The sequence below is a fragment of the Haliotis rubra genome, unplaced genomic scaffold (genome assembly GCF_003918875.1).
Source record: "Haliotis rubra isolate DU_JTF1 unplaced genomic scaffold, ASM391887v1 Scf835, whole genome shotgun sequence".
Taxonomy (NCBI): Eukaryota; Metazoa; Mollusca; class Gastropoda; order Lepetellida; family Haliotidae; genus Haliotis; species Haliotis rubra.
In genome coordinates, this window is record NW_025767563.1 from 61,818 (window position 1) to 133,906 (window position 72,089).

The window sequence follows — 72,089 nt, forward strand, 5'->3', positions numbered from 1 at the left end:
AGCTTGCCCAACTTTTCAAAATCATGTGTTAGCCCGGGCTTTTTTTCATAATGGTAGCTACGCCCCTGTTTACCTTCGTCCTTTATTTTGCGCAAGGTACTGACAGATATACCAGTAGCATCGCTGGCTTTTTTGAGTGCACTGTGTGTGCTGTCGGAAATAGTACACATGTACTGAATGACATTGTAGGCAACCTCACGTGTTTGTGAAGGAATGACTTGACCCCGTTTACCCAATTTAGAGTGCGACATGATAAGTTTCAAATACCTGCAGAGTTTGATACTCTTTTAACAGTCCACTTTACAACATACTAGTATACACATGCTCGAGCAGAAACACGACATTTCCGAATCATTGCGCAGAGAGTGATTACTGCAAGGATAACAAAAATCACGTGCCCGAAGTTTTCACACCTGTTCCCCCTTCGAGTAGGTAGTGGATCAGTTCACGACACGCCCCCAGCTCTCCTTTAACAAACGCGTCTTTCGCGCACCTCATTCTAATGCTGGTTGGACAGTAGGAATATTTGTTTGTATCTGTTACATGAACAAAGTAGTTGGTGTAGAAGTGATAGAGTGTGAACATTTCAAACTCTGTGAACTGTACAATACTTGTCTTCAAGCAATTGAAATATGTTTAAGTTGTTTGACAAATAACACCATTTATTCACAACTATGAATGATGTCTTAGCTTTGTTAAGAAAGAGAACAAAGATAAGATGCACTTTAGACAGCAGACTTAAGAGTTTTTTCAGTGATTCTGAATTCTGATATAAATTACATTGAATTGTTTGTGAAAGAATTGGTGTAGAAACACAACTTCCCAAAGGAAACTTCAGTTTCAAATTATTTTAAGGCGTGCTGAACATGTTTGACTGTACTTACTTCAACATGAAATGCTGAAATTTTATGAGATCGACAGCTCTTTAAGTGTGTGTGTGAATGTAACACAGGTTTTAATGAGTTAAAACTATTTTTAGTCACGATATGGCTGAAATACTGCCACTGTGACTATAAACTTTAACTCACTCACTCACTCATGATATATCGTCTCGCCTCATTAAACTGGTATCAGGATATATCGTCTCTCCACTCAGACTACGAAGCACAGCTCTAATACCAAGTATGTGCATATTTACAAATTTACAACAGTACTTCACATCATTAATACATTGTAATCATCTTTTTCGAAGTATAGATAATGAAATTTGTGCAGCTATGTGAACACACCTGTCTGTGTTTTATTGCAATAAGCAGTCTCTCCTTGTATGTCATATATAAGAAGTGTACCTAAGGTCAATTATTTAAACTATAATGTAATTTCCATTACAAAAAGTATAAACGGTATTACCTACTGATCAGAAAGCCTTATCAGTACCCCGCCGCCACCAACCCGCCCTAGGCCTACCCCATCCCACACCCTCTCCCTCTCACACACATGCACACACACACTCCCTAACATGCATATCGCTCTGGCCCATAGACCCAATATTGTAACCTTTCAAACAGACATCATGTGTATGTCAAGAAAGGCAGGCACGTTAATAGTGGTGCTCAGTCATGGGTATCACTTCGCCATGTGTTTCTAATGATCTCCGTGCATTATGGCGTGGTCCGACGCGCTAACGAACCCGATGTGACAGTTACATTACAGAACCATTGAAATACATGTAAAAGTAGTGTTAATCTTGTAACACTATCTTTACCCATTACCAACCATTTACGTGTGTAATAAATATATGACAAACCTAACCCTGGTCATACGAGATCTCAAAGGTATTGAAATGCATGTCCTACAATCACAGCATTTACATACGTTACACATGCTAGAAAACACATGAAAACAATGGCCAGATTTACACACCTGTGAAATACAAGTAAATACAGAGTTGAGTGTTCATTTATTTTAACACCCCTTTAAACGTGTGTAAATCTGACAGCCAGATGATACGTAGATTTCCAACGTTGTTCATATGGCCGCCGGATGAAACGTATATTCCCTAATGTTAGTAAATTTGGGTAATACAGTCATTTTGTGTGGTGTTAGATACATGAGGAGACACCTGAAATGGGCTTCATATATTGTACCCATGTGGTGATTCGAACCCGGGATTTCGCCGTGACGAGTTCAGTGTTGAATGTTTCACGCAACTAGTGACCAGTTGAAACTGCTCTTATTCACTAAACGACAGTATAGACGGAAATCCTCCATTTTCCACCACACATGGTGCTTTTGTCTCCTGTACATGGCATAGAGCATTCAGTTTCTGGTGCCGGGCTCGTCCCAGGTCTAAGGCCATTCCCACAGAAGCATTCTTTTCCATTCTGCAATCAATAACATGTGCAATGCTACCAATTTGCCTGATTCTTTGTGAAAGCAACACTGAAACTTTGAAAACCCAATTGTATGTCTGAGCCTGTAAACCTTATTCAATGTCTTAGCCTGTAAACCTGATATGTATACTCAGCAGCAAAAAAAGCAACGTCAGTACGAATTCAAAATTAGATAGGCACTGTAATCAAATCATTACAGAAATGGACATAATACGCGGATCAAAACATTTGTGTGTGCAATATCTTGACACATCAATGAATAACTCAGCACAATTCAAAGACATTACGTGAACGTTTGCAATCCATTCAGACTCTTGATTTCAGTATCTAGTGTGACCACCACGAGCGGCAATAATTGCAGCACAGCGTCTATGCATGGAGTGCACCAATCGATTGATGAAGGCCATTGGCACCTGGAACCACACCCGGAAAGGCCTGGCGCAAAAATCGGCTGTGTTCGACCTTGGTATGTCTCCTCTGAATTTCATCCCAAAGATGTTCAATTGGGTTTAAATCAGGACTAAGGGCTGGTCACTGCATAATGTTGACACCGTTCTGCTGTAGGAAGTCCCGTGTAGCTCTGGCAGTATGGGCCCGGGCGTTATCATGTTGGAAAATGTTGTTCCGGTGACGTGCGAAATGTGCTATGACATGGGGTCTGAGAGCTTAGTCAATGTAGCGCACTGCTGTGATGCCGCCTCCTCTCCCTGGACCAAGGTTCTCGAACACCACAGGACCCACTCTCTGGTTCAGACCTAGTCCACCCCATACCATGATAGTAGTATTATAGGGGTCGCCAGGACCTGCTTTTGGTTGAGGGAGGTTGAGGGAAATTCATTGGCTGTTTCAAGTCACGTGGTCACCGTTAGATTCGACATAGACAGCACTTCACAGGTCAGAAAAGGGTGAATGAAAGGTGGTTGTTTTAAGGCAGAAAACCCTTCATGACTTTAGAAAACAAAAGAAAAGTGTCATGAATGAATTAATGTATAGCATACTGTCATGACTAGATAGACAGTCTAGTTCAAAAGGTAGTCATATCACCCTGCATTGACAGTAACACTGAATGCACGCTAGCTTTTCCTTTTAAATGTAACGTAATAAAAAAATTAACTTTAACCATCTCAACTAAAATATGTATCCAGTTTTAGTTCAGAGCGTGATATTTAATGGTTCGAAATACACATGGATAGAAACATATCTATGTCATTTAGAAAACTGATTAGTCATGTAGCACAGTGACAGCATACAGCTAGGTTTGTTGGGAAGGAGACAGAAGCAATCTATAAGAAATGTTAGTGGCGAGCCACGTAATTCATATTTACAATAGTCTCCTCATCCCTTCAACCCAGCCTGCCGCCCCCAAGTCTCCTCAGAAATAAGTAAGTCAAGATCAGCATGTGAATAAACCATTCCTCTGAAGGCTCCTTTTCAAGTATCCACAATTATACATGAATATCAGCCTGCCACCCCACACCAACCCTCTCTCCTCAGGCTTTTGTGATCTCTTGCACATGCGCCAATGTCCTTTGAGACTGCTTACAGTTCAGTTCAAGATGTCCATGGAAGCCAACGGTGAAGACCGTCAAGGATTATTTACCTGTGTGTATTGTAAGACCAAACTAAAATACACATACAATCGCTTTATAACGCATAGCCACAAGTGTGTTGTGAAGAAACCAGTGTCTTCTAAAATTCCCTCATGCACATGTAAGACAGAAGAAACTCTACGGTAGTGTAACCTGACAAACAGTTTAAATCTCGCCAGCAAACGGATTGGACGTGAACAACATGATGAAAGCGTCAGAGATTAGACTTGTCCCTAGAGATATATTTTAAAAGACCACGTTGAGAAAATCGTGACAGAGAAAGAAACCACAAGCACCCAAGAAGATGACGCTGAAGACAAAGAAGGGACAGGTAACAGCTAAAATGAAAACGGTGACAACCCAGAGGGGACAGAAGACAACACCCAAAACCATGAAAATACGACATATATCAGAAATGCAAGCTGTAGTGATGGAAGCAAAAGCTGCTTTGAAACGTGCGGAAGCTGACTTGAAACGTCAACAGTATAAAAGAAAGCTTGAACCCTGGTAATAGGGACACTTGTATTGAATCACGATGGGAGTGACTACCTGTCTGGACTGTGGGAAGAAGTTTACACGAAAAAATAATCTACAGAGACATTGGAAGCAGATGCACACTTCAAATCTACATCCTTCTCAAGAGAAACATTCTCCTCCTCCTCTTCAAGAGAAACATTCTCCTCCTCCTCCTCCTCCAAGAGAAACATTCTCCTCCTACTCCTCAAGAGAGACACCCTCTTCCTCCTCCACGCCAAGAGGACCAGCAGCAAGAACGGTTCAGGTTCCTGATTCCCTCGAATGTGCTCGTTGCGGGACCCAGTGGCTGTGGAAAATCTGTGTTTACCTCTCACGTGCTCCAACATGGCCTGATCCAACCCCAACCTACCCGCATTGTTTGGTGTTATGCTCAATGGCAGCCCTTTTATCAGGACATCAGCGAGCAGCTGCCTCAGTTCACCTTTGTAAAACGCATTCCCCACGATATCTTGGACGAGGATTACGATGATTCCGGGACGGAACGTGATGGTCCTGGATGAGTTCCTGGCCGAAGCAAAGCACGACAAGTGTATTTCGCGGCTGTTTAATCAAACCTCCCATCACAAGAATGTATTGATTTTTCTCTTGGTACAAAGTCTGTTTCCGAGAGGTAAAGAATCGAGAGACATTGCTTTGAACGCGCATTATGTCAGCCTGTTTCATTCCCCCATAGATAAACAGCAAATCAAACTCTTTCCTCGTAGAATTTTCCCCGAACAAATGAATCACTTTATGGCTACGTATGAAAAGGTTGCTGAAACACCCTATGGACAACTCACCATTGATCTAAAACCTACCACCAAAGAAAAGGATTGACTGCAGGTCAATCTCATTAACGAGGAAAACGGACAAGTCAAAGCTCAGTCTGAACCTGATCTGCCTAGGGAGAAGTTGACAACAACAGAATCTCTGGATAGTCCTCTGACTCAAGAGGAGAGACTACCCCAACATCAGCTCACTCAAATTGAAACCGATTGGGACACGAGTAGTGAGACATCATTGACTATGGCCACGGCTTGCGCAGATTGCGGGGTGCTGATAGATAACACGCACGATCTACAGCGACATATCAAACATTGGTGTCTTACCAATAGCCTTCAATCTAAGAGAAAGCGCGCCAGACTCGAGAGTGATGACAATGACAGTGACTATGACGACGTAGCCTCTTCCCAGAAAGGCATTGGTCTTGCCGTCAAACGTCCTCGTGGGAAGCCAACATTTACTGATATGGAAGCCGAGGAGTGGCAAAATGTAGGCTTACAACGCATATGAAAGCAGGTGTACGACATGTTTCAAGACAAGATGAAACTGCAGAGGAAACCGTACAAGCGACAGGGACGAACGCAAGAATGGATTGACAGAAGACTGAAACTGAGGTGGGAAGATCTACTGCGTAATACTCTCATCTCTGAGGTGGAATATACCAAGCACTTTAAAGAGGCACCTCTGTTTCAAAACCTGCTATAGCGTGATAGAATCTGATAGCGTTGCAGAGGATAACGACGGTGATGATGAGGAGGATGACGTGGAGGAGAATGTTTGAGGACATAAATACCGGTCATTAGTATATCAATCTAACAGTCAGAAGAGAATGCCGAGTCAACGCCGCACGTCTAGTTTGATTCATATTTTGAAAACACCTCATAAACTGAGGCGTTTGAACGATAAGGAACACCGAATTTCCCTCTACGTGAGAGGGGTTGTGAAACTGGGACCCCCTGGACGGAAATCGCTAAGGCAATGGATAAGCCTAGACTAAAGATAACCATTCAACCTTATAACAGCATAGGGAAGGTGTGAAATGTGTTACAACACATGGACTTGCTGTTTAATCAGGCCTTGAAGCAGCAGCATGTGTATATGAGTGACTAAACTGTTGACTGTAATGTTGCAGAGTGAACCCTACTGTTACTGCTACACGCACATGCATTCCTACATCATTCAAATGTTTTAAATACCGGTCACATTAAATATACACACAACAAACAAAACAAAGGTTTAATGAGGTGGATATATATCGTATAACTCAAATAACTCCCTTTCCAAATAATAAATGTACAATACATCTTCCCTAACTTATCATAAATACGGTGCACTGGTCACACAATTTATGAATGGGAAGCTTCACCGGTAGGCGCGAGGCCGGTATGTTGTCATTGTTAGGCCTGTATGTTGACATTGTTAGGCCGGTATGTTGTCATTGTTAGGCCTGTATGTTGTCATTGTTAGGCCGGTATGTTGTCATTGTTATGGGCGGTCAGTCGCTTATATCTGCTTCACACTAGGATGATGCCCATGTATAACCGTGGATTTTTCACAAGCTGACTTGTTTATTTCTAAGGAGACTGTTCTGGTTTCCTGGGGACATAAACTCATAAACGACTGTGAGGAAGTCTACTATACAACACTGACTTGTCCCTCTGTGCTGCTTGTGTACATTTCAATGTTAGCAAACGACTGTGAGACAGGCTAGATTGTATACTGTAAACAGTCTGAAGCGAACTTGTTTTAGATAAACTACATCTAAGGATGTCAAACGGATGACTATAACATAACACACTGGTCTGAGTAATGCTGGCCAGGTTGTCCCCATATTTTGTAATTCCGATGTGTATGTCTGAACGTGTAACCAGGATGTATTTGTGTTAATCTGTAACTCTGATCTCTATATCTAAACGTGTAACCTGGGTGTGTTTGTCTGAACCTGTAACCCCAATGTGTATGTCTGAACCTGTAACCCCGATGTGTATGTCTGAATGTGTAACCTGGATGTGTTTGTCTGAACCTGTAACCTGGATGTGTTTGTGTAAATCTGTAAATCTGATCTCTATATTTAAACGTGTAACCTGGGTGTGTCTAAACGTGTAACCTGGATGTGTTTGTGTAAATCTGTAAATCTGATCTCTATATCTAAACGTGTAATCTGGATGTGTTTGTGTAAATCTGTAAATCTGATCTCTATATTTAAACGTGTAAATCTGGATGGGTTTGTCTAAACGTGTAACCTGGATGTGTTTGTGTAAATCTGTAAATCTGATCTCTATATCTAAACGTGTAATCTGGATGTGTTCGTCTGAACCTGTAAGCCCGATGTATATGTGTGAAGCTGCAAATATGTTCTCAGATGCATTTGTCTACAATGGCAAGAAATATAGAAGTTTTACCTGATGAGAACTTCATTTGATCAATGGAACAAGTATTCTTGACTATTTTAACATTTTGTGTATCAAATGACTCCTATGTTTACCTGAGTTCCAAAGTAGGGATAATCTTTTCCTTGGCAATGCAGTTTGCAGGTTTCGGCTGTCATGCGTATATTGTCAATCATCAAGCCATGTGGAAGGACACGGTATTCAGCTACATCGACGTAACACCCAACGTACGTGTGTTGACCTGGAAAAAACGAAAAAACAGGTTACTAAGAAAAAGTGAGTGCGACTAGTTTTGCGCCGCTTTTAGCAATATTCCAGCAAAATGTCATGGCGGAGAACACCAGAAACGGACTTCACACTTAAAAAGAACAAATCACACTTAAAAAGACAAACATATAGAAGCTGTCGTTGAAATCATACAAATGCCGCCTTATGGTCATTAGACACGAAGAAAACACTTAAACTGAATCATGTAAGTATTAGAATTTGCTTGTATAAATTGCTTATATTGCTTTACACCTCACACATCATGTCGGAATCAAACATTACGCCCTTCAATACATAATGTGCAATTTGTTATTGAATCATGTTGTAATTTCATTTTTTTATTCAGTTTCATAACATTGTTTTTTAACAATACAATGAACTGCGTGGATACAAAAAAATTCTCTTCCTATATACTCGTCACTTGCTGTAGAATTCAGTCGATTTGCATTTAACGATAAACGGTTTTAACGAACTGAACTTACTGGTCCTGTTGTGCTCGTTGTAGGGCCCGTAAGTAGGTCACGGCACTTCGCGAGAGATTACGTTGTTTAGTACTTCCGGTGACAAACAACGTTTTTCGGCAATGGCGATAACACTATTACATGGGGTATGCCGTGGATAATCATACTCGACACTGGCTGTGTGAATCAGACTATGGACTGCTAAAGCACTAAGGCAATGTTGCATCCGAGACCATATTATATGGTCTCTGGTTGCATGAACAGCATGTGAATATTTGCCAAACAGATGCAGAGTTGTCACAGCGTCGTCTTCAGGCTGGCCCATTCATTAGTCGAGGTAAGTTTGTTAGATGGATTTCTTTGTTTTCATTTAAAGGCTGGTATTGTTTAAGCATGGCACGCACAGTAAGGGTGGAGTTGACATGTGTGCAGATTGGTGAATCGTTTGATTGCATTTGATATCTTACAGTGGGATTTTATTGTCCCCCGGAGAGGGGACCTAATAAAATATGGCAGGCAGGTATCCGGTATAATGCATGTGTACCCAAAAAACTGTGTTAATAAATAAAGTATCTTGCAGTTGGAATTATCTAGAAGATAACTTAATGTGCAATGAAAATCCAGGTGTAATTCTAAAAAAATAAATGTAATGAATTAAATAATAATTTAATGGCGCGTAAACAATGATGATTATATCCACACTTTGATTGATACCAATAGCTCTGAATAGGTGTCTCTCACAAATGTATTCTGTAATATGAGCCTGATTAATATATTATTACAACCCCATTTAGCATTTGGTTTTAGTGCAGCATGTTCAGTTAAACATAACATCCACATGCTTAATTTATCAATAATATCAACATTGTTAGGAACTGTTTACATTTTATTTAGTATATCATACTTGGTCTCACGTGTGTTATGTATTTTTTCAGTTGGAACAGATGCATATCTTTAAGAGGAGAAAGAAGGAGGAATAGATTTCTTTATCACCACAATTACCATTGACATCAAGAGCAACACAAACTGAAACAGACGTTCAGATTTATTTTAACATCTGGTGGTCAAGCAATATACATTGCAAATGAAGAAACAGCAAGTCATTGCAGTGTTGTATATACAGTTATATAACATATTAAAGCTCTACACATCATCCTTTGGACACTTGCTGGAACAGGAAATGCTTGTAACCAGCAAGGCGTTGTAGAAAGTCCTGTGACATCTTGGGACTCTCAGATAATTCAGTAAGAATTTAGATGAGTGACCATGAATGAACATTTGTATTCCAGATGATACTGTTACAGTATTTTTTCAGGTTTAGCATCTGGGAAATGCAAAGAATGTTGATATGTTATGAGTAATTATGTCTTTGGAATAAAATTGCAGAACAGTTCTAAAACTTGTGTATTTTTTTTAAGTGTGGATAAAGCAAGCACAAATTGAATGTTTTGGAAGATTTATGCTTTTAGCCATGATATTGATTTGACAGTAAATATACAACGATGGATGAAGGAGATTAGATTTTCAGTGTATATAGCAAAGGTTTCCAAGTGAGAGAGTTGGGTTTTACACCGCTTTAGCAATATTCCAGCAACATCATGCTGGGGAGAGCAGCAATGGAGTTCACACTTTGCAGACGTGTGGGGAATCAAACCCGGGCCTTCAGTGTGACAAGTGTCAACAGTTTAACCACTAGGTTACCCTACTACTCCAGTTTCCATGAAACAAACATGCTTACCAATGAAAAGTTAAACTTAATCAATGGCATAGGCATGTGATTCTACATGACATGGAATTTTGTTGAAATATGAAATTCTTTGTTTTTATTTGCTGTAAGATTACAACACTGGTTCATAGCACAATAACCAGTACACATTATTCGTTTCCATTACTTTAAAACATATTGGTCTAACTGTATAGTGGAAAATATGGAATGCCAGTTACTTGGCCTCATTGGCAGAATATTTGGAATATATAAGTTACTAAAAATGGGTGAAAAACACTATATTACATGACAAGTAATCATACTCATGCTGCTATCAGCCAGTGTCTGCAGAATCTACAGTCATGACATGTCAAATATATGCACATTTAGTTTCCCTATGTATTGATCAGTATGTTTACAATACAGGAAATGTCTTTGAGTGATTACTCCATATTTTGAGTGTATTTGGTCTTGCATTTTTGCCAATTGTGACTTGAAGGTGCTGTGTGCTGCTTCATATTTTGCTTACAGCATAGCAGAACCTCACCCCTGCATAACCAAGTACTAAGTAACACTCATGTACTTTAGATCATAGTACATAGTTCGCTCACTCCAAGACATCTAGTACAAAGTGTAATAAATATTGTCCAACAGCCAGTTTTATATATCACCTCTAAAATAATGTTTACATTATTTGATAAATAATTGTTTCATGATGAATATTCATATGGCTGAGGGTTTTCACATTTTTGTTTTGAATATCTGACAGCAGTAACCGAAATAATTGTAACCATGCCATCAAGGTTATTTTGTCGAGCTGTTGATTGATTTGTGACACTATGTCTTCTTGTGTGAATAAAAACGTCACCATAAATGCGAAAGTTCATATATTTATGAAAGAAATTATAATGTTACAAGAACTGCTATTTATTCCAGGCATTGGGAAAGAGAGGGGCCATTTTGCACATTAGAATAAAAATGCCCCATTAAAATTTTGAAGTTTACTATTGATACAAGGGCAGTGGCCCATTCCAAATTCAGAAAATGGCTAATAATCCTGAAATTGTCGAAGGTCTCCATCCCAATCCCTGTATTCAATATATCATTATCAGTATATTTACAGCATGGCAAAGAAACAATTTGACACATGCAGGTCCCTGTTATTTATCCAAAGTAAACTTTATAATGCATTTTCTTTCACATTTGCAAAACAACAAACAATTTATTTCTTGTATCTTTGAGTCATTCTGTCACCTGAACTTGCATACAGTTATCCCTCGGACTTGGAAGAGAGTAAAATTATTAAGCCTACCAACTAGTTTACAATATATTTATATTATTACCTCAAGTATTTATACACATGCATTTTACATTGCATAAAGCCAATTGTCTCTATTGAATATTTTGTAACTATTCTAAATAAAAACAACTATGTTTTACATATCAATATTGATATTTGTTAGGAACTATTTGATTTCAAATAGTTCCTAACAAATATAAATATACTGAATATGTAAAAAATAGTTTTAATTTGGAATAGTTACAAAATATTGCTGCAGCATAAAAATGTATTTAGAAAATAAATAACAAATTAAAAAACAAAAATATTCTAATTTGGAATTACATTTTTTAATTGAAAAAGGGAAATGACAGAGTCTATGTCGTCAAATATGAATAGAACATCAACTTGATAAAGTTGGTAACACATGGCTGTTTTATGAATAGAAGTATATTAATTAATAGTTTTATTAATTCAATATAAATACAGATTACTCAAATGCATTTTACGTTAACCATGTCATTGATTCCCGAAATATGGTTTGTGACAAACACTGTCCGTGATACTGAAAAGAAACACGTTTAGCGATAGAACTGCACTGGTTGTCAAAAATATATTATAGCTAGAGAAAGGTACTCATATATTTTCGAATTGACTCATGGTTGTCGGTTGTCAGTAAGGAACCGATAATCCTTGAAGGAATAATAATTTTTCGATCTTATCGTCCCCAAATGATCCCATTATTACGACTGTCACCAGCTGTGACAGCCAAGCATGGTAGTACACTTGGTCCAGTCTAGTAAGGTCATATTAGGCGGTCGCGCAATTTGGCACCACAACTGGTTCTTGTGTATTCGCTTGTCACTGGAAATCTAGTAGCAGAAGTAACCGCTCGCGAGACTTACGGAAGTAGTTTATATACTGGGGGTATGAGATCACTTTCAAGAAAGGTCGCTGTAAAGCTTTATTTCATAAATAAAGCTTTTGTCAGGCCCTTAGATCTCGCCACCATTGTATATACTACTTTTGAATCCCCAGTTAACTTCCTGGTCACTATGACCGCGAACTAGCAGTTTCCTGATCACGTGGCACTATTGTGATCACCCTATGTCGTGTTGACCTCGAGGAAACAGTTTAATGTGAATCACTCGACAAGGTCAGTGTTAAATATTTCGCTTGGGTGGCAACATTGTGCCGTATGGTATGATCAATAATTCCTCTCTGACGAAACCTCTCCCTGGCCCATCTTTCAAGTAGTTCAAGTTCGGCTCGTCGGTTTTGATGTCCACTTTATTCTATGTTGTAAGTTTTGACTGACCATGTCGGGTCGGTGGCTCGTTTCCGAGTGTCCCCTTCGTGTTTCCCCGGCTGGTAGAGGTACCTCACGAGGGCCCTATCGGGTATCTGTTTCTCCTTCCCACGCGATGGTGCAGCCGGTTCGGCCGTCACTGATTTCAGTTTGATAGCCTCGGCTGGTTTCTTGCCAGTGAGACGGGTGGTTTCGTGGTTGATAGCCGACACCACCTGAGGTAGCCGCGCTACCCATTCCGTCGATCGTTTTTCTGGGTTGACCATCTCTCGCGCATACTGATGCCCGAATAAGCGCTCAGCCAAAGTCCGATTGAATCTCTCGACTATGGCTTGGCTGTGATTGGCTCCGACCACGCCACGCCTGACCTTGGTATCGTGTTTGGCTAGCAGTTGTGACACGGCACCCATGAACTCCCGCCGGGGTCGACTTGCAGCTCTGTGGGCCATGTCAGCAGACTGCGTTTGTATATGCGTTCAAATCTACGGGCTACTTGGGCTGCATCCTTCGTGGTCAAGGGCTCGGCTTCCTTGTAGCGGCTGGCAACGACGGTTAGGGCATACTTGTACCTCCTGTCGTGGGGTAGGAACAAAAGGTCGGCCTGGTGGACGCTATTGGGTGCGGTAATGGCGAACTTTCTTCGGGGCACGTAGTGTGGTGCCGGTATATAGATCTGCCACAGGGCTTGTTTTTCAAGCCACGCTTTGGCCTCGTCCGGGGGTACTCGCGCCATTTTGGCAAGCTTATGTACGGCGCTAGCTCCTTTCCAGTACCCACGCGGGCTGTAGTAAATACCCTGAAACTTTCTTTGGTTATGTGACATTGTTGTCGCCCCGACAGGATATCGTATATATACACCTATGTTCTTGGTTCAATTTTCTCATGCCCGTACGCGTACGTGTTGATCCCGTCGATGGCTATCCAACGCTTCGTGTCCATCGGCGATAGGGACGTCTTGTTTATCGTCATTCCGTATATCCTGTGCCCGTCGCTTCTCAGCATGTTCATTTGATGCCTGAAGGTGAGGGTCTTGAACAGGGCTTCCTTGAATCTGGCGTGTTTGATGTGTTGTTTCACCACGTACTTCTTGACCCCCTTCGCCTTTCGGATCTCGCTATTGTTGGCCTTCAGGATAGAGTACATCTTAGGTCTCAAGCCTATGTACTCAGTGATCGGCGTGCCAGCACACTCGTCCTTCATCTTACCGAGGACCTTTTTGTTAACCGTGCTGTGCATGGCATGGTCCTTGGGGTAGTCACTGGTGTTGTATAAATGGATGTGTTTAGCCATGTCTTCGTACACGTCCTCGGTTCGAATCTCCATCAGCAGGGAATCCGTGTCCATGTACAGCACTTCACACCTGGTGCCGTACTGCTTCTTGAGCTCGTTGTAGTAAAAGTCGTACATCAGGTGTTTGGATAAATCGAGGATGCTCATCCCCACGTAAACAGGCCGGTTGAATTTGATGTGGCTCTTCTTCATGTGTAGGGCCACCAGGTCGTCGGTGAATATCTTGCTCCAGTTGAATGCCAGGCTGGCTATCAGTTTCCTGAGCTTGTCTTCCTCATTCGACCGAACCAGCTTCACGGTCACGCGTTTCCTCAGGTTCTCCATCGTCTTACCGAACACCGAGTTGTTCATGAGTTTGTAGAGGTTTTCCACGAAGTCACTGGTGGCCAGCTTTCGCAGGTCCATGTTCATTCTGATGTAGGGCTCCATCCAGGGGCTCTGGTCGAACACGAGCACCCTGTGTATTTGGTCAGCCTCATACCCAACGACAGGTACAGCTGTAGGTTGTGATAGTGAACGATGTACTTGGTCTTATTCATTAAGTTGGGCACTAGTTTTTCAACGTCTGCCACCCGCCCACCCAGCAAGTTATGTTGGTACTCGGACATCCAGTCCGGGTTAACCATCAAACGTTCGGGGGCCATGGGGTAGCTGTTGTGCGATGTGTGCAATGCCTTGGGGTATTCCAAGTCCACTTCGAGGATATAGCCTTTGTTCGAATCCGGCGCGATGCTCATAACATCGATCTCGGGTGATGTTCATTCGAATCCCCCTGTGGGTAGATATTGGCTCATGGCCCAGCCGTACAGGTTGTTGGCATCGAGGTAGAGGATATGATTGGTTGGCTTGCTCGAGTCGTAGCCCTCACGTATTGATTATTAGCTTTCGCATAGCGTTTAGAGGACATGGAAATCCCACCTCGCAAGCCTTTCTCAATGAACAAGTGCATGTCGTAATCGGTGAGCAATTCCAGCTTAACTCCGATTTTCTTCAGCAAGGCATCCCAAGATAGCCCTGGGCTGGTGTAGTACCATGCGGGGTCGAGTTGATACTGCTTTAACACGTCCTCCTAAACATCTCGAACACGTCGGCTAGCAGGAGTACGTCTGTTCTCAAGTACAGGTCGTGGTAGTCACCCAGAGTCTTGCAGCCCAGTTTATTCCATACGTTAATCGTGTGCGGTTATCATCTTGGGTGATTGTCGAGTCGGTCGGGTTGCTGTAAAATCGGTTGATGGGAGGCAGTCGGGTCTTGGCGAACTTGGCCCAGCCATCCATGTACTCGTAGGGGTAAACACCCTTCCTCATCAGCAGGGGTCGAGACTCGGCGACAGTGTATCGATCGATGATGGGGAAGGTATCGTTGGCCTTGACCAGACTGTCGAGTGACAAGTCGATGAACCTCAGGCCATTCAAGCTGTATCTCTCATTCATGTATCTCTCCATGTTGTTGGGGATGCACGTCAGGTTTCCGTCGACCCTTGCGATGGCTTGCATGATCAAGTGAGAGTTGTACCCTCTCAAGTTGTGGAAGACCACGGGGATGTTTATTGTCTTGGGGTTGATTCTGAGCTTGAGGTTGCACGCGCTGTGAGTGGCGCCTCCATACTTACCGGTGACATGGCAGTGATCTCTCACCGAATCGCCGTTCAGCGGTTTATCACACACATGGCAGTGAGTGCTGCATCTGTGAGCTAGCCGGTCAGTTTGAGTCATACGCATGGGAGCGACTGTGTACAGTGCATTCCTGATAGTTTTCTCTTCCCCCCTGCAAACACCTGAGAAACTTATCAGCCGTGTCGGGACCCCTGTACACTACGGGAGCTTTCGTTTCCCCATCACATCGGACGACCATGTATCCAAAACCACAGGCCTCGTGCTCCTGTGTTTTTTGTGTGTCGGCCCGATGTCAACGTTTTTAATCAAGGCTTCAAAGTTGGCGTAGATGATGTAAGGCACGAGCATCTGATTCTTGTGGTTGCCGAATTTTAGGATATTGTCGCCTTCCATGGGCATGTCGATTCGTATGGCCGTCTGCCCCACACCTTGGCAACCACCCCCGCGGTGTGATTCCAGCAGGTGAGGTCGGGTGAAACCGTGCAGGCACCGTTCGCAGAAGTGACTCTTTTCTCGTTGTGCCGATTGGTCATACAACAGCCTACTGAAGTGTTTTATCCACGCGTAGTGGTACTTATCACATCGCTGGATCATGAATATATTGATCACGCGGCGACCCCCCTGGCCCCCATTGGGCTGATCCTGTGCACGATCGTTTTGTTGCCTTCATGCCCGAATACGTTTATGGCTATGTCATCGTTATGTTTTTCTATTTTAGTGATCTGGGATATGGGGGTGGGTTCGTCTATACCATCCCAGTTTAGCCCATCGTCTTGGGGATAGCTAGAAGGCCTGTTCGAATTAGTGTCAGCTGGAAACAAGGCTGACCTGATAGCTAACCTCATGCAATCGTCTCCTCTATTCTTGATGTTGACTATGACCTGTTTAGGGGGCAAGTCTAGGTATGACCCGCCTCTGAACGGTATGTAGTTAGCAATGTCTAGATAGACCTTATGGATTTTATCCACGACCCACCCGTAACCCATGTGCGTGTAGCGTTCTAGGTATTCTCGTATCTGCTGAAAACTGATATCAATTGACTCGCCTATAGTCTCGGTATGAGTCACGACTTCTTGTTTACCTAAGAAGTAAGGCTGAACATACTCAATAGCCCCATTCTGCTGTTTATCGAGTAACATTTTCACTGTGATTTGAAACTTTATACTTCCCAAATCGTTTAGTTCCTCATTAACTTCATCAGCGATTAGAGGCTTGGTGTCGGCGATGTCTATGTTCATATCAACATGCAGATCGTTACCTAAGTGCGTTCAGTGAGCACGAACTGTAGATCAACAGCTCTATGATGATGTAATAGTTCGACTAGCTGTGGCTTCCTCATATGGGAATAACTTACTAACCCCAGTTCTCGGGCTTCCTGTTTGAGTTGTTTCACAGTGTGGGTCTTTACTACGGGGTCGTGCAATAGTGCGACTAACCCGGCTTTCCTCATACGAGAATAACCCGTAAGCCCCAGCTCTTCGCTCGGAGGTTTAGTTGTTTCAGGGGGGTTGTATGCCGAGTAATCTCGACAACTCTGATTTCCTCATTCGGGAGTAACCCACTACACCTAGTTCTCTCGCAATCTGCTTGAGCTCTCGGACAGTAGGCATTGTTATACCCAGGTGTATACAATCTCTTATTGGGCCGCCAACAAGGGAGGTAACTCCTCTCACCACGAATCTAGTCCCCGACCCAGCGCTATATTTAGAATAACCGTATCGATTTTTTTGGTTCAGGAGAGCTTTCCCGTTTTATTATTTCCAGAACGTTGGGGATACACGTATATATATTAGCTGATTCAGTCAATACTTGTTCTCTGAAGACATCCAGCTTTGTAGTAACAACCATTTGAAAGTTGATATGTCCCAATTCGTTTATTTCCTCTTCGAGTTTGCTAATGACCAGAGGTCTGATGTTATCAATACTACATTTACCCGGAAACATCAACCAGCTTCTCAGGCCACAAGCCAGGGGTGGAATTCGTATGAACGCAGGCATTATTATACCTAGGTGTACACAGTTTCTAATTGGGTAACCATTAATAAATTACACCTCCATACTAAGGAGGCGCCTACATTCATTTATGTAGTCCTTTTTCTTCTCGTAGATAAGCTGGTGCCTGACTACGTTTGCCCCGTGGGCTTTACATAAACAGTAGTGACATTTCACTCCAATACCGCACACGGAACACGTGTAGTTTATGAAACACCTCCTATGAAAACAGCAGTACCCCTCCATCCTACATTTCCTACCGCAGGTCTCGGTCTTCCCCCCCTAAGTATGTACTGGCATCGGTACGGGGCAGGTCTCATCTTTGGTATACTCATATGGGGACTTAGTCTAATTGCTTTACAACCAACGCAGTCGCTGCTAGACCCAGCGCGATGAAGATCAATTCCCGGTCCTTTTGCCCCGGGGATGGTGTGTAGTACTGAGTGAGTGTGGGCTTATGGAGTGGTTCTAGCTGTTTACCGGTTAGCAGGTATAATTCTCTCGCTGCGTCTTCAACGTTCTCGAATGTTTTAACGGCATGGTTCTCACGCTGGAGTTGTTCGTTAATGTAATCGATCCTCTGTATACGTTTCTTCGCGTACTCAGCTTGCGCGGCTTGCAGTTTCTCTACGGCTATATCGTGCAGTTTCCGTTCAGCCTGCATCTCGGCCGCGTTCGACTCCCGTAGTTTCGAGAAGAGGAAATTACTCCCGGAAAATGCCAGGGCGTTTACTAACGCCCCGCCGACCATCATGGCGATCGTAGCCATCGTATATATAGCTACATTTACTTCAAAATAATTTTCCGGTATGATCCCGTTTTACGAGGATGTCCTTGGTGGCCATCGCCATACCCAGGTTCATTATGAGCATGCCCATATCCTGCAGGTTGAAATCTAGCTTGATAGTCGGTTGTTTAAGCACCATTTTGGTCAACCGAGCGTACCCTACGGCTAGACTGGCGACCACGGTGGCGTGGTATGCATCGTTGACGAACGTTTTCCCCTCAGACATTATGTATATGATATAAAAATATATATTTATAACATGATATGTGGGTTGACCTCTAATTGTGGTTGTGGTGCTGGGGGTGGTTGTTTATTATATAACAATAATGAGAGAGACGTACAGATATAATTTCAACTTGCCCACGGGTTGAGCCTTCTTGGTAATCTGGATTGTTATCCCCTCGCTGCCGTTTTGGATGCGGCGACCGCTACCATGCACTTTGTCGTCACCGTGGATCGCATGTCCAACCATAGCGCGTACTTGGTGGTCAGGTATTCCCTGATCTGCACGGACGATAGGTCCAGGTCCTTGGTTATGTGTAGGTGTTGTTTGATAGCCGGTAGCTTTTTTATCTTATCCCACTGCTGGTATGCCCTCATACCATCGCTGAACAGCTGGCTGGTCAAGCCCTCGATGGTCACTTCCACCTTATCAATCTCGAGGTTGAAAAACTTCTCGCTGTCCCTTCGGAACGGCTCGTAATCCTCCACGGGGATGACCAGGATCCCTTTCATTGATCGCGCCGGCTCGTTTAGGTTGATGTTCGACACAGTGTCGCTCTTATTCTGTACTATCGTTTATGCCGCAGGACCCTATCGTAGAAGATGGCCACCTTCCCCGAGTACTGGTTTCGAACATGCCTGGCCAGCTCTGGGCTAGTGACCATATCGAACTCCAGAGAGATGTTGTCGATGACGTAACTGGCCCCATCACTGTTCGGCGTACGCACTTCTTTGCTGTAGTCATTAAACATGAGCTCGTATTCCAGCCTCTCAGCCAGCGCGGCCTGTTTAAACGGCGCCTGTTCCGTGAGCAGCTTGAAGTCGAGCGGCACCAAAACCGGCTCCCGTACGTTTGGGCGATGACCTTTTCACCGACCGAGATCTTGTCTAGCTGGTCTTGCGTGAAGCCGTACCCCATGCGCAACCGAGTCGATTTGCTGATACCTTGGTACACGTCATTGACGCGTTCTCCCTCGCTTTTCCAGAGGTCCCCGTAGCAGTGAAAGACGTCAGTGTCGTCGATGGTCAGCACCTCGTTACCACTGATCTTGATAGTGGTTTTCTTGATGATGGTTCGACCTACATTCCGCACTAGCTCGCGTTTGTCATTGTCGGAGGTCAACGTGAGGTTGAACGTCAGTCGAACTGTTCCTGGTAGGATGAGGTCATTCTCACCCAGGTTTGGGAATCTAATTAGCAGCGTTTGGTTCTGGTCTATCTTGCTGGGATTGTTGGTGATGGTCACCGACTGGGGCATGGCTCTGATGCCTAGAGGCTCTCTTGATCTTCTGAAAGGATCTAGTTTCCTACCATACATTGTTATATAGATAAAATATAAAAGTTTAATATAAATAATGGCTGAAGGCGGCCATGAGGACATCCCGATGGATGATTTTGGCGCTGGTGCGTATGATGGGGATTACGATGACACCTCATTCATGGGCGACACCGTTAGCAATGAACTTTTAGAATCAACCGTCGACGATCATTACAACGCTTGGAAGTCAGATAGAAACTACGTCGATCCGTTGGGGCTAGACTATTCCAAGTTTACCATCGATAAGAAGGGCACACTGCGATTGAAATCTCATCCGGAGACCGATCTCGTGAATAAGCGCACGAGAAAACCTCTTGCCTTGTCTACGCTAGTCAGTCGTTATGGTGGGCAACTGATCCGTGATGAACTAGGCTTCATAGATTACGGTGGCGCACGGCCTAAGCTTCCCCCGAAGGTCGTCCAAGATCTGCAAAACATCAGGGCCGAACTCAGCGGTGAAGGTGATGCCAAAGAAACATAAGACAGTATCGAAAAAATATTGGCCACGTACCATGACAAACCCTTGCCTGGTTTCGAATTTCCTGTTCGAGAACTGCGAGGCCTAGATGAAGCCTTGAAACGTGTAAGCAGAGAACTCGTGAACAACATGGGGAAACTGAACGAAATCGATGAGCACATCGCTCGTGAGAAAATAAAACTCACCGAAACGGAAGACGAGTCTCTGAAAACCATCATCGAATAACGATTGCGCAACTTGCAAGATAAGAGACGGACTCGGTTGGAATCCGCTTCCTCGAACCGGGAACAGCTTTGATCCCAGATCAGCCGCGTGCGGGAAACCATCGATCGAGTCCTGAATGAAGACACCACGTTGGCCAACAGGATCCGAATCCTACTTCCGAGAGCAAGGGATTACTATCGCCAGCATTCTGACTGTATTGGGCTTCATCATATCAACCCCGGTCATGTCGCTGACAGGGGGCACACCCACCCCACCAAGTGGGGGTACACCCACTGGTGACGTCAGAGACAGGATAAAAAACATCTGAAATCCCTCAGGGAGGCCCTGATTAAACTGGCTGGTAAGGCCGCCGAAGCCCTGCCCGGCATCCTCGGTAGCATCGTCTCGTGGCTGCTCAGCACGCTGGCTAAAACTGCCACGTGGCTCGGTCAAAACCTGTGGGCAGCTGTCGTCGCCGTGGCGGGTCTGGTGTATGTAGCGGCTAAGGAATTTTTAACCAAATGAGACCCAAACCGACCCGCGGGTTGGGGCTGCTGATTGGGTGTCGGGTTGGGGCTGTGGGTTGTGTGGGTTGAACCCTAGGCTCTGGGGTTGGCGCCACTATACCCGTCTCACCAGTCGTGGGGGGTGGCACGTGGGGGGTGTTGACATCGGGGTTGACCCCCAGCTTTTGGCCTGCCGTGGCTACGATGATTTTGTTGTTGTAGCCCACAACTTTGTTGATTCTCAGTCACATGTCGCTCGGAGCCATGTACAGTCCCACAGCGAACATGTAGTCGACTTTCGACCGGGCATATTCCAACACGTCTTGGTATCGTCGGATCGACTGGGGCGGAGATTGCATCCTCGGCGTTAGCAACGAACTGTTTCTGAGTGTCGTAAGCAGTCCCCTTACCGAGGATGTTGGAACGCGTTTGTGCCTGTGCACCCAACAGCGCCCACATGTACGTTCGAATCGAGTCGTTCAAGCAGTTGATGCCGGCACGAGTAAACCATCTCGACGTGTCCAGCATGAACTTTTCCAGGCATCCGTGGGCCCCTGCTCGAACCTCAGACTAGGAACCTCCAGACTCGTTTGTTGGTAATCCCTTTGCTGTTGTCGAAAAGCCATGTAACGGTCATCCCACTCGTTTGTTGTGATATGATCGTCGATCTTGTACTGCCCCATTCTTTCATCTTTTCACTGGAAACATGAACACAGACTGACTTCCGTTATATGGCGCAACAGGGGCATATTGTGAACGATAGGGATACCCAACCCATGGATCTGGCCTGGCAAACGCCAATCCGTCTTCGGGTTTAGTATTATATTGAATTCGTTGCAAACGCGTTCGTAGGCCCGTCGATCGTAACGGGTTGTTTACCGCGATGGCGCCCACATGCTTTGTCAATGCCCGTCCAGATAACTGAAGGCTAATACAGCGTGTGGGGATCTCCGACCTCAGGGACACACGCGGATTCGACGACCCCGGAGTAGATGGTAAATTGTACGCCTTGCAACTGAAAAACAACATTTACAAACGCGTTGAAGCCCCCTCCATCGGTAGAACCCTAGGTGACGTAGTAGATACCTCAGGAGCGGCCTAGATGTTCACGGAGAACAAAGACAACTACCTAAACAAAGTCGTGAACAACGGAACCCTGCTCGTGGTTTACGTCATGGCACAGAGACGTAGCGTAATCATCAGCCCAGTCTCGAGTGCTACAGCCCACATGCTGTCGAGCAAGCCCAGGATACAAAACGTGGCATTGCAGGTGGTGTCTGAATTCGAAGGTGTGGTCAACATCCTAGAGAGTCAACCGGCGAACTCCACGCTGGTCATCCAAGTTTACCTAGGTGAACCACAGCGCGAAGTCGAAGTCATGAAGGGGATCAAACTCCGGTGGGGGAAACAACATCAGTATGACGTTTGCACTGTTTACGTGCGGGTGGGTGTCGACTCCCACACCAGTCTGCAGGGGGTCACCGTGACCGTGGAAGACACGATATCCCTCACCAAGGTCTTCCTACCCGACAACATACACTTCATGGGGGTGAAGTGTACCCGTGAGAAATTATCGGTAAAACAGTTGGAAACTATCTCGTAATAGTATTATAGCAATGTCCAATCATCATAGGCCCAACGCCACGCTTAACGACCTAGGGGACACAGAGGGATTCGATCAGCCTGGCGAGGAAGACGCTTTGTACGTCCTACACTTGAAAGACAATATGTATAGGCGGGCGGCAATAACCGATCATCGGCCCAACATCACACTCGGGGATCTAGAGAACGTGGAGGGGTTTGATCGGGGTAATGACAACTCCTTGTACGCCATGTGCTTGAAAGACAACGTGTATAGGCGGGCGGACCTAAGATTATATATAGAACCCGAATGGTTTATCAACTTAACCCTCACAGCACCTTACGTCTCGATAAACAAAAATGGGTTTGTCTCCAAAATTAGGAACAACGGCGTCTGGCTCACGTCTTTCATACCGAATTCTGATAATATAAGAGTTTCCCAAAGAACAGTCCGCTCAGGCAACATGTTACATTCATCTGAGGGCTCAAGTTTATGGCCAACTTACCTGATATCCTACCACATCCTATGACTGTGAAACCAGACTCAACACACATCATAGAACTCCTTCTCGCAGGCACTGCTTTGAGTTACCACTGGCATCTTTTACCTGGGTTAACAATAAATTGGCCAGCTGGACTTTCTGATGAGGGCATACATTGCCGTATCATCAGGCACTCAGGATCGAACATCTTAGTAGAACCTTCACTGGTTCAGGTAGAAGAAAATGCACCTATTAGCCTTTCCCAGATTTTCCTGAACGAGAACCTATCCCTTATAAACCTCAAATATATTTATGCCACATTTAACCACGATGAATTAATATATAAATACCGACTTATACTGAATGAGAACCTAGCCCTTATATGCCCCAAATACATTGATACTTATTTTAAAATCGACGAATTAAAAAATATCTTGCGGTAGATATTATACACAGGATGGGACTGTAACCTGCCGTAGAGGTAGTCGCGAAGACCCAGGAAACCGTTGACGGGTTCCGCTTGAGGCAGTTATGTGATGTAAAACGCCAACAAGAACAAGACTGCAACACACGGAAAGCACTATGTAAGAAGTACCATAGAGCTTTCAATATCGTGGATGGGTCTGATATTGTCCTTACGACAACCAGCATGGGACTAGGGGCGGCAGGTGTTGGGTTGTTAGCCACCATCGTGGCCGCACCTATAGTGCTAGGCATTGAAATAACAGCTGGGGTGGTAGGGTTGGCAGGGTTGGTGTTTAAGGTTACATCCCGCAGATTGCATGGTAAAGCATTGAATCACGACAACATCAGGGTTCTGGCCGACGCAAAGCTGAACATGGTAAGTGAGCGTATTTCCACGGCACTCACTGACAGTAAGATCTCAGAGGAGGAATTTTGTTCAATCTTGTCTGAACTCGACAAGTACCGTAAGATGAAACAAGAAATCCGGTCCAAGTCTCGTAAGTCTGCTATCAGCGAAGACGAGAAAAAAAAGTAGACAGAACATGGGGTACGAAAAGCCCAGCAAGCCTTCATTACGAACACCAAAGAGATCATAGTCGATTCACATTAAACTGTTTCCTCGAGGTCAGCACACGACATAGTGCCACGTGATCAGGAAAGTGCTAGTTTGCGGTCATAGTGACCAGGAAGTTAACTGGGGATTCAAAAGTAGTATATACAATGGCCTGACAAAAGGGCCTGACAAAAGCTTTATTTGTGAAATAAAGCTTTACAGCGACCTTTCTTGAAAGTGATCTCGTACCCCCAGTATATATACTACTTATGGACCCTATAACGATATTTTACTGCTGTTCGAAATTTCACATATATCACTTAATTATTTTTTCAGACTTATAACAATTCATTGCCTTATAATAGTGCAGTGTGTCTTGTAGATATGTTGCCACGAGATCTGGTCTGGTCGAACTGGTAAAGTATCACAAACTGACACAAAGTTGAGTTGAGTTGGGCTTTATGTCACATCGGCATTATCCCAGCCATTTATTGATGGGATCAAGTATGCATGACACACTTCCGGTATGGCAGGCGTGTGGGTAAGAAGTGTTCACGCAGGCTCTGATAAATCCAGCCCCATCTACATAATGCCGGAGGGCAAAACAGTTAACAAACGCCCAAAACAGCCTCTTATTGCACTAGTCCAAAACAAGGAAACAATGTTGGACACCTACATCGTCACAAGTTCAAGGAAAAAAAAATCAATCAGACTCACAACAAACGAAGAAAAAAATGGCGACCATGCACTGACGGAAAACTTCGAACATAAGAAGATATCAGTTCAAATGATGCAAAAAGAACAAACAGCGGGGACAAAAGAAGAAATTCGTGATGTGAAAAGGGAACTAAAAGAAATGAAAATAGAAATTAAAGACTTTCATACCAAGATGAACAAAATAATCATGGCCGTGAATTTCAATGAACATGAAATAAAAGAGAATAAAAGTAATAATATTGCCTACGAGATGAGACAGAAGGACGGTGTACAAACAAGAATTTTGGAACGAGGTGAGGTGAGGTGAAATTGGGTTTTACGTCGTGCTTGAGTGAGTGAGTGAGTTAAAATTTCAAGGGGACCTTTTATAAGTCATTACTAAACCGTAATATGATATTACATTGTGTATGCACTTACCAATCCAAAGGTCAGCACTTGGTAAATGAAGATTAGACGTGGTGCGACGTACTACCCTGTACTGAGTGCACATAGAGTTGGGACGTAAAACGAAAGAAAACGCATGGCATCTTGGATTCAGGCAGCAAAATCTGGAACACAGGATCAGCGAAACTGCTCTCTTCGAACTCAATGTATCTGCACTAACATCTGTTCTATCCCTAAGGGCAGTTTTCGTATACTTTCTTTCGTGAATAGCAGAGTCGCCGGAGCAAGGCTTAACCATCAGCACTGAAAACAATATGGCAATTTGCAGTAGAAGTTCCATTGTGTCCATGACTGATTCTGTCAGCGAACAAAGGTCGGAATACTTCGAGCAGGTTAGCCCTGTAAGGTTGTACCTCAAACTCAATTGTTTTCTTTAAGTCTGATCCCCTCCAGTTCCACCACGGCTCGGTATTGGCTGAAAGCTCAATGTTATGCAGCTTGTAATCGATCACCACTCTGCTGCTACCAGCTAATGCTGACAGAGGGTCCTGCATAATAAGTGTAGTCAATATTAACAGCAGTGTTTAAGGCTGCTCGGGTGTTAGTTGACATTTGTGAATACAGACTGTTACGTGTCGATTTCCAAATGAAAAGTTAACCAAGGCAACTGATCACTATGAATTCAATATGAAAGCCTCAAAGGACGAAAACTCTTTATCAGTTATCACTGAAATCCAAAGATAACATTTACAATTGTATAGGCAGTACTACAAAGCAGTTCGAAATACGGTGGCAGCACATTTTCCGTGGTAAAAGAAAATGAATTCAGTGATAATGATACCCTCTCAGGAGCGACGATGCTCAATCATTCAAACAAGCCTGGATATCCAGGATGAAAAGGTGATCTATACACAACTACTGGTAATGTGAGATCAAAGGGCCATGTGCCAACTCAATCCCTGCTCTTGACTTTGTAATTTCCAATGATCATCATACATACATGTTGAACGTTTAATGTAGACGAGGCCTCTTGAATGGTCGGTCCTGAAACGTCAATGTTAGCAGACAGATAAACGTTAATCCAAAGTTGTCACTCTCGTACATCTTAACAACCGTCCCTTATGTAACAGGCATGAAGTCAAACAATTATAATACTTGTTTATTTGTCCCAATCGGGTTTTATCATTGTATATAGTGTATATGATTGTTCAACAGACTACCGCTTGTTTACAATAAGTAATCTAATTAGTTGTTTGTCTATCTTCACCTCATGAATAATACTCTTATAGCTCCATCAGCTTATAGGGTCAGTTCATTCTTGTTTTAAGGGTAGTCAGGTTATTCCATTTTCGTAAACTAAGTATACTGTCTGAAATATATTAATCTAATTGTATTAAATACCTTTGTTATCTAAGTAGTCATTATGCATTTACAATCTGGAAATTGCATCGGCACAAACATTGTGTTTGCCTTTAATATGCCTAATCACAAGATTGAACTCTTGCAAAGTCAAACTCCACCTCTTAAGTCTTTGGTTCTTGTTCTTCATTTTGTGAAGAAACGTTACGGGATTGTGATCAGTAAACTACGGAAGCGTAGTAGGTTCACGGTGAATTTTAGTTTAGTCTCATTATTTCCTTCGTAGGTCATAGTATCTGCCACGTAGGTCATAGTATCTCCCCTCGTGGGACATAGTATCTCCAATGTAGGTTATAGTATCTCCTACGTAGGTCATAGTATCTGCTACGCTGGTCATAGTATCTCCTACGTAGGTCATAGTATCTGCTACGTAGGTCATATGCTACGTAGGTCATAGTATCTGCTACGTAGGACATAGTATCTCCTACGTAGGACTTATTATCTAATATGTTTGACCAATTTCTACGTACGACTTAGTATTTACTACGTACGACTTAGTACTTGATATCTCCTGCGTAGTACTTATTATCTCTTACGTAGTACTTAATATCTGAATACTTATAACTGTAAACTCATTTAATGTTTTGATTGTATATTTTTGACATCATCTCCAACTTTACCTGAGCAAAGACATTCCTTCCCAAACTCAGAATTGAACCCAGAAAATGGTCTCGAAAACAAAACCTGATCTCGGAGATATATCCGCCGTAGCAGGACCAGTCCGTAGACGTTTCAGGCTGTCTACTACTATGTTGTTGTAGGTGTTGGTTGTTGTTGTGTGTTGGCGGATATTCCTCAAAGTGACAACACAAGTCCGTCTGCGGGTCCACAACGTTTTATTGTGAGCTGTGTTTAACTAGGAGCTTAGTGCTCAGCTCCCAGTTCCAAACTAACTAACCAACGCTCATTAATTCGACTATATCTCAGATCTGATAATCTGTCTTCCTAAAATGGTATTATGGCAAGACCATGTGGAACCTCGTCCACAACCCACATGCCTCTCGTGCAGTGGTCATCTGGATCATCCTACTCTTGACCTAATAAGACCATAGCAGAAAGCCACAGTCTCAGAATTTCAAGAGTATGTTTAAATCATGCACCCATTATCAGGCCAGCGGCCAAACAGCTGACCAGTACATGCCTGACCTCTGACCTCGTTACATCCCCCATGCGGTGTTAGCTAAGGGGAGAGGGGGAGACTATCGGTGTTACGACCCAGCCGGGAATTCGCCCGGCGCACACTGCGCGTGGCACACAGTATAGTGTATGTGGTATACAGTATATTGCACTTGATATACTGTATACTGCATGTGATAGATGGTACCATGTTCTTCATGTTTTTCATGCAACTCATGCTGCACGTACTGTACACAGGACAAGCCCTATAACATGCACCCCCAAACCTGACCATCAACAGGCTGCAGCAACGTTTCCGGGCGACAAAGACCACAAATGATCGCCCCCCGATCAGTCGGTACTGCATATCAACTGCAGATGGCAGAACAAGAATATGGCGACAACGTGGTCAGCGGTACTCAGACCAATGTGTTATGGAAAGAGACTCATGGGGAGGTGCAAGCATCATAGTATGGGGTGGAATAGGCCTGAACCAGAGAGTGTGTCCTGTGGTGTTCCAGAACCTTGGTCCAGGGAGAGGAGGCGGCATCACAGCGGGATGCAATTCAGAAGAGACTGAGTAATGTCATACCACAGCCGATTTTATTGCGCCAGGCCTTTCTCAGAGTGTGGTTCCAGGTGTCAGTTGCCATCAATCGATTGGTGCACTCCATAGACAATGTGCTGCAGTTATTGACGCTTGTGGTGGTCACACTAGATACTGAAGTCAAGAGTCTGAATGGATTGCAAACGTTAACGTAATGTCTTGAAATTGAGTCATTCATTGATGTGTCAAGATGTACACAAAATATTGTTTTGATCCGCTTATTATGTCCATTTCTGTAATGATTTGAATACAGTGCCTATCAAATTTTGAATTCGTACTGACGTCTTTTTTGCTGCTGAGTATACATTAATCTAAAATGGTCGACTTGAATAACCAGATACAAACAATGCCTGTTTCACTGTTTCAGTCAGTGTTAGGGTCTACAGTTATGTGTTTCATTGACTGTTAGAGTCTACTGTTTCATTCACTATCAGAGTCATGTGTTTAACTTATTGTGTGCACAGACGTGTCTTAAAACTATCGGTGGCAATCTCTGCGTACTAAATCCTGTATACTTATACAAATAACTATAATGACAATTCTTTGCCTCTTTTAATTTCGTATTGTTTCAACACTTTCACAACCCAGTCAGGTCAACTTGTAAACAATCACGAAAACAAAAAAAACGCAAAAGAGCGTTGTATCCGATCCAACCGAGCCCAAGCCGAAGACAAGCAACAACTTGCAGAGGACGTGTTATAAACAGAGTTTCATATCAGAACCCGAACCCCCACCCCACCTCTGCGTGTGCGCGCGTGCAAGCGTGCGTGCGTAACGTCAATGATCACTTATTTGATCATCAAACACGTAGGAGGCGCCGTGAAAGCTAGAGAATGTTGGTTATCTCTTTCTGTCATCTATCACACACACCACGTGAAAGCTAGAGAATGTTGGTTATCTCTTTCTGTCATCTATCACACACACCACGTGAAAGCTAGAGAATGTTGGTTATCTCTTTCTGTCATCTATCACACACACCACGTGAAAGCTAGAGAATGTTGGTTATCTCTTTCTGTCATCTATCACACACACCACGTGAAAGCTAGAGAATGTTGGTTATCTCTTTCTGTCATCTATCACACACACCACGTGAAAGCTAGAGAATGTTGGTTATCTCTTTCTGTCATTTATCACACACACCACGTGAAGCCTATTCACACGGCGCAGAAAGTGCACTTGATATTGTCCAGAAAGTGGGTTGCGTCCAGTGCAAATGAATGCGTGTGGCTTCGCTTGTTCTGACATCATGTTATGCTTGGTCCTTGGTCAAAAGATGACGTGAATGTGCATAAAACGTCAAGAACCAAGGTACATTCGCCATGTCTTGGCGCGTTGTTTTGTCAAGGGAGACAACTGTGGAATATATAAAAGTATTACTTTGAATTAAAACGAAATTGAATCACGTAATGTGACACTTGTCAAACTTCGTGTAAAAATAACAAACTGGATGATCAATTCCTGAATCATCCGCTTGAATCGTGACACAACCTGCACCTACATCACTTGCATCAAATTGTAACTTAAAACTTATATCAGGGATCTAATGCAAAAGAAGTGAGACACCCAAGTCGGTATCAATAAAGTACACGCAATAAAACTCCTACTTGGGCTGTCAATCCAGATTTGAGGTCATTTTAAGACGATGCCGTATTTGTACAAAGTAAAATCGACTTTGTCGGATTGGCAACAGCAGGTATACACACGAATATTTGTTAAAAGGAGATGAAAGTACCATGTGCTGCTTGCCTGCATTGATTTTCCTTCACAAGTGATAAATATTACAGTGTCAGAACAAAAAACGGACCTTTTCAATCACGTACATCGCATTTTAAAAGAAATAAATTTCATTCAAAATTTCTGATGTACCGTTAAATTATTGTCCCCATGAGAGGGTACGTAAGTTCCATTTCAATCAAAGCATCGTTATATGTACCATTTTTTTAATAGTAGAATATATGTTATTTTAATGTTCAGCTAAATTTCTTAGTAATCGCCAACACGGTGTAAATCCAGCTAGGGTCCATACAGATAGCAAAAGTACTTCAAGTCCCCATGGACCCTAGTATGGTCCGTAGTATGGTCCCTAGTATGGTGATTTACCCTCAGATGTTGGCAATGTGTAGCCTGTTTTTATATTGTATTGTTTTAATAGTTATACAGTTTCAGATTCACAGAGTAGTTTTAGATTCACAAAGTAGTTTTAGATTTAAAACTGTGATTCTTTCACAGGGGTTTTAGATTTTCATACTAGTTTTACATTTATAACTGGGATATTCCAGTTACTTTACCGTCTTTTTGAAGATAGGTAAGTATATATTTTAAGCAGTTTTTATTCATTTATATATGTACCACTTTCATAGTCACGATATGTCTAAAATACTGCCGATGTGTCTTTAGATTTTAACTCACTCACTCAAATTTAGAGATACATGCTATTTTAAATTCTTTATTCTGTGATATTCCAGTTGGTTTTACTGTCCTTCATCGACAGTTTTCTTTTCTAATTTTGCTGTATTTATTATGAATTTGTAACCGCATGGTTCTTGTCACGATATGGCTGAAATACTGCCGATGTGACTATACACTTAAACTGTAAGGTGTTCGAGCCTGCTCCGCCCTTGTCACATGTCCCCATACAATATTTTGTATTACATCATTTCACGGTCTCGTGTTGTACCCCGTGATCGGAGAATTACTGTAAACTTCCCATCGGTCATTCAAGTTTTTGGTTTCTTACTTTCTTTGTTAACTTATACTTTGGTAGTCTTTTGGATTCTGTTACTCCCAGTTATTATGTTCTATTGATTTGTAACCAAGCAGCTAGGGTCCATGTAGGTAGCAAAAGCACTGTCAGTTCCCTTGGTATGGTGATTTACCTTCAGGTTTCAGTTCTTGGCGACTTATAAGCCAGTTTTATAGTGTATTGTTACAGACAGAAATAGCGTGTTATGGTTATATGCTAGTTTTTTAAGTGTAAATTAATATTCTAGTTATTATACTGTACTTTGCAGACAGGTAATTACATTGCCTTAGTTTGTTTTTGTTCATTTATGAAATTTTAACGTTCATTGTCACGGTATTGCTGATATATTGTCGAGTTGACTTTAAATTTTAAATCCATCATCTACTTGAAGTAATAAAGCCACAGATAACACATTAGAAACTTAACATAACAATGAATAAAGTATGAAACGACACCTCGTTAGGTAATCACAATTGCCCAGACAAAAGAAAGGTCGCACCATTAACCATGTAATTGTTATCTGTATGATGTAAATCAGTTGGTTAAGCCTTCGCTTGTCATGCTGAAGACCCGGGATCGATTCCACATGTGTACAATGTGTGAAGCCGCTGGTGTTCCCGCCGTGATATTGCTAGAATATTGCTAGCAGCGGCGTAAAACTAAACTCACTCACTCCATTGGATATTGTTTTTTTTCTCTATGTTCCAGTGATCATAACTCCATTGTTTACATGTCATCAGTCGGTGCCGTCATGAGCAGTGGGTGACGTCTTATTGTACCCTTTGCAGCTACAAGCACTGTGGCTTCAAATATCATGGAAAGTATGCCAAAAGTTTTCTGCTTTTTGACCATTTGAGTAGCTGAGATAATTGAAAATGGAGTGCAGTACCCTTGTCGTCCTCGTTGTGGGAGCAAGATGAGGATCCGTTAACATCTGGGCTAGACTTGATCTTCAGTAACTCATGCTTGGCAGGAGGCGACTAACGGGATCGGGTTGTCAGGCTCGCTGACTTGGTTGACACATGTCACCGTACTCCACGATGTTCATTATGATGATGACTAAATTGCGTAGATCGATGCTCATGCTGTTGATCACTGGATTGTCTGGTCCAGACTCGATTATTTACAGACCGCCACCATATAGCTGGAATATTTCTGAGTGCAGCGTAAAACAACCACACCAAACAAAACCTGGAAGTTGAGCTTCTCTGTAACTTCCCAGAAAACATCAATACATTGTGAAACGTAATACCCTTCTCTTTATATGTTTGGAGCAGGATTGTCTTTTGTAAGAGATGGAGAGTCTGTTTTTCATCTTTGAGTTTCAAGCGAGCCTTTCTGAAGTTGTTCGTACAACATTAAGTTCAGTGTTCGTTTGTAACAGGTTCTGGGACACTCTGATACCAACACGAACAGCCAGTCTTGTAAGTTGCTTTATCACTTCAAGGCTGGACTACTGCAATTCAGTTTTCTCTTGACGAGATCGCTCGTCTCACGCGAGTACAGCACGGTGCAGCTCGTCTTGTGATGAAGAGACGGAAGTACAATCATGTGACTCCCGTGCCATGGATGGACCTCGGAGTCAAAGCCACATGCATGGCGGAGACGGTAGTAAAAGCAATGAGCCATGCCATCATGTCTTTTTGAGATATGCTGTTTATGCTGTGGAAGGGCATCCACTGACAAGGTGTTTGACTGTCTCTGTAAATTCATTACACAGTCGGCATTTCATGTAAATAGTTTCTGTAAGAATCACATTTTGGCGATTGCGAGTGGGAAGTGACTGGTCCTGAGCAGCGAAAAGAAAGACCAGCCGACTTCATCCAGGCGAAGGATTGCTATTCTATTCCACACACGGCATGTATACACGATGCAGTGGCTTCTGAGAAAGCTTCTCCACAAATGACCGACTCTGGGCAGACTTGGTGAATAACTTCACCTGGTTTACTCCCATCACTGTGCCGTCCAGCAGTATATTGCCATCAGCAAAATCTACCTAAAACATGATGGATGTCCGTGTTCTGTTAGCTTGATCCTTGACATTTTCTAAGTTATATCTTATCTATTGATAAGTTTCATAATAAAATCTTTCGGCAAATGACAGAAAATAAACTAGACTATCACAGAAAGAGTTAAACTAACTAGCATATATCTTTAAAAGTAGACAACTATTTTGGACAATACGCTCTATAAACGAGCTATAGATCGCCAACAACTGAAGGTAGATCACCATACTAGGGACCATGGGAACTTACAGTACATTTGCTACCTGCATGGACCCTAGCTGGATTTACACCATCGCTTCTGCCGATGTTTAGCCGTCACTTTAAAGATCAAACATACTTCGATTAAGAATTGGTAAATGATTTTACGCTACTGCGCCGTGGACATGTAACGAACAGTCTGTTAACGAACATTGTTCATCACTGGTACTTTTCAGTCCAAAACGACTATAACGAGCTACAGATACAACGAATTAAAATTAGTGGTCGCTTTGAGTTCGTTGTAAGTGTGGTTTACTTATCTGCCCGTCGCTTCTTACTGCTTACAGACGCGTGCATGGTTTGTATACACTCGCACATATGACCCTCATAGCAAACATGTCCCACTACTCTGTGGACTTCAGACCAGCAGGACTTATGCAGTAAGAAATAATGTTTGAGTGAGGGGTCTGGCTTAAGTCTAAGAACACTGAATGTGCATTTACAGTCATTTGAAACAGACTGTCATCAATGTTTGTTGCTGTTGACAGTTTCAGGTCCATCTTGTCGTCCATGTCAGAGAATGAAAGGTGAAGGTCAAAGAAAATATAGCGGCGATGACATGACATTATAAAGTATGTAATTGTCCATTAAACTTTATATATTATTGTACATGTATCATAGTGATGGGTTTTTCAGTACATACATGTAATTATACATTTATATATCATTGTACATGTATCGTGACGATTAATTACGTAGTACATACATGTAATTATACATTTATATATCATTGTACATGTATCGTGACGATTAATTACGTAGTACATACCTGTAATTATACATTTATATATTATTCTATATGTATCGTAGTGATGGGTTATACAGTATATACATGTAATTATACATTATTATATCATTGTACATGTATCGTGACGATTAATTACGTAGTACATACCTGTAATTATACATTCATATATTATTCTATATGCATCGTAGTGATGGGTTATACAGTATATACATGTAATTATACATTTATATATCAGTGTACATGTATCGTGACGATTAATTACGTAGTACATACCTGTAATTATACATTTCTATATTATTCTATATGTATCGTAGTGATGGGTTATACAGTATATACATGCACCTATATCACTATCCTTTTTTTCCTATAAGTTACCTTCGTTTATTATGGAATTATACCTTGTTTTTCGTCTCGATATGGCTGAAAGATTGCCATGTGACTTAAAATAATTACTCCTTCACTCACTCACTGATATGACTATATACATCATTGCACATGTGTCCTTATATTCCGTTTTCATCTTCACAATGATTCCTATGAAGTATGTGGTAAAATGTAGATATTACCCTTAAATTAAATTTCAAATTGTTACAAATTAAAACATTAGCACTTTGAACGATACAAATCGAAATAATTCTGACATCATTATATGGGGAAGTGGCAAACTGAAGGTAACTGTTGACAGTGTAGGTAGATAGGTAGGTACGTTTGTTGTTTAACACCGCACCAAACTATATTCAAGCCATATGGCGGCGTCTGGAAATAATGGAGTCTGAACAAGACAATCCAGTGATCAACAGCATGAGCGTCGATCTACGCAGTTAGGATACGAGGACATATATAATAAGCGAGTCGGACCACCCGATCCCGTTAGTCACCCCTTGCCAAGCATGGGTTATTGAAGACCAATTCTAACCCGTATGTTCACGGATCCTCAACTTCTTCACACAACAGGGACAACAAGGGCAGTGCACTCCAGTTTCAAGTATCTCAGCAACCAAGTTATTAGTCGCCTCTTACGACAAGCATGGGTCACTCAAGATCAATTTTAACCAGGATCTCCACGGGTCGAACTCCACGGACTGTCCGCAGAATTTCACGTTTCACTGGATTCATTCGATACAGATGTTGTTTTAGAGGCACAGCATCACCTACATCTATATCATGCCTAACAACATCAGTTCGACCCGGCTCATCACGGATCTTAAACTTCCTACCACAACGCAGTGCACTCCATTTTCAAATATCTCTCATAAGCCACTCACGGGATCTTCACGGGTCCAGTCTGCTAACAGAGACGTTAATAGGTATTGTACCTCCTGAAGCTGACCACACTGCCCCTGCTGGACCTATACACATGAGACTAACGGGGCGTGATGCTGTGCAACCTTATGCACACTATGAACCATGCTCAGCGAACCGGCTGTTCAGCAAAAACGACAACATGCAACAGGTTGTTGTATCAATTTATTGATTTGGACCCAGATGTGGATGTTATGCAGACACAAGTGACTAACACTACTGTTTCCCTATATGTACGCCCCTGGATGTTATTAGCCCGAAGGGTGATTCTCGTGAGGCCGAAGGATGAGTGAGTGAGTTTAGTTTGACGTCGCTTTTAGCAATATTTCAGCATTCTGCCATGACTTCAGTAAATACCTGATTGTGGTTGGTTAATAAAGTCATTCAGAGGTGTATAATCATCACGTTATATACCTGTGATTTGTCTCTCTGAAATTATAATATCTATGTTTGTTTTTATTTAAAACCCCACGCTACGCGTTTGGTTTTAAATCAAATTTAGAGCTAATCTAATTTCGTTACATACCTCTGATTTTCCAACAAAGTATGTTTATCTTCTAAATATCACGGCGGGGAAACAGCAGAACTTGGCTTCACACATTCTGCCCATGTGAGGAATCGAATCCGGTTCTTCGGCGTGACGAGCGAAAGCTATAACCACTAGGCTACCCCACCGACCCCTTAGGCAAATGACGTGTAGCCTATTTATTACATAACAATCTCCAGATGTAATAGGTAACAAACTCCATTTTTTCCGGAACTATTTTCTTGCTCATCTTTTCTACCTCCGCCGCGGTACGGGAAATAACTCTTGTAGGTTTCTCAAAATATTTTGACAAACATAAATTGTTGTGATAATATTAGTTGAATTATCCAAGTTGAGTTCGATTTCAACGTCAAAGGTAGCAAGCACTGATGGTTTATCGAGAGACTGCCGGCCTGTACTTCGTATATCGCTGAATCCGGTGTTGAAAATCCAGCCAATCAGCCAGCATACACTAGTGGTTAAAGAGTTTGCTCGTCACGCCGCGGGACCGGGTTCGATTCCCCACATGATTACAATGTGAAACCCATTTCTGGTTCCCCGCCGTGATATTGTTAAATATTGTTAAAAGTGGCGTAAAACTCACAAACAATCAACAAACACCGCTCCCGAGAATCTGCTTCTCGGCCTCAGTGACCCTACTCTTCTCTCCCATTACAAGCGAGTGACTAATTATGGATAAAATATTGCAAAATAATAAAATCCAGGTACGGAGATTTTTGCATCTGACTGGCATGATTTAAGATATGAAGCATGCGTAATGTACTGAAGCATAGTTTTGTCCTGAACTAATATAGCTACGTATAACGTATGGAAGACTGAACGTGACATTGGAAGAGATGGTTAAAGCTTAAAGTAACATCACCCGCGCTCCGCTTTTATACTTTACACGGTAACAAAAAACACATTTAGATGGTTTAGCTGGACAGTAAATACATAGACATCTGCTACAAATGGGAAACGTTGCAGATTCTCCAAGTTGGGGTATATGAAATATATACTAGTAACTAAAACATACACGCGCGCGCGCGCACACACACACACACACACACACACACACATACATATAATCTCAACCAATGATTACATTTCCATCTTTTTGCAAAGACCTAATGTGTCGCTGTTTGTCGAACCAGATATATTGTTTTCAAACATAGTGGACATAGTGATTCTGGGACAGGCAGCACGTTGACACATGTCATCGTATCTCAGAGGCCTTGATCAATGCTCATGATGTCGATCACTGGACCGTCTGGTCCAAATTCGATTATTTACAGACTGCCGCAATATACATGTAGCTGGAATATTCTTGTCTGGCGTTAAACAAACAAAAAATCAATTTCTCTGTTCTCTGTTCCTGTGTTTTGGCCATTGTTTTAAAACGTCAAAGACAGTAAAAGCATATAAGTTCATTACTATTGTTATGCTTTTATTATAGTATTGTTGTTGTATAATTGTCTCGTTCATTATACCTACTGCTGGTGACGTGAGGTTACTTTACCCAGTGGACAGTGACATTATTACTTATAGTGCATGTAGTGTTGTTGTATAATTGTCTCGTTCATTATACCCACTGTTGACGACGTGAGATTACTCTCCCCAGTGGACAATGACATTATTACTTATAGTATTGTTGTTGTATAATTGTCTCGTTCATTATACCTACTGCTGGCGACGTGAGATTACTCTACCCAGTGGACAGTGACATTATTACTTATAGTATTGTTGTTGTATAATTGTCTCGTTCATTATACCCACTGCTGGCGACGTGAGATTACTCTCCTCAGGGGACAGTGACATTATTACTGATAGTGCATGTATTGTTGTTGTATAATTGTCTCGTTCATTATACCCACTGCTGGCGACGTGAGATTACTCTACCCAGTGGACAATGACATTATTACTTATAGTACTGTTGTTGTATAATTTTCTCGTTTATTATACCTACTGCTGGCGACGTGAGATTACTCTCCTCAGAGGACAGTGACATTATTACTTATAGTATTGTTGTATAATTGTCTCGTTTATTATACCTACTGCTGGCGACGTGAGATTACTCTCCTCAGAGGACAGTGACATTATTACTTATAGTATTGTTGTTGTATAATTATCTCGTTCATTATACCTACTGCTGGCGACGTGAGATTACTCTCCTCAGAGGACAGTGACATTATTACTTATAGTATTGTTGTTGTATAATTGTCTCATCCACTGTTGGCGACTTGAGATTACTCTCCTCAGAGGACAGTGACATCATTACTTATAGTGCATGTATTGTTGTTGTATAATTGTCTCATCCACTGCTGGCGACTTGAGATTACTGCCATTAGTGACAATAATGAGGTCGTCCGAGGACAAGAGGACCCCAAGAGTAAAATGCGTCACCAGCTATTAATTCCCAGCAGATGTCAAATACAACGCATGTTCTTGTTTAACAGAGTTCCGTTTTCTGCCTAACGGGACGGTTTCTCTTACCAACGAGAGGGTAACCAAGGTGGCAAGTTCGGCACAACCATAAGGCCAAGGTAACTGCCAAGTTAATATCATTCGTAACTACTCGTGTCATTCCGGCAAGCCAGATGACGAATCGAGGCCCTCTCCTGGCCATGTTCACGACTGGGCTTTACTAACGGGCACGGAGATGAAAATAGTCTAGGACTATTTCCAAGGAAAGATAACTCATAACTGAATTTCAAAACATGGCTACTCCCAGAAATAAATGCTACAACACGGAAGTCACTTTAAGTAAGATTGTTATGTCGTTAACAAATACCAGCAACAAGATAATTGTAGAATCATGGAAATAATCATGAAAATCGATAATCGCAAAGAAACTATTTGACCTCATTCACATTTAACTATGCGCGATCTCATTGATAATGGCGTAATAAGCAGGTAATATGTAGGAGTTAATATGTAGGAGAGCCTCACTCAAAATAACCAAGCAATCTAGTCTAAAGTGACACAGGATCCTTCTGACCTACCACCACATATGAAGAATCAGCAGAAGCCTGTGTTGAATGCTTCCTTGGCCTGAATAAACCTGGCCTTGTCTTATACAAGACAATGAAAGCGATCACTTGGACTAGGACTATGATACAAAGAATGACAGGAAGCACGATGCCTGCATGATCCATTTTGTAAGGCATAACTGTGGCAATGCCAGAAGAGGTTGTCTGCAGAGGATACATTGTGGATGTTGTGTCTGTGAAGATAATTAAGATGTTTGAAATAATGCAATACGTACATCATCTATCAAGTAAGCGTCAGAAGGGGTCCTACCTGGCACGACTTTGTTACAAGGACAAAACATATTACACTATGAAGATGTCCGAAAAGTTTTCAAAATGTGAAGCAATAAATTAACAGCGACTCACGTGTTCCCTATGAACAACATTACATTAAAGAAGTTAACATTTAGGATTTAAACTAATCGCCTCAAAGTCGCTTTCTCTAAAGGCACGAGAACGTGAATTTTCTTTTTTGTACAGGGACACATACATATGCGTGCCAAATATGTCGAGAAATCACCTTGGCACACCGTGCACCTGGAGCAGAATAACGTACATAGTTATAACTGGCATACCGCCACCGAGATTAAGGAAGAGTTCCTGCAGAAAAAAAATGTCAAATGAAATCAACCTCACCCTTTGGATAATATTACATGAAAGATATGAATAAAACAGAAAAAACAGCAACAAATGACATAGCACCACGTGAAGTAATTAATTTATGAAATTCATTTTTTCAAAATGCTATGCAGATGTTTCTGTGTGATAAAAATGACCAAAACGTGTCCACACTAGAAACAAATATCCCAAGAAAAGAATTTGGCTGGTTGGTTTGTTGTTCAAGGCAGCACTCAGCAATATTCAGACGATATCACAGCGGTCTGTAATTATTCTGGATCAGACAATCCAGTGATCAATAACATCGATCAACGCAATTGGAATACGATGAGATGAGTCGACTACGTCAGCGAGTCTAACCACCCGATCCTGTTGGTCATCTCTTATCACAAGCATGGGTTACTGACGGCCAGTTCTAACCAGGATCTCCACGGTTCCCAGGAAAATTCAGGCATTTAAGGAAAACAAAAAAAATAATAGTGAAGTAGAAAGAGATGTCCAAGATCTAAAGTCCATCCCATTTTCCACAAAAAAAGAAAACACTTGTATCAACTCACAATGAACTTTCTCACACTCCAAACTTCTTTCAACATTACCGCATGTGAACGTCACGTCGGCGTGGTCTGCCCGGACTTGGGTCGTATTTGTACAGTTATAGTTTCCGTCTGTAATTTCTTTGGCGGTTCCGGCAAATAATTCACACAATGTCACAATACTAAACTGCAGACTCTCGGAGCAGTAGAACCCTGTCAGCGCCACAGATATTGTCTTGGTCTCTTCATCAGTGATCATGGTGCATGATGGGGTTTCTGTAAATACACGTAAACAGCGGGACAATATCTTCAAAGTGAGTGAGTGAGTTATAAATCAAACACGCATCGGCAATATTTCAGTGAGTGAGTAAGTGAGTGAATGAGTTATAATTTAAGGTCACATCGGCAGTATTTCCGCCACATCGTGACTATGAAAGCTTTGTATTCATAAAAAACAATAACATCAACGATCTACATGTTCGTCAACAAAGGATAGAAAACTAGAATATCACAGATTTACATATAAAGCTAGCACTTACCTATAAAAATACTTCTATACACAGCACATTATAAAACCAGCCACAAATCGCCAGCAACTGAAGGTAGATCACCATACTAGGGACCATGGGGACTTACAGTACTCGCTACCTGCATGGGCCCAAGCTGAATTTACACCATCCCTCAGATGCTAACAACTGAAGGTAGATCACAATACTAGGGACCATGGGGACTTACAGTAATATATATATATAGATCGCCAACAACCGAAGGTAGATCACCATACTAGGAACCATGGGGACTTAAGTACTTGCTACCTGCATGGGCCCAAGCTGGATTTACACAATCCCCTCAGATGCTAACAACTGGAGGTAGATCACCATACTAGGAACCATTGGGACTTACAGTACTTGCTACCTGCATGGACCCAAGCTGGATTTACACAATCCCCTCAGATGCTAACGACTGGAGGTAGATCACCATACTAAGAACCAGCGGGACTTACAGTACATTGGGACTTACAGTACTTGCTACCTGCATGGACCCAAGCTGGATTTACACAATCCCCTCAGATGCTAACGACTGGAGGTAGATCACCATACTAGGGACCATGGGGACTTACAGTACTTGCTACCTGCATGGGCCCAAGCTGGATTTACTCAATCCCCTCAGATGCTAACAACTGGAGGCAATTTTAGCCATAAATTAAAATAACACGTGTCCTGCTATTAAAGACAAAATATTTTAATGGTAGCTCCAAATTTGCTTAAATGATTCGGGACTTCCGTATCCTCCCAGGAGGACACATATTTTACAATACTTTTCATTTTCAAAACTTTAATAACAATATACAAATAACAAGTGATCGTTAACAAATAACACCTTGTTAAACTCACGGTGGAACTATTTGAGTAATTACGATGTTGTTTTATGACGTCGAAACCAATTGTACTTGCCGTATCACTATAGTCTATTTGTTAACAGAGTGAGTGAGAGAGTTAAAATGTGACGTGACATTGGCAATATTTGATGTAAACAGTATTTTATTTCCATGTTTACATTTTTCATAATACACGACATAACAAAATGGAAATAGGATTAGCAAACAGGCCATATGGCCTATGTCAATGCTTCTCCGCACTATTTCAGCCATATGGTGACGTGAATTTGAATATAAAGACTATCGATGGACAGTAGAATAAATAGATTTTCACAGGTATAAGTTAAAACTAGTTGATATAATTTAAAAGGATGTATAATAAACAACATCACATGGTAAAAATGGGCTATAGATTACCAGCAACTGAGGGTAGATCACCAGTTAAGGTCCAAAGGGACTTACAGTGCTTCTGCTACCTGCATGGACCCCAGCTGGATTTACAACATTCCTTCAGCCGCTGGCGATTGTGACTTGTTAATAGAATAAGGCGTCAGGCGTGTACTTACTGTAGACGATCATGCGACAAGTCAACATGGGCGACTGTGGGATTGCACATCGCCAGTTTCCAGCATCAGATATTCTCACTCTAGGAATGGTCAGAACGCTACAGGTGTCATTGACAACTGCTGCTGAGTAGTGGCTGAGGGGTTGACATGATGAGGCTTTCAACTCACAGATAGCAGCAACTTCCCAGTTTGGCGTAGCGTAGACATGCTTGTCTGTTGTGTCAGGTGCAACACAAGTGATGGCGGCTTCAGAACCTACTTCAATCTGATCTGGGCAGGTGAGATCGGACGTACCTGTAGAAGTATACTCAAATAATAATCTTTGTTGTTTAACGCCACTCAGAAATGTTCCAGCTTCATAACGGTTAGTGCTGCTATTGGCATACAACCTGCGATACGATACATCACGATGCTGAAATGTTAGTCACGACGATATATTGTCAAAGTATTGTGCACTGAAGCTGCGATACGATGCGAATCCCGACACAAGTGTGGCGATACAATACATATCATGATACTAAAACCTTTGATTCTAACACCAACTATAAAACAATGTTTAAATGAAAGAAATTGTAATTTGAAAAAAGTCACATTAGGCACTTTAAAAAAACACAAGTACAAAGTAAATAAAACATAAAACATACATCCAAAGCATATTTAATATCTGCCCGTTGCTGGATGCTGTCACTGCAGTCACATAATAGAATGCAATTTGTGCTGATTTTAAAAACGGTATATGTTGACAGATATCGCAATTCGGCAATATTCAAAGTTAAACATCGATGTACCGTGGCCATTTTGACGTATCGTATCGGGATATTGGACAATGTAACATTTGTATCGATTCACAGTATCGGCGGCTCAAGGATCGATACATCGACGAGTATCGATGAATCGTCACACCACTAAGAACGGCGTCTGTAAATAATGGAGTCTGGACCAGACAATCCAGTGATCAACAACATAATCATCGATCTAAGCAATTGGGATACGATGACATGTGTCAACCAAGTCAGCGAGTCTGAACGCCTGATCCCGCTAGTCGCCTCTTACGACAAACACATGTTACCGAAGACCAATTCTGACCAGGGTCTTCACCTGTAAACTAAACATTGAATATAACAAAGTGAAAGAAAGATGATATAAAGCTAAGTGGTTGGATTTTCTGATTAACAAACTCGTTCTCAAACTTGTAGTTTTCCGTTTAGGAACTAACTGTGCCCACTCACAGCAGAGCTGTTTCTTTTGCATGTTATTCGCATGTTACGATATTACTTAGATACTATCACTTGCCTTCAACACAATTTTAACCGCCGCTTGGCAGGATGACAGCCTCTTTCCCCTTTGACGTTACCCAAACGTCCACGAATGTTCTAAACATATACTGAGAGAAACAAATACTGGAAAACGAGAAATTCAATCGTTCCTTTAATATTTTCCGGTTTTCATCACCAGCTTTGAATAGCGCCGTGGGATGAAATCTGGGAATAACTTAAGGAACACTGCCATGAAGTTGTTTCCTTATTTGTTTCCTTCAGTATATTACAATATGACTTATCAATTTCATTTGGGTTTTGTATTGTGTGTGTAAAATTCAAACGACAGCATCTGAACATGTTGTTACTGAAGATCAATTCTAACTCGGATCAATTCTGACTCACGTATCCCTCCTGGAGTGGATTATTTCTATCGTCACATTGGCGGGTCGGCAATATTTCAGTCATATCATGACGAAAGTGGATGCGTGGACACACAGCGACAGTCTTGCTCATACAAACAGCTCAACTTTCTAATATTACCCATATTATTGGATGTCTTAGCATTCTAGTACTAGAACTATTATTGTGAAGAAATATATCCTCGTGTCATGTAAGTTCGATCACTTGAGAACTGTCGCTGAATTTTCAAAGTAATTTTCATATGTTATTTTCAAATCTCTTCCCTCTAAACTTGTTTATTTATGTCAAACATTTCCGAAATCTAGGTATTTTTACTGCTTTTCACAATCGCCGCCCTCTCACTGTCAACACAAGTGACCCAGAAAGCTACGTCACACAAGTTCGATCATTTGATTGGCTGGCTTGTCGCGTAAACAGGATGACTTGTATGGACGATGTCTTGTGTCAAATTCCGAGTTAGAGCAGTCCCAAGTAAGTTTATGGTATTTATGTCCATGAAACGTTCATTTCATCTTTTAATACTTCTAAATATGATGAAATGTCACAAATATTCATCTTATATACAAGTATTATGCAGGGAGTAATTATTCAGGCTCATCTCGACAGGGGCACCAAACATCAGAATGTCGACAAACACCACGAACAGGCTTGCAGAAAGGTAAATGTGTTCTGTGCTGACATGTAGGGTGGGTACATTGTGCCCAGGTTGTATTTATCAATGAGGCACTAGCTCGAACTTCATCAGGTACAAATTGACGGAAATTCTCAAAAGGCATATAAGTTTTCTGTAAGAAATGGCCCTTACTTGTTTCCAAAGTTTTAAATTTTGACAAGGAAATCACGTGTCTGGTCATGTGACATTTAGACCAGCAACGTAAACAAGACGAAGACAGGTGTGCTGTCAATTTGCAACGTGTGAAATAAATACTGTTTACGATTTATTTGAGCTGATAAAGTTACATTATAGATCTAGGGTTAACAAGTAGTTGTTTGCTAAATATGAGCTATAACTTACGTTTGGTAACTTGACACGAAATATTTTCCGGTCCAAACGAAGAAAAGCGGTGTCACCACAAGATCAAACTTGCAGATATCGTACGTTATATCGCTACGTATCGCGACAATTATCATTCAAAATGGGCGATCGAAGTTACGATCGAACCTGTGTGACTTGACGATACCAAAAAGCGTCTGGCCCCCATTTTTGGAGACTGTGTTTTTTTATGAACCAACCATAACAGTGAGTGAGTTCAGTTTTACGCCGCTTTTAGCAATATTCCAGCAATATCACGGCAGGGGACAACAGAAATAGCCTTCACAACTTGTACCCATGTGGGGAATCGAACCCGGGTCTTCGGCGCGAGGAGCGAGCACTATCCTCTAGGCTACCCCACCCCCTTCTATGAATGGGCAGATAGTGACCGGATGTTCTGTGTCCAACCATGACCCATCTCTAGAAGTTGAGTATCATCTAAATATAACATTTCCTCTTGTTATGATTTGGTATTGTGGAGACCTACTCTGAAAGTACTGACAGATTCAAGACATGGAGACTTACCGTGTGCCAAATGTATGTTCATGATCAGGTAAAGTACAATCACAGTCAGGTGCATATTCAGTCCAGGATAACTGAAATGAAAGACAGTTTGGACATTATGTCAAGCAAAACTGATGCTTGTTTCGAGGCACAGTGTATCGTTGTTTTATTTACTAATAATATAAGGCCCGTAAGTAGGTTACCGGTCGTCGCGAGACCTGACGTTGTTTAGTACGTTTCAGACCTTCTCAGTTACATCTCGACATAGCAGCTTAATGTGTCAGCAAAGCACGAAGTAATGCAGGTCTTTGACGGGTACCACTATTGATGGTCAGGTTGAACCAGGATTCAAAACCAGAATCCATCAGGGCACGTAAGTAGGTCACGGCACTTTGCGACACCTTAGTCCTTCCGGGTTCAAACACAATTTCATCCCTTTTCGAATGGTCTCATGGTTGTCAAATGACAATAAGGAATCAATCATCGTTGCAGGAATGTCACATTTCCGATCTAACCAGCTAACTATTACAACTCTCAAAAGCTGTGACAGCCAAGCATGGTTGTACACTTAGTAAAGTCATTTTTGCGGTCAAATTTGGAATTTGGAACTGCTTCTTGAATATAAGCTTGTCAGCTGAGTCCCGCCTCGCATGTCGGAAGTTGACGCGCCCCAAGGGAGCCGGGAAGCAGCTTAGTACCGGAAGTCGCGACTCGCGAGATTTACAGGCCCTGTAGAAAGACATTCTTCACATACTTTAGGGAAGTTTCGGCATAAGTTAACTCACTCACTGACTTCGGGAGTTTTCACAGCAAAACAAATGGCGATCTGAGGAGAATAAATTGTCTGGTAAAATTCCTCCTCTATTACACGTCTAAGAAGCTGATGCGGGAGGAGAGCCTGACACGCATCTGTTGTTTGAACAGTGCTAACCTAAAGAACTGACCAGTATCCATGTTTGGACTTCGGAGAGATCGTATCTGCTCTATCAGTGCACAATGCTGGGGTAACAAACTGTGTTGTTTTCAATGTCTCGGAATATAAGAGTGAGTGAGTGAGTTAAGATTTTACTTCTCATCGGCAATATTGCAGCCATAAAGCGAGGAGAACAAGGTGAATAATTTTAAAAATCAGTCTACAAAGTAAAGCATAATGTTCAATATCACAGTTTAAGTATGAAACAAGCCAATTTGTATTAACAATAGTACTTACTCAGACTCTTATTTAGTATGAATCAAGAGTAGTATAGACTAATAGCGACCAAAGTTAGACCACCTTCCTTGGGAATCTGAGCGACAGAAATTTCAACGTGCCTCCACCTCTGCCAGTTTAGATTCCTGTTCTCAATAGGACAAACATGCAGCTTGACAACGGGAACAGGAGTAGCCTCCCTTCTCTCCAACACAACTGCACAGAGCCTGAGGCATCTATAAATCTTGCAAATCTTGTATTCTGTTCATTGATGCAAAACTTGTAATATTGGGTCCTCGTTTAGAAAATAATGTTCCCCGCCTAAGAATTCTAAGCGGGACAGGAAAAAAGGGCAAATTCATTTATTTTACATTTCAACGATAATTACAGAGGTTCTGCATGGCAACCCTAATCGTAAAAGGCGTGAACAGCGGCGGATCTTAACTCCGGGTGTATGTCAAATGTTGTAAGGTTGATTCTGTAAAAGCAGCTGTGTTGTGTCTCGAATACCAATCCCACAGATGACTGCTGTCTACCAACTCAAATGTGTAATTGTGCTGGGAGCGGCGGGGTAGCCGAGTGGTTAAAGCGTTCATTCGTCACTCCGATGACCCGTGTTGATTCCTCTCATGGGTACAATGTGTGCAGCCCATTTCTGGTATCCCCCACCGTGATGTTGCTGGAGTATTGCTAAAAGTGACGTAGAAACTAAACACAGTGTATGTGTGTCACCGGAGTGTTCACCTGCACACACGGCGAGCTGTATTGATCTGTTATAAAACTGGGATGTACGCCTTTTGTGTGTATACATTTGTGTATATATGCTGCATGATGGATTAAACTGCTTCGATCGGTTCCACAGTCCACACAGATAAGTTAGCAGGGTATTATGACTTACCGATATGAGGGAATGCCACACTACCTCGGTCAGCATGGGAAAACAGGAACGTTTAGGTGACAGCCAACGATCATAAGTCTGCATAGTGTGCTCATCTCAGTATGACAATACCTGTGACGTAACCACCACCTGCTGCTGCTGACTATCCTGCTGACATTTTACATCTTCGGTCAGGTTCTAGACTGTACGGTACAAGCATGTTATATTATTGGCTGTTCTGCATTATAAATAAATACATTTCTGTATGTGTGGCGTGAAACAGATTGTGGTGTATCGGGTTCAACAGACTTAGAGATGATATGGAACAAGCCTCTTCGGCCGTGACATATCATCCCAAGATGCCTTGGGGTAGGGAGCAATCATTTACTTCCGCTCCGGGGGACTGTTAATTTATAGTGTTGTTCGGTTACAGAAGCGATCGACTGGTATACGTAACACAGGTATATCTCCCTCTCGTGGAAGACTTACTAAAGCATACACTAGTCCTCTGTGAGCTCTCCAAACAACACACTGGGTTTTCCACCCATGATTCGTCGCCTGTAGCTGTTTAATGTCGCCGTTAATTCTGTTTGATTTCACTTGAGACCGATTAATTGCTCACTAACACAAAATCTAAAAAATGCAACAAAGACAAATTTTGCACAGTCACATGACATCGACAGACCAGTTCTGAGTATTTGTCTCGTAATTTTGGACACCCGAATAACAAACGATCATCATTTTGTTGTCACTTTTCACTATTTTTTTTTGGGGCGCTTGCTGTTAGAATGGTAGAACATCCAGGTGTGCGAGTTGTACATGGGAAATTGAAATTTCTCTGCACACTCTTGTTGATTACCTGGCTGTTCTACCAGCAAGTGGTCCCCTATCGTTAATTTCCATCATGTGTCAGAGCGAGCCATTAGAACACAGAGCTAACTTTCATGTAGAATTAAACCGCATGGTCAAGGAAACGCCTTTAATGATTTGGTCACATTTTTTAGTGCTGATCACCAACAATTTGAGACGTTTGGGAAACACAATTTCTAGTGTAGAACCACGAAAATTTGGTCCAGCTTCTTTATATTTAACATGTACCTGTATTTGACAATGGCTCCAATGGTGATAAAGCTCTGGTCCTGGTCGTACTTGTCTGGTACGATACTTGATGGTGCATCCACACAGAAAGTGCACTAATGAAGACATTACTTATTAATATCAAAACTGGTGTGAGTGGAATACGTGAGAGTGTTACACACATCGAAAGTAAAGTAAACAAGATGGCGGCCCACGTAGACGAGGAGTTTGACAGGTTGACACATGAAAACAAACAGCTACGAATGGGCGTGAGTGATATACAGGAAGACTCAGTAAGTGAGTGAGTTTACTTTTACGGTGTACTCGGCAATATTCCAGCAGCTATATGGCGGCGGTCTGTAAATAATCGAGTCTGGACCAGATAATTCAGTGATCAACAGCATGAGCATCGGTCATCGATGTCCCGTGTTTCATGGTATAGGAAGGTGACAAGATGGAAATATGGTCACAATTTTCATAAAGGATACCCTGGACATTGCAATTTCAGGTAGACTCTTAAAAACGAGAGCGAACCGTATTCCTCCTTCAAAACAAATATCGCCAATAATAGTGAACTTCGTTGTGGCGACAGACAGTAAAAAGCTGTAACTTAAGATCTCACTAAAATGTTTGTGATGATCGGCTTGCATTAGGGACCGTTCATAATTTATGGCTGTATTGTGTACAAAAGTGTTACGGAACAGTGAAGATGCCTATTCACTCACATTGCGAATACGCTTGGTGACACTCTCGCCAAGCAATTTTCATCATCAACTTATTACCCTGAAATTTAAAAATATCAGAAACAACAGTAACAGAATTTTTTTCTTACTCGGATAATGACAAAGATTATATTATTTTCGTTACATGAACTCCATACTGCCCTTGAGCAGAGAAAGTGTAATCCCAAATATAACATATGTTACATTTGACCATTTTCTAAAATGGCATTGTGTATTTGAGCAAGCTCACTCTACCGCAACAGGGGTTGATAATATTCCCTATCAGCTCTTAAAGCATTGGCCTGATTCTTGTCTCGAAATTCTTTTGATCCAAATTGGACTTCAGGGAATTTCCCTCAGCTGTGGCGTAATGCCATTGTTGTCCCTATACCAAAGCCTGGTCGAGATACGAATACCGCTCCTTCACATCACAGACCCATATCCTTGTGTTTGTAAAACCATGGAATGGTTAATGATAGATTAATTTGATATCTTGAAACCAATATCTTAACTATACAATGCGGTTTTTGAAAACATCGAAGTACTGTTGATCATTTCACTGGAAAAAAAGTCCATGTTTACAAGACATTTCCAATTTTAGAAAGATGATGTTTCCAAAGATGTACAATTTTGGAAATGTCCACAAGGGGAGATAACTGGTGGGTGATGGTAAATCATTGTTATTTGCACGCCCCGGGACCTAATCCCTTGTTGATTGATGAGTGAGTCAAGGCAGTTAATAGTCACCAATTAACAAGGCCTACTGCCTTGTTAATTAACAAGTTATTATGCCTCTTAAAGGTCACATGCAACCAAAAAATCGAAAACATAATTAAAACACAATTATCACTTCTTCATGACATATAATATGCATTGCTGATTATGAAAAAACAAATAAACAAAATAATAAGCGTATAATCGCAAATCAAAAGTGCAATATTTTGTACTTGGGTTTACCTCCCTCGAAACTAAGCAGCCGAGATACCGAACCAAGTCAAGGCTGGTGTAACGGCTGGTTCATTTGCAGATGCCTTCACGGCTCATTGTGTGTGTATATATAGAGATGTTGGGTTTTGTAAATACATGCTCATTTTTTGAGTCTAACATTTTGCAATCAACAGACATCATAACATGTCATGTGTTCAAGTATCACACCTGCCTGTCTGTGTAATTACATAATGTGACAGAGACCGAACTCGGGCCATAAATCAATGCGTTTTGTTTATGGTGTACAGCCTGAATGGTGTTAAGTTCAAATTGCATGTGGTCAGTGATCGCAGTTGTGTATTGAATATTGTCATTAGCAGACAGGCAGGCAGACACACAGGTGTCAATAAAACAAGACATTGAGTTTTGTCTGTGACAACGACATATCTACATAGTATATCACAGTTAGAAATTCTGTCAACGCTAAATAATGACATTGCTTTTAAGTATCGAACTGAGAAGTGACTCGGTAAGAAGAACGTGTGGGGAAATAGACAGATGAAATTATGTAAACAGTTTATTTACTGTCATAACATATAAAAAGCTCGCGCCTGTGAGATATCAACAAAACATTATGAAAATAGCTCAGACCAAAGCCTTCACTGAGTATTAACCAGACAGCCCGCTTCCAAGTTGCGCGAACCTATTTCACTGCGCACATGCTATGAGCGCAGCCCAGCTGTTGAAACCTGTTTTCCCCCGAAATTTTCGGGGGAAAATTAGTGAATCCTTTGAACTCCGATTTCACGCGGTTTTGTTCATCGCGTTATTTATTTTCAACTTTATAACTTGAATTTGCATTTTTGATGATTTGTTTCGGTAAGTCCATACCGAAAGGTATCAGAATCTGCAAAGTTGTGTTTTACGTTGCATGTGACCTTTAAAGAAGCCTCTGGAAGTAAGTTAAATCTTTGTTGGGCATTAAGAAGTGGAATGCATTACTGTGACCTGATTTTCACCTGATGAAGGAGCAAGCATATGCTCCGAAACTTTGTGTTATTCACAATAAAGAAGTTGACATCCATAAATCTTGCTTTTCTTATTAAAAAGGTAAGTTATTAAAATCTGCTGAGCTGTAGGCTTGTTAATCATGTCGCGGTGTGATTATCGCTCTAACACTCCTGAGAGATTCGTCAACAGTGCGGTATGCATAGGTGGTGAAACTTGTATTGTATTACATTGGGTTGGTTGCATATTGTTTTGTGTTATGCTGTCAGTTTGTATGTATGTGTGAATGAGGAACCTCACATATTATGACATCGAAAACAGACTAGACTTAACATTTATTCCATGGTCAATATCGCAATGTTAGTGATATGGTAGTATACGCAAGTTTGTTTCACAGTTTTGATAATACCTTCTTTTATGCAGATAAAATTATTAAAACATGAACGAATAATGCCATGCTTCTCTCAGAGTAAGGGAAGATAATTCATATACTGATTCTGATCAAATTAGATATTTCTTTATCGTCCAAACAGAATTCACAAATTACGGATGTTTTGTGTGGGTGTGGTGTGTGTGTGTGCATGCACGCGTATATAACATCTAACCTGATAGGTATTAAAATCAGGTCGTTTGTAACCATAATGACTATATTGGTTGGAAGACTTGAGGGACAAAAATACTTTCACTCTTCAAAAGGAACTGGAACAGTAACATTTTTCATGTTTTCATATGAGCTTCAAAACATTGAATGAAATAAATGTTGTATGATGAAATGGATCAGAGAACATTATCATGGCATAAATGACGTGTGAATGACACATGTAATGGTCAAAAATATATAATCGCTATGTTAGTTAACTCATGACCAGACACGTCAAACTGGTACCGATAGATGTATATCTAATACATAAAAATTCAGTATTTCTTAGTACTTGAAATAGAAAACACAAATTTAGAATGAGATGTTTTAATCTGAGATCAATCTGTTAGGTAGCAGTTTACTAAAGTAGAGCTTAAATCAACTTCAAAAGATTGGTGATTCGCAAAGTGAAGCAGATCTCACTTATACTGCAGTAAACAGTATGGGGATACACAACGAAACATACCACTTACGTGATAACAACTCCCTGTTTATTGCATAGAGCGGCATTTCGATGTACAACGTTCAGGATAAACAAGCTGATTGAATGCTGATTGATTCCATCACTTGGAGAATGGAGTGGATTTAGACTAGTTGATCTTACTCTCCTGTTGGCCCCAACGACGTGCTACTTGCTGAATTACCTGTTGTTAATTTGCTGCTTGTCACTATGCATATATACCTCTATTCACCTGGTTGTAGTAACTTTTATGTTGATAACGGCGTTAGAATATACATGGAAACTCCCCTCTATGGACCTTTGATCCAAACGGATGAGTTAACAGAAATGTTGATGCCCGTCTGTTAGCAAATTAACATTGGATTATAGAGACAACGATACTTAGCATATACACATTGAAATATAAAGCACATAAAAAACACAGAAGGCGTAGTAAGCCACGAGTGGTAACGGGAGATTATTTGGACATATTTATAAGTACGTTATAAATATATTAAAGATGAGAAAGAAGAGACGCTGAATCAGCAAACTGTCTAACAGTTAACATTCCATTTTGAAACTGGTGCACCAACGAGGTGTAGGAATAAACTTCTGTTCAAGTTGAGCATTAGCCATTTCGAAGTCAAATGTACACTTTCATGCTTCTTCTCATTATATATCCCAATGTAATTAGAGGGGAACTGATCCAGAGCGATTAATGTTTCTCGCCAACAGTCTAATTTCCAAACCAAACTGCAAGCTTGTCGGTATCTGCTCCCTCGACCGTGACGGACACAGGGACTGGGCTTCTTGCCACCTTGACAAAATTTCTTCAACCCAAACAGCGGGACATTAGGAAGGGTGGATGCTCATCCGATGCTGTTATTTGAGAATACCCCTGGTAGTTCCTGCCTAACATGTAATACATTTGTCACATCAGACCTTAACTCATAATGCTGAGTATTTACTCCAGACACAAGAAATGCGAAATGGGAACCTTTGTCGGGTACTCTGCGTGGTATTACCATCATACCTGTTATAAATTCATTAACTGACCATAAAGTGAATGATGACAAATAACATGTGTAGGTTTATACCACCAAACACTAGTTACAGCAAAGGGTGTAGTACTTGCTGAAGTGCATGCAATGTTAATTGCCTGAAAAAAGTTATGGACCGACACTGTTTGGAGGATACGAACGGAACTTCATTGTTGCATAAGAAATACATATAAGCATTTGATGTGTACAAATTGCATATACCTAAGTAAATTTTCATTTGTCATAAATATAATATGCAATAGACATCATATGTTTACTGGTATGATAAAATATCGAGGTAAAAAAAAAACACAGAAATAAGATCAACTTGGATCAGTCACTATGTCATCTATGCATGAGAAAATCCGAAAAGTATTACTGGGATGCTTTATTGCAATCAGACAGGAACTACCAGGGGTATTCTCAAATAACAGCATCGGATGAGCATCCACCCTTCCTAATGTCCCGCTGTTTGGGTTGAAGAAATATTGTCAAGGTGGCAAGAAGCCCAGTCCCTGTGTCCGTCACGGTCGAGGGAGCAGATACCGACAAGCTTGCAGTTTGGTTTGGAAATTAGACTGTTGGCGAGAAACATTAATCGCTCTGGATCAGTTCCCCTCTAATTACATTGGGATATATAATGAGAAGAAGCATGAAAGTGTACATTTGACTTCGAAATGGCTAATGCTCAACTTGAACAGAAGTTTATTCCTACACCTCGTTGGTGCACCAGTTTCAAAATGGAATGTTAACTGTTAGACAGTTTGCTGATTCAGCGTCTCTTCTTTCTCATCTTTAATATATTTATAACGTACTTATAAATATGTCCATATAATCTCCCGTTACCACTCGTGGCTTACTACGCCTTCTGTGTTTTTTATGTGCTTTATATTTCAATGTGTATATGCTAAGTATCGTTGTCTCTATAATCCAATGTTAATTTGCTAACAGACGGGCATCAACATTTCTGTTAACTCATCCGTTTGGCTCAAAGGTCCATAGAGGGGAGTTTCCATGTATATTCTAACGCCGTTATCAACATAAAAGTTACTACAACCAGTTGAATAGATGTATATATGCATAGTGACAAGCAGCAAATTAACAACAGGTAATTCAGCAAGTAGCACGTCGTTGGGGCCAACAGGAGAGTAAGATCAACTAGTCTAAATCCACTCCATTCTCCAAGTGATGGAATCAATCAGCATTCAATCAGCTTGTTTATCCTGAACGTTGTACATCGAAATGCCGCTCTATGCAATAAACAGGGAGTTGTTATCACGTAAGTGGTATGTTTCGTTGTGTATCCCCATACTGTTTACTGCAGTATAAGTGAGATCTGCTTCACTTTGCGAATCACCAATCTTTTGAAGTTGATTTAAGCTCTACTTTAGTAAACTGCTACCTAACAGATTGATCTCAGATTAAAACATCTCATTCTAAATTTGTGTTTTCTATTTCAAGTACTAAGAAATACTGAATTTTTATGTATTAGATATACATCTATCGGTACCAGTTTGACGTGTCTGGTCATGAGTTAACTAACATAGCGATTATATATTTTTGACCATTACATGTGTCATTCACACGTCATTTATGCCATGATAATGTTCTCTGATCCATTTCATCATACAACATTTATTTCATTCAATGTTTTGAAGCTCATATGAAAACATGAAAAATGTTACTGTTCCAGTTCCTTTCGAAGAGTGAAAGTATTTTTGTTCCTCAAGTCTTCCAACCAATATAGTCAATATGGTTACAAACGACCTGATTTTAATACCTATCAGGTTAGATGTTATATACGCGTGCATGCACACACACCCACACCCACACAAAACATCCGTAATTTGTGAATTCTGTTTGGACGATAAAGAAATATCTAATTTGATCAGAATCAGTATATGAATTATCTTCCCTTACTCTGAGATAAGCATGGCATTATTCGTTCATGTTTTAATAATTTTATCTGCATAAAAGAAGGTATTATCAAAACTGTGAAACGAACTTGTGTATACTACCATATCACTAACATTGCGATATTGACCATGGAATAAATAATAAGTTTAGTCTGTTTTCGATGTCATAATATGTGAGGTTCCTCATTCACACATACATACAAACTGACAGCATAACACAAAACAATATGCAACCAACCCAGTGTAATACAATACAAGTTTCACCACCTATGCATACCGCACTGTTGACGAATCTCTCAGGAGTGTTAGAGCGATAATCACACCGCGACATGATTAACAAGCCTACAGCTCAGCAGATTTTAATAACTTACCTTTTTAATAAGAAAAGCAAGATTTATGGATGTCAACTTCTTTAATGTGAATAACACAAAGTTTCGGAGCATATTCTTGCTCCTTCATCAGGTGAAAATCAGGTCACAGTAATGCATTCCACTTCTTAATGCCCAACAAAGATTTAACTTACTTCCAGAGGCTTCTTTAAGAGGCGTACAAACTTGTTAATTAACAAGGCAGTAGGCCTTGATAAATTGTGACTATTAACTGCCGTGACTCACTCATCAATCAACAAGGGATTAGGTCCCGGGGCGTGCAAATAACAATGATTTACCATCACCCACCAGTTATCTCCCCTTGTGGACATTTCCAAAATTGTAAATCTTTGGAAACATCTTCTTTCCAAAATTGGAAATGTCTTGTAAACATGGACTTTTTTCCCAGTGTTTAGTACGATTGGAATCCTTGGTTAAAAATGCTTTAGGATCTAAACAATGTGTAGTCTCAATTGTCTATGATCTTGAAAAAGCATACGATACGATTTGGGTTTGAGAGGCCGGTTACGTAATTCATAACATATTTTAACAGTGACACACTTTCAACAGAGACACAATTTCAAGGCAAGAGTGGGGTCCACCCTTTCTGATCAATCCAGTCAGGAGCATGGTGTTCCAAAGGAACTCTGTCATTAGATATTAAAATAAACAGCCTTTCAAAGGTTTTAACAAATTCCGTAGATGATTTCAATGTTTCATGTCGTGGTAAAATATGTATACTATAGAGAGACAATTACAGCTCTGCCTCGATTAAATTCACCATATGTTTTGCCGTTAATATATACCCGTCACAGACCCAAAACTCCATCAAAGTAGTAGAGGAGGCCAAGTTCCTGGGTTTTATTTTTTACTCTTACTTACCCTTCTTACCGCATATTAAATCGAATTTCCATGAAAGCTAAATGCCTGAAGGCACATGACTTGTCGAAAGTCGTTTCTTATACCCTCCTACAGTTATGCATATCATTCATATGATCGGAACCAGATTATTGCGCTGTCGTATATGGTGGAGCGTGTAAGAGCAACCTTAAACTATTAGATTGTATCCATCACACAGGTCTTTGTGTTGGATCTTTTAGAACTTCTCCTGTTGATAGTCGCTGTGTCGAGGCAGGTGAACCAGAAACCAACTCCGTATAAACTTGCAGTATATCACCAAACTAATCACTCCGACCCTGGATATAACTGTGTCTTTAATCCCCTCTATGAGGATCTGTACAACAAAATGTCTTCTTGTGTTCCGCCCCCTAGGAATAAGAATAAAACCTTTCCGCTGCTGGTGCTGGATAATATATCACCCTCCCGCATACGTTCTTTACCTCGTTGACAACTAGTAGATTCCCGTTTAGTTACAGGATTTTTATAAGATTTATCAATATGTTTTGCATATAATAATTATTATGTCTGGTCGAATACATTTGATAACTGCGGCTGTACCCTCAAAAGGGTTGAAGTACTGTAAAATGATTCCCCCTCTGAGAGGAACGTAACATTATCTCCTTCAGAGTGTACTTATTCGTACCAGGCTTTTAATCGTAGAATATGTATTCATTCAATCCACGAAAAGGGTAAAAGGATGGTGTAAATCCAGCTGGAGTCCATGCACGTAGCCAAAAATTCCAGATGGTCTCTAGTATGGTGATCTACCTTCAGTTGTCGGTGATCTATAGCCCATTTTCATTTTGTATTGTGGCGTGTATAATTATTCTTTCTTGTAACATGCTAGTGTTACGACTTAATCTGATAATTCTGGTTATTCTACTGTCCTTTGTTGACAAATATTTATATTATCTAATTCTATCTTGGTATATACATTAAACTCTCACAGTCACGACATGGCTGAAATAATACTGATGTGACATAATTTTTTTCTCACTTACTAATGCAGAAAAAGTGGTACACTCAAGTAGGTACTAATAGATTACATGCAATAAAACCCTATATTGGTTACACCTACTTGGGTTGCCAGCCCATATTTGAAGAGGTTATTTTAAGACGATGCGAAATTAGCCATTGCATATATACACATGCTTATCTATTACATTTCTGTCTGCGATGTTTCAGTTGTTTTACTGCACTTCGTTGACAGGTTATAATTATTTGACTTTATGCATTAGGAATCTATAACACGTAAACGTTATGGCTGAAATACTGCTGATGTGACTCACTCGCTGACTCAACATGTAGGCTGTTAGTAAACGTACTGACAGATTTTTCCTTTGTGCGTGGTTTCTATTTTTCATTTTTTTTGTTCTTTTTTTTTGGTTGTTGTGTTTAGTTGCATTTCTTTTCTGTGTCGGATACAAAACATAGAAAGCGTTCCCTTTCCTTTTTGACTACTATGTGTTGAAAAGTGTACAAAGTAATAGGAGTGGTTGTATTGATATTAATGCACGACTATTCAGTGATCACATTGCCTTGTTTTAAAACGTTGAAATGGGCATTCTTGTGAAATAATACATTTACACAATGTATCCTATGCCGGCGAAATGGAAGGTCGTGGCAAACGCCACTTCATGATCAACGTTGACAATGGAATGTTGTGATACTATATAACAGCCTTTTATTCAGAATAACAGCATATGTATTATTTTGCACATGGATTCTGGTGCTAGCACGTTGTCCAGTCCACACATCAGCCAATAAAGAGTACTCTTTAGCCTCGTTGATAGTGGAGGGCAGAAAGTGATCACCATTGAGGCAATTTCCTGTGTCCACGTTCAGGGTTTATTCACAGTGTCTTACTGAAAGTTCCCATCCCCAAATAGAATATGTTCTGTCGGATGGTGGTACATCTAGGTAGCCGTATTGCGAAAGTAGACACTGACGGGTTAATATGCTGAACTCAGTTGTAATACAATTGTACAATCTTTCGCCAGTGCACAATTCATGACATTCAGTCCCCAGGACAGCATGTGTCTCTTTATTGTTGTGTCCTGTGATACTAAGGCCACCGTATCTTGCAAATCCATTACCATACACGTTGCAACCTGGCAACAATATTGCCAGCATTGAAGATTTCATTCGACAAAATGAATTAGGATAATTCGTCTACCAAAAAAGTGAAATTAGTGAATTTGTGTAAATTCATACATTCTTCTAGAAAAAAAGGGGCGGTCGGGTAGCCTGGAGGTTAAAGCTGTCGGCTCGTCACGCCGATGACCCGGTTTCGAATCCCCACATGGGTACAATGTGTGAAGCCCATTTCTGGTGTCCCCCACCGTGATATTGCTGGAATATTGCTAAAAGCGGTGTAAGACCATACTCACTCACTCACTCCATAAACATATATATTCGTACTGTTTTATCGAATCATTCATTTCGATTTTATTTGCAGTCATACTACTCCAGAGGTAAAGTTTGTTAATGCAAGACTTGACTGGATCACAAAGACAAAGCATAATAGTTCGATTATGTCTGCACACTATTGGAAGTAAGGAACGAAGGCATGAATACCACTGACGAGATCATGTCAACATGTTTGTTTGGAACGTAGCCAAGAGCGCTGGACAAACCCTGTCGTTACAAAAATGACTTACGTCTCACACAGCTGTTGTTGGAAGGGTTGAAGTGGTACCCTGGCTCACACCTGCAAAGCTTGTCGAAGCACACGAAATCCTTAGTTGTTTGGCAATCGGAGTTTCTTCTGCAGACCTGCTCGAGATTGCTTCTGACAGTGTTATCTGTGCGGACAGGTAGACAGATAGATACAGAAACAGAGTGATTAAAAGTCTCACATTACACAAGTTACATACAATGACTAATGGAAACCGATAAAAATGAGTTGCGCTCGAGGGAGTTGAGAAATATTTAAGCCTCGTGAAATAACGATCTACCAAAGCTTACACCCTGCATCCTAAAATTGAAATAAACAGAAAAATGAGTGAGTGAGTGAGTTTAGTTTTACGCCGCACCCAGCAATATTCTAGCTTTATGACGGCGGTCTGTAAATAATCGAGTCTGGACCAGGCAATGAAGTGATCAACAGCATGAGCCTCGATCTGCGCAATTGGGAACCGATGACATGTGTCAACCAAGTCAGCGAGCCTGACCACCCGATCCCGTTCGTCGCCTCTTACGACAAGCATGGGTTACTGAAGATCAATATTCTAGCCCGGACCTTCACGGGGAGACAAGCATGGGTTACTGAAGATCAATATTCTAACCCGGACCTTCACGGGGAGACAAGCATGGGTTACTGAAGATCAATATTCTAACCCGGACCTTCACAGGGAGACAAGCATGGGTTACTGAAGATCAATATTCTAGCCCGGACCTTCACGGAGAGACAAGCATGGGTTACTGAAGATCAATATTCTAACCCGAACCTTCACGGGGAGACAAGCATGGGTTACTGAAAAATATTTAAGAAATGCAGTTCGCTCTACCGCCGTGTGTAGATTTACAAAGAAATGCAGTTCGCTCTACCACCGTGTATAGATTTACAAAGAAATACAGTTCGCTCTACCATCATGTATAGATTTACAAAGTATATTCTTGCATAGAACTCTTATAGTTTAAGTACGAAGACGCTTGACTGGAGAGACGGACACGCCTGACAAAACCTGCACTTACCTCTAGCACAGTTGTTGTTGATGGGGTTGAAGGTGTACCCTTGTTTACACTGGCAGGTAAGGGGGAAACACACCATGTTCCTGTCTGCTGGGCAATCCCAGTCCGTCACGCATCTCGACCCCAGAGCACTTGAGACAGTTTTGTCTGTGCAAACGTTGACTGGAAAGACGGACACGCCTGACAAAACCAGCACTTACCTCTAGCACAGTTGTTGTTGACGGGGTTGAAGGTGTACGCTTGACTGGAGAGACGGACACGCTTGACAAAACCTGCACTTACCTCCATATATTGTTGATGGGCTTGAAGGTGTACGCTTGACTGGAGAGACGGACACGCGTGACAAAACCTGCACTTACCTCTAACATATCTGTTGTTGATGGGCTTGAAGGTGCACGCTTGACTGGAGAGACGGACACGCCTGACAAAACCAGTACTTACCTCTAACATATCTGTTGTTGATGGGCTTGAAGGTGTACGCTTGACTGGAGAGACGGACACGCCTGACAAAACCTGCACTTACCTCTAACATATATGTTGTTGATGGGCTTGAAGGTGCACGCTTGACTGGAGAGACGGACACGCCAGCCAAAATATGCACTTACCTCTAACACATCTGTTGTTGATGGGTTTGAAGGTGTACGCTTGACTGGAGAGACGGACACGCCTGACAAAACCTGCACTTACCTCTAGCACAGTTGTTGTTGATGGGGTTGAAGGTGTACCCTTGTTTACACTGGCAGGTAAGGGGGAAACACACCATGTTCCTGTCTGCTGGGCAATCCCAGTCCGTCACGCATCTCGACCCCAGAGCACTTGAGACAGTTTTGTCTGTGCAAAGGTTTTCAGACTTATGTATATGTTAACGATAATGATCACAGTCAAGTTCATTCAGCAAATACAAATTGAACTGAGGAATACTTTAAAACTCATGAGCTTATTAAACTAAATGGTGGGTTCATCTAGGCGAGGTCATCCACTTATGTCAGTATTTTCTCTTCACATCACGAACTTGTCATAAAGTCAAGACTTGGTCACAAATGAAGTCTTACCCTCCACGCAGAAAGCACCACCAAGACGTCTCTCCACACACCGGGTGTTCACTTTACAGGTCATGAGGGAGCACGCACCTGCTGGAAACTACAACAAACATATCATAAACCTCTCCCTCCAATGATGTCTCTTTCTTCTTTCTTCACTGTGTTTTCAGTTGAAAGTTCCCCTGGGAGCACGCACCTGCTTAATACTACAACAAACACAGCGTAAAGCCTAACCCCATTGTTCTTGTCAATAATTATTATGGTTTTCAGGAAAGCTTACAAATTTAAATAATTTGTTTTCTCATAAAACCTCTTCTTAATTCACCATCTGGTTGTAACAAATAGTATTTGAATACAGCATGTAATGTCACGTTTGAATGGTATGGTTCCTTTTGCATATATTTAGTTTAAAATAGCCATTGAATTAATCACAGTGAAAGATACTTTTAAAATTCGACATCAATTTTACCCCTTAATTTCGTAAATCTTATAACATGAATTCGTTTTGATGTAAGCTTTGTTTCAATTGTTTGTTTCTGTACTTTGATACATCACTGTTCAAAACTATATGAGCGTTATAAACCTCAAATAACACAAGCTGGTGTGTGTGAGAGAGTTTGCAGTCACGTCGCTTTTAACAATATTCTAGCAATATCACGGTGGGACACCAGAAAGGGCTTCACACATTGTACCCATGTGGACAATCAAACCCGGGTCGTCGGCGTCACGTGCGAACGCTTTAACCACTATGCGCCCTCACCGTCCCTATTAAGTTAGTGCATCTGGTTTGATGTAAGCTGTTGTTACGTTGTTTGTTTCTTCACATTGATACATCAATGTTTAACAGATTCATGAGCGTTGTTATCTCTAAAAGATTGTATCTTACATGGTTTCCTTGTTTTGAGAAGGGAATGAATCCCTCCTGCTCTGTCCTGTCCGTTGCAGTGTTGGATGACAGATGACACTCAAGCATGTCAATGTTGTATGCAATACTCAAACAGCCTCCTTTTTCAGTACATTGTAGTTTGCACAGCTTGATTCCAAGACCATAGACAATTTCCACTTCCGCCACTTGTCCACTTGAGTGGTAGATTGTAAGGAACAGAAATAGAAGTACCATCTTTCCTACGGGTCCAAGGTTCATGCCAGCAAGATTCAGCAATGGGCCAGAGCACTTTGGGTGACCGAATAGAATCATGGCCTTCATTTGAAATGTTCTTCAGTTTCAGAAAATATTGGAACTTCTTGATGTCTCGATGGAAGCTATCGTCGTGTAGACAATATCTACCTCTAGGCAACTCAAACTATATCGTCTTGTTCATATGAAATATTTGTGAGAGCTAATTGGCACGATTTAAATGGGACGTTTGGTGGATATAGTTACACGTACATATGTTGCTAATAGTGATGAACATAATGGATACATAATACTTATACTGTCATAAACTATTAACTATAAGTATTAATGCCAATGCTGTAGGGAAGTGCTGGGATATTGGCATCATCGAATCACCCCCAGCACCACCAAAACGACCACTTTTTCTTCCACCATTGCCCACGCTAAAATCTCCATATTAAAGTACTTTATGTATATCTACAATTTATGTAGTGAATATGTAAAAGTGCGAAATGTTAATCTAAGTCTCAGTGGTACGGGGATAGGAAACGTAAAAATTGGACTTTACTGAGGAGAGATTAGTGCAGAAATGAGCAACGCGGATTTTTATTCAAAGTCCAAAGTGACTTATTTGGAATAGACCATGGCTTTATGCAAATTAGTGTGCGATGATATTGTATTGCAAAGGACAAAGGAAATTAGACTTAGCTTCATTATAAACGATAGCTAAGGTAAAAAATATTAACTTTAATACTGAAACTATTGAGGATGTAGCTAACATGGAGTTTCGCTATCACTATGAAAACAAACAGGTAAGAGGGGGTCGTCTCAAAAGCATGATCAGACGGTGGTTGGGGTCGGGCTTGGGGACAGAAATATCAGCTACGATGATATAATCCTTTAGGGCAATTAAACGGCATGTCAGCAATTTACAAATAATATCCAGTCCTGTCGATCTTTGGGGGGGGGGGGGGGATCATGTCACCTATCTATTTTGAGACATTTAATATGTAGGCTGATTTAAGCTTTTCTATGGGTATCATACTCTTTTACATATCTCAACACATAAACCTTATGAAAAAAAGACACGTAAGATGTTTATCAATAGATGAAACATATTCAACACACATGAAAAAGCATGAAATCTCTTTGAGATGATCCCTTGCACCTGAAGGCAGCACGTGCATTTCATGCCAGGTGAGTCGACGGTTCGTCGTCATACCTGGCAGAGCGACCTAATTGCCATCTATAGTCTGATCTATTGTTTTCAGCAGCTATTCGTATTTATTCTAAGTTTTGCCCAATTTTACGAGTAAACATGCTTTTATGGATATCCTATTACGCATCCCACTGAACGCCCAGGCTAGGCCGATGTGGGTTATTTCGACACATGCTATTTGCAAGTGTGTAAATTTTAGGGATACAGAGAAACAGCCTAAAACGTCTTTTTTTCTATTTCCGGCAGTACTGTACTGCCCCGACGGTCTCCTCCACAAATCCCTGAGCAACCCCAGGTGTATATATACCAAACACTGCAAACGTTTTCTTTTGCCATTAGTTTTTTAGTTTTAAAGAGGACCATTTGAGACTCAGTATCGGAAAAGCGACAATTATTGTACAGTTACATCTCTTAAATACGTATTCAACACATGTTATGTTTGGGATTCAATAAGGCCATAAATTCCCATCAGTTCAATGCTCAGGCCCCACATGGGTATAATGTGCGAAGCCTTGCCAACAGGGTCAAACTGTACCGGACAGTCATCAGAAGTGTACGTATAATATGCATTGTCGCATAAAGACAGATATTGATACGATTCTCTGTGACCCTTTTCTACCAGGAAATTATAATGTTAAAACAGCCAGGAAAATCAAAGCGTTCTTAAACGCTGTGCACCTGACATTAAGTTCAAACAGACATTGATGTTTCAGTTATATAAACACTAACTTTACGGGGGTTTTATGACGGCAAGGTTCGCTGGAGCACAATGCTTGCATTTGTTACCTTTGGCGGGACATTTGTAGCATTGTTGCTTTGTCACCTCACAGAGCAAAAAGCGGAAGCAAAATGTTGCAACATTAACCTAAAGCGGAACATCAAGAAACCATATTATTATGGCCAATATAGGTCACGTCGACCCGTCAAAAATGCGTTGAAATGTGGGACAACGAAACACAGTGACAACTGGGAAGTGTCCTGTCTGGGAATCCCTACGTTCAGAGCTGTAGCAAGACTGGTATGCACTGACGCTTTGCAAGAAGTACCATCATATTTATATTTACCCTCTGCGTTAACTAACTTTTGTGTAAAATGACTCGCACTGAACTTCAACCTCCGCCTCAGCTACGCAATAGAACCTCAACTACACCCTCAACTACACCCTCACTCAACTGCACTACCCCATCCAACTGCACAATAACACTCAGCTACATCTTAACCCGTGCTACACAAGCTTCCTTAACTACAGGATAGCCCTCAACTACACCATACACCAACGCACTCACTCACTCACTCAAGGTACACAAGCAACCTTAACTACAGGATAGCCCTCAACTACACCATACACCACCGCACTCACTCACTCACTCACTCAAGGTACACAAGCACCCTTAACTACAGGATAGCCCTCAACTACACCATACACCACCGCACTAGTTAATCTCACTCAAGGTGCACAAGCATCCTTAACTACAGGATAGCCCTCAACTACACCATACACCACCGCACTCACTCACTCACTCAAGGTACACAAGCATCCTTAACTACAGGATAGCCCTCAACTACACCATACACCACCGCACTCACTCACTCACTCACTCAAGGTACACAAGCATCCTTAGGTTCACCCGCACATGCATGAATACATGACGCATTTTTATAGATAACGTCTTTATATTCTCTATACGACGTTTCAGAGCTAATTCTTGCTCGTGCATCAGGTGAACTTCCAAATGCCTCTCAAGAACTTCACCCTCACTTTCAGCTTCACCATCACACTCAGCTTCGTCTCACGCTCAGCTACACCATCACACTCAGCTTCGTATCACGCTCTACTTCACCTTCAAACTCAGCTTCGTCTCACGTTCAGCTACACCTTCACACTCAGATTCGTCTCACGCTCAGCTTCACCATCACACTCAGCTTCGTCTCACGCTCAGCTTCACCATCACGCTCAGCTTCGTCTCACGCTCAGCTAAACCATCACACTCAGTTTCGTATCATTCTCTACTTCACCTTCAAACTCAGCTTCGTCTCACGCTCAGCTACACCTTTACACCTTCACACCCTAATACACCATCAGCTTTCTCTTTATCCTAACACATGAGAAAGAAAGATTTGGTTAAGTAGCATATGTAGTAGTATCATCTTCTGAAAGGTCACAAGAAGACAGAATGTATCAGAGCTTCACGGACGTTTGTTGTGAGAGAAGTTGGATGTACTTTCGTACTTTCCTGAGTGGATAATTTTAAAAGTGTTCAGACTTGGATTTCATACAACCGACTTATATTTCAAGCTAGTTTGTCCAATTAGTAATTGATATCAGTAAGTATATGTCTTTATGTCCATATATTGCAACTGGTGAATTCGATTGATATATTATACTTATAGCACTTAAATATACCTCAATAATTGAAACAAATTATTGTAGGTTGAGGCTAAGTGATTTCATTATAGTTGCTTAGGAAAAATATATGAAAAAAAGTATAGGAACACCTATGATTTGTAACCCCCGTTTAGCCATTGTGACATAAATACTGATGTTGGACAGAGCAAGCATGCAGTAAACAAACATAAATACATCCGGCAGATCCACCTCCGGAACAGATTCGTGACAGCGACTTCAACGGCGGTGACAGCACTAGGACACCCCATCAGCAGACGAGCAGTCCTTGGACAACTTGTTATGTCTGGTATAAGAGCCTACCGTCCCTTCCGTGGAATGGCCTTGACCCGGCTACACCGCTAACGCAGACAGCAATGGACACGATCTGTACGTCGGTGGCAGCGACGTGACTGGGTGAGAGTGCTCTTTACAGATGAAAGTCGGTTCAGTCGGTTCAGAAACGATGGCAGAGTTAGACGGAGGGGGCGTCATGGTATGGGGCGGCATATGTGGCCAGAGAACAAGACTTGTTATCATCTGGTGAATTCTGAATGCCCAGCGATACGGGGATGAAATGTTGAGACCTTTTGTGGTGCTCTATTCGACAACAGCCAAGATTAATCATTTTGCGTCAACGTATTGCCTTGGTCAGCACGTACTCCAGACGTCAACCCCATCGAACATGTTTTGGATTATCAGCTGAGACAGGGTGTACAGCCTCACCGATCCGACAGGAACTTGAACAGATTCCCTTGGATTAATGGTACAGATTTCCTGCTGACGTCATCCACCGACTGACGAAGTTAATGCGGAGACGTGTGTTGGCGTGTATGCATGCCCAGGGTCGTGAGACTCGCTAGTGATGAAGTGTTCCCTGACTCTTGTCTCATAATGTGACTCTTTAAGCACTTTTTTAATACAACTTTTGTGTATTTTATAACTTTGACCCCTTGACTCTTTCTTAACGAATTAGCGCTGCAATCAGCAATGTTACAACATTTTTTACTACATGACTATGCTAGGTTGAAATATTAGTAAATATCCATGTAAATTTTATTCGCAAATTAAAGAAAAGAATTTTGATGACTAGAGCCGATTTTGTGGCACATCAGGAATGTTAAAGTTGATAATAATGAGAAGAAAAAGCTACTCTGTTTTCAATTTTGCGGTCCTTTATCGTTGATTTAAGACCGCTAAATGTAATTTAAAAACCGAACTGCCACTTCCTGTTCCCAGCTTCGTATAAGTTCTTTACTGGGATTAGGGTCAGGAAATTCATCTTCAAAAACACCAAAGATGCTGCCGAGATAGAAACTGCCGATGTCCGACATGTGTGTTTACAAACAATAGGGTCAACGTGTTCATTGTAGTCATACGCGGTCAATCAGTCACTTTAATTAGCGGTCTTAAACTGCCATTTAAGTACGGTTTGATGAGCTCTCAGCCAATCAGAATCGAGTGTCACACAATCTCGTGCTAGAATAATAATTTGGGAAACACAATTTATAAACTTGTAGGCAAATGTGTAAGGTCGCCTGATTTTCTTTAGTTTATGTTAAAACAAGCTGCATTTGCTCAACAATATTTCAGACGGTTTCATTGCACGTTATGCGCTGTCCTGATATCCCAAATAACTAAAATAAAATTCAATACTAATCAGATATTTCACTTCCTTGTGTCCTTGGATCTTTCTCCTCGTATCAACCGCCCGTGAAAATCTGGATTAGAATTGGTCTTCAGCAGTATACGCTTGTCGTAAAAAGCGACTAACGGGATCAGCTGGTCAGGATGGTTAACCTGGGTTACACATGTCACCGTATCCCACTTGCTTAGAACGATGCTCATGTTGTTGATCACTGGATTGCCTGGTCCAGACTCGATTACTTACAGACCGCCGCCGTAAAGCTGGACTATTGCTAAGTCTGGCGTTAAATAAACCAACCAACCTTGTATCAATCAAATTATATGTGTGTTTATTTTGTTGTCGATCGTGGACATTGTTGTAAGATATTACATCTTTAATATGTCGTCAATGCTGGTGAGAGGAAGGTTCCTGGCAAACGGCCATTTTATTGGGACTGATACTTCTTTTAAACGAGCGTGGACAACTGGTACTGTACACATATTTGGATTCAGAATAAACAGGAAATGTTTAACCTTGCACAAGTGTTCTGGTGCTAGCACATTGTTCTGTGTCACAAATCAGCTTGAAACTTTGAAAAATAGTTTGCACAGCATGGTTTCCATACCATAGACAATGTCCACTTCTGTCACCTGTGCATGGTTAATGTAGGCAATGTTTAGCAGCCTTGGTCGTTTAAAGAAGAATGAGCGGCCACCGTTGAGGCAGTTTCCTCTCTCCATTGTGTCGTGCGTCATATGGTTACGCACAGTTTCTTACTTCAAAGACCCATCCCTTGTCAGACTTCGACCTTTCTGACGATGGTACATCTAGGTAGCCGTATTGCGAAAGTAAACAAACACCAGAGACATAGTGGTGCTCGAAGGTAATCCAAGTATACTCTTTCTCTCCAGTGCACAGTTTAGCACACTCCTCATCAGTTGTATCGTTTATATCTTTATTGTTGTATTTCTGATTCCAAGACCACCGTATGACGTAAATCCGTAACCGTACGCGTTGCAACCTGGCAAATATGTTGTCAATATTGCACATATCAATAGGCAATGTGAATTATGGTTTGTCGGCTTTAGGAAATTAATTCGAAAATATGTGTTTTATGTACAATTTCAAAGAATTTATGCTTTCTTGCTGCCTCATTTAACACGTTATGTGTTACAGAACCATGTTTAGTCATGTGAAACGTCGTACTATTCCTTAAGTACAGTTTTGTGATTCAAGACTTGTTTTCGTGTGACTTGATTGGCTCAGACAGATCATAATCGTTTTGAAATGTTTTCTCACTTCCGACTACTACTGACAGGATCATGTCAACATTTAGGAACGTACCCAAGGGAGCTGGACAAAGCTAGTCCTTACAAAAGTGACTTACGTCTTAAACAGTTCTCTTTGGAAGGGTTGAAGTGATACCCTGGTTCACACTTGCAGATGCCTTTGTAACACACAAACTTCCTGTCTGTTTGGCAATCAGAATTTATTCGGCAGCTCTCCCCCAGACTTCTGTCGGCAATGCCTGTGCAAACAGGCAGAACAACACAAGGACAGGGTTGTTATGCATCTTGCCTTACATGACCTAAGTTTCAAACATGGAAACTGTATCCTTGGGTTAAATTTTTTTTCTTTATTAGTTTAATGAAATCTGTTATTATCGTAAACCATATGGGGCAATATGAACATGGCGTCTACATAAGTTTAAATCAGCAATGATGACTGTAAGTAAGTGACCCCCTGCATGTCATGTACAAAATCAATGACCCCCTCCCATAATTTCTAAGCATATCTTTAAATGCTGTAATACTGATATGTACAAAAGAACTGCCCTTTTCCCCCACCCCCATCCCCCTTTCTTGGACAAAGCCTGACAAAATCTACACTTACTTCGAACACAGTTGTTGTTGGTGGGGTTGAAGGTGTACCCTTCTTCACACTTGCAGGTCTAGGTGAAACACACCAGGTTCCTATCTGCTGGGCAGTCAGAGTCCTTCACGCATCTCGACTCCAGAGCACTTGAGACCGTTTTGTCTGTGGACAGGTTTTCAGGCCTCTTTTTAAGTTAACGACTTCAACTTCAATCAGCAAAGACAAATTGAACTGAGGAATACTTTCAAACTCATAAGCTTATTAAATCAATAAGGTGGGTTCATCTAGGCGAGGTCATCCACTTATGTCAGTTTCTCTTCACATCATGAACTTGTCATAAAGTCCAGGCTTGGTCACAAATGAAGTCTTACCTTCTATGCAGACAGCACCACCATGACGTCTCTCCACACACCGCGTGTTCAATTTACAGGTCATGGGGGAGCAAGCACCTGCTGTGAGCTACAACAAATATACCTCTCCATGTAATGTCCCTAGTATGGTGATCTACCTTCAGTTGTTGGCGATTACTGGCCCATTTTTACATTGTCTTGTCTAAAAATAGTTTTCCACTTTTAAAGTTATATGCTAGCTAGTTTTAACTCATTTTGTGATAATCTAGTGATTTTACTTTCCTTCGTTGACAGGGTTTTATATATTATCTGTATGTATTATAAATTTAGAACTAGTTTTAGTCACGATATGGCTGAAATATTGCCGATGTGACTTTAAATTTTAACTCACTCACTCTCCATGTAATGCTGTCTCCTTCTTCACTGGGTTTTCAGTTGACAGTTCCCTCGGGAGCACGCACCTGCTTAATACTACAACAGGGCGGTGGGGTAGCCTAGTGGTTAAAGCGTTGGCTCGTCACGCCGAAGACCCGGGTTCGATTCCCCACATGGGCACAATGTGTTAAGCCCATTTCTGGTGTCCCCCGCCGTGATATTGCTGGAATATTGCTAAAAGCGGCGTAAAACTAAACTCAGTCAGTCAGTCAGTCAGTAATACTACAACAAACATAGCGGAAAACTTCCCCTCGTAATGATAGTTGTTCTTGTCAATGATCAGTGTGACTCTTAAGAAAGGGACAAATGGACATAACTTGTTTTCTCATAAAACCTCTACTTATTTCATCATCTGGTTGTATAAAAATGGTATTTGAATACAGGATACATTTATATGTAGTTTCAAATACTACTTGAAGTAATCATAGTGAATGATGTCTTTATAATTCGACATAAATTTTATCATTTAATTTTGTACATCTTATAATAGGAATTCGTTATGGTGTAAGCTTTGTTTTAATCGTTTGTTTCTGTACTTTAAAACATCAATGTTCAAATCCATATGAGCGTTATTAACATCATATAACTTCAAATATCTTACTTGGTTTGGGAAGGGAATGAATCCCTCCTTCTCTGTCCAGTCCTTCGCAGTCTTGGGTGAAAGATGACATACAAGCTCGTCAATGTTGTATGTAATACTCAAACAGCCTCCTTTTTCAGTACATTTTAGTTTGCACAGCCTGATTCCAATACCATAGACAATTTCCACTTCAGCCACTACCATTTGAGTGGTAGATTGCAAGGAACAGAAATAGAAGTACCATCTTTCCTATGGGTCCAAGGTTCATGCCAGCAAGTTTCAGCAATGGGCCAGAGCTTTTTGGATGACTAAATATACTCATGTCCTTTATCTGAAATGTTCTTCAGTTTCAGAACATATTGGAACTTCTTGATGTCTCGATGGAAGCTATCGTAGTGGAGACAATATCTACCTCTAGGCAATTTAAAACTGCATCGTCTTGTTCTGAGGGAGCTAATTGGCAGGTTTTAAATAGGTTGTAGTATGGATATAGTTATATGTCCATACGTTGCTATTAGTGATGAACGTTCTTGATACATTATACTTATACTGTCATTAATTATTAACTGTAATTGTTATCTCCACTACTGTGGGGAAATGCTGGGATATTGGCATCATTGAAACACTTCGAGCTCCATGATGTGGACCACTCCCCTCCATCATTGCCCACGTTATAATCCAGCACTCCACTTCGATACACAGGTCACGCCACGTTATAATCCAACACTCGACTTCGACACACAGGTCACGCCACGTTAATCCAACACTCCACTTCGACACACAGGTCACGCCACGTTATAACCCAACACTCCACTTCGACACACAGGGCACGCCATGTTCGTGCATGTATTGTACTATACAAAAAGGGATCTTTGAAAACATCTTTTGACATGTTCAGATCATTAATTCCTGCCAAAATACGAATAAGTTGAGAGTCCTATGCACAGAAGGCGGTAGCTCATCATGGGACAGTTAGTTGATGCTGAGCTCCAACTTCTGTATGTCTCCAGTTGATTGTCATGGCAGAGCCATCCTAACATCTAATCTGGTATACTATCATTAACTATTAACTGTTATGGTTTACAGACTAAAGGTAGTATGCAGCAGAGAGGGTTCGGGCGATCCTGGCACAGTCAGGCTGGTAAGGCTCATCATCAGCTCAGGGCCCTTGTCCCCTCTACACGCAGCCCAGACAGCGAATGGGACTTCTCCCAGGAAACGCTGCCCACTCGAAACCACCAAGAACTTTCCGGAGAATATGTAGACTCGCCAACACTGAAGCCATCTGCATTACCAAGAGTGTCAGAAGGGCTGTGATCCCGGTAGAGATCCTGATCTTTAATTATTAACTCTACTATTGTAGGGAAATGCTGGG

The 72,089-nt window shown here is 41.5% G+C and overlaps 1 long non-coding RNA gene across 1 annotated transcript; it reads right to left on the reverse strand.

Annotated features, from left to right (window-relative positions):
- Positions 1-2,235: 2,235 nt before the first annotated feature.
- Positions 2,236-25,313, reverse strand: LOC124262393. The gene is made up of 3 exons (XR_006894575.1): positions 25,261-25,313; positions 7,707-7,852; positions 2,236-2,324 (listed from the first exon to the last, which is right to left on the reverse strand). It is a non-coding gene; the product is annotated as an uncharacterized LOC124262393 (long non-coding RNA).
- Positions 25,314-72,089: the final 46,776 nt, after the last annotated feature.